Consider the following 71577-nt stretch of genomic DNA (forward strand, 5'->3'; position numbering starts at 1 on the left):
TGTGGAGTATTGTGTTCAGTTCTGGGTCCTGCACTATAAAAAGGATGTGGACGCATTGGAGAGGGTCCAGCAGAGGGCAACCAAAATGATTAGGGGGTTGGAGCATATGACCTATGAGGAGAGGCTGACGGAGTTGGGTCTGTTTAGTCTGCAGAAGTGAAGAGTGAGGGGGGATTTGATAGCAGCCTTCAACTTCCTGAAGGGAGCTTCCAAAGAGGATGGAGAAAGGCTGTTCTCAGTGGTGACAGATGGCAGAACAAGGAGCAATGGTCTCAAGTTGTGGTGGGAGAGGTCCAGGTTGGATATTAGGAAAAACTATTTCACTAGGAGAGTTGTGAAGCACTGGAATGGGTTAGCTAGGGAAGTAGTGGAGTCTCCATCTCTAGAGGTATTTAAGTCTTGAGTTGGCAAAGCCCTGGCTGGGTTGATTTAGTTGGGATTGGTTCTGCCTAGAACAGGGGGCTGGACTTGTTGACCTTCTGAGGTCTTTTCCAGCTCTATGATTCTATGATATTTATTTGGGCATAAGCTTTTGTGGGTAAAAACCACTTTGACAGATGCATCCTGATATTTTCTGTCAATTTGAATGCTAGTTTGAGGGTGAGGTTCACTAACAGTGGTTAAAATGCATTAATAGAATATGTAAAACCTATATAGTTATTTATAAACAACAGATTACATTTTAAACGTAATCTGTCAGAAAATGCTGTATCTTAAAAACAATTATCCCCTTTTGTTGACATTTTCAATGTTCTGATGATGCCTCAAATAATTTCATTGGTAATAATTCAGTTGAATAATATAGCTGCTCCATCTAGTGGCTACAATGTTGCTCTCTCCCGGAAATAAAGACCTCACCTTGTTTCAACATTGTTTCTGAAAAGGATTCCACCTCTACAACATTTTTATATATATATGGAGCTACAATGTAGCTAAGAGCCATGTCATTTGTTAGGGGGCTTTCAGGGGGCTATCAGGGTTCAGAAAATCTGGGATTCACTTTTCTGGGCTTCTTTGCAATGTGTCTCTGCAGCTGAGGGTAGCAGCACCACTAGCTCAGGGATCCATGTAGGGCAGGAAGCAGGAATAACGTAGCCTATACACCACAAACACACACACTCTCACATCCCGGGCTCCACGCGATGCTGCCACTTTGAAACACCATGGGGACCTGGCTCTCTCTCTCTCTCTCTCCCCACACACACACTCTCTCTCTCTCTCTCTCTCTCTCTCATATATCCTGGGCTCCACGCGATGCTGCCACTTTGAAACGCCATGGGGACCTAGCGCCAGGTTTCAAGCAGCGCTGCCGCTTGGAAGTACCCCCTCAACTTCCCCCCTCCCTTTCTGCCTCTTTCTGATGGAGACAGCAATGGGGGAAGTGACTAGTTGACTAGCTTGTGGTGTATCCCATAAGCATTTGCTTATGGGATAGTCGACGAGTCCTTCACATCCCCAGGCAGGGGCCATGCTGCGAGGCTGCGAACCCCAGGCCCAGGCTGGCTGCCCCGGGGCGTGCGAGCACAGGGAACCTGCCCCTGGGCGCAGCTGGGAAGGCTGGGTTGCACGGGCCCGCACGCACCGCCCGTCCGCCTCAGCAGCACAGCAGCGCGGGAGGCTGGGGGTGCAAACTACAACCCCCAGCATGCCTTGGGCGCAGCCTACGTGGAGGTGCCGGCGCCGCCCTGCCGCTGAGGCTGCTGGCACCACGTGGTGGCAGCATGGCCGTGTTTGCGGATCTGAACGTCCCGCGCGCGCCGGACCTCAAGTCGCTGCAGAATTTGCTGGAGGCCGCCGCGCACCGTGAGTACCGCCCCCTCCCCCTCCCCCTCCCCCTCCTCCTCCCAGGCGCCGGCCAGGTCCGCGCGGCTCTCCCAGCCTGCCGGGCGCTGCGGGCTCGGGGCGAGTCGCCCATTGGCTGCTGCCCGTGCAAGAGCCGGGGTGGGCGCTATCCAGCGGTAGCTCGCGTGCAGGGGTCCCCCCACTGCCGGCCTGTCTTGGGGCGGAGAGCGCTGCTCCCCGCCCCGTTGGTAACTCCTGGCTCTTGGGCAGGCAGCAGCAGCCTGAGTGTTGTGCAGCACAGAAGTGAGAAGACAGATCCAGTTCTCATGGGGAGCTGGCTCTCTATGGGCCCCCACCCTCCATGCTGTCTCTGATACAGAGGAAGCAAGGTGGGAAGGAAATGTGCGTGGTCAGCAGGATCAACTGAGAAGCCTAGGCTTATTGGTTAATCTGTAGTCCTCTACACATTGGCATCCTTAATTGGCATCACTTCAGTCATTAAGTTAACATCTCTCATGTGGGACTGGAAAGCAGGGGTGGAAGTAACTTAAAATTTCTTACAGGTACTGTCCCGTCCCTGCCAGCTCTTTAAATAGCTCCCAGCTGGCTTTTGCCACAGCTCAGCCTTCTCTTGCTGAAGAGCTGTGCATCAGGGTGTACCTGCTTACTTTTACCTCTGCTGGAAAGATAGCCTGGCTAATTGTTGTGATAGTTCCAATGAATAAGCCGGTTTAAGCGTATCCTTTCTGTCATGGTAGATGTGCACTATTTCTAGTAAAACCTCTCTGTCCTGCCCAGCTTGGGACTTTTTTGTTATGTAGCTTTCTCAGCACAGGCTGGAGCCCTAACTCTGAAGCCAGCAAGGTGGAGAGTCTCACTGGATTTTGGGCTGGAGCTAGAGTCTGAATGTTTATATTACTATTTTTAGCTCTGCAGTAGGAGCCTGCGTTAGTTGACCTGTGCGCTGATTGACTGACTACACCACAGTTTTAAGTCCAGCTGGTCTGTGCCAGTTGACTCTCACCTTAGGGTAAAGGGCTGTTTATATTGGTGATGTAGACGTTCAGGCTTACGCTGGATTTAGGGAAGTAGGAGATTAATGGGTTAACTGATAAGATGAGATTTATCAGTTTCTGTTAATGGTTTAACAATGCCTAGGATCCCACCTACCAGCTGTGTGCCTGAAGCTCCTCCTAGCTGCCAGTCTGGTGCCCAGGGTTCTGCTGCTGCCATGCCTGGGGTGCTACTGTTACTTGCCTTCCTGGCTGCTGCACCTGCCATCGTAGAACCCCAGGTTCCTGTGGGCTGCCAGCCCCTCTGGTCTATGAACCCCACAGCTGGGCTCTGGCCTGACGGCTGGGGTCTGTCAATCATCCGCTGCTGCCGCCTGGGATGCTGGCTACTGGCCCTGTACCTGTGATTCTGCTGCCACTTGGCATCCTGGCGTTGCCAGCAGCTGGGGGGCCAGCAGCTGGGACCCCTTGCACACCAGGATGCCTACTGAGGGCAGAGCCTTAGATGTGGGGCCATCAGGTAAGACCCTGGTGACAGGTGCTCCTCCGGTAGCCTTCCATAGCCTTGTGTGTCAGAGTAAACGTTTGACTGGGAACTGAAAGAATTTTGGTTGGTTACACTGTTTTTGTGTATGATTTTATATCCCCAGGTTGAATCCTAGGACCCTGTATGGTAGAAGGGTGCCAGAGCTCAGGCAGCTTGAACCCAAACGTCTATACTGCAACTAAACAACTTTGTCTGAGCCCCACAAGTCCATGGCCATGTCTACATTAGTACTTACATCGGTAAACCTTTTGTCACTCAGAGGTATGAAAATAACACCCCTGTGAATGGCTAAGTTTTGCCAGCATAAGTGCTCATATCCACAGTGCTGTGTTGGTGAGAGACACTCTCCAGCTGACATAGCTCAGTGAGCAGCAGTAGTTGGTTTTATGATATCAACAGAAGACCTCTATCCTGTCAACATAATACAGCTACATGAACACTCTTACAGCAGCACAGCTATGTAAGTGTAGACATGGCCTAAGTCAGCTGGCACAAGCAAGCTGTGGGTTTCTAATTGTAGCATAGATATACCCCAAGACTCTTTGCAGTGGGATGCTTTTGTATGTGTTTGGGGTCTTTTTTTCCCCTGAGAAGAGACATATCCTGAGGCACTAGTACTAGAAGCTCTTGTGTATGTGCTCTAACATTATGGTGCAAGTCGTCTTACTGACTTCCATGGGACTACTGTGTGTGTTCTTACAATTCAGCATCTGCATAATTGTTTGCAGGACAGCAGCCATAATTTTTAATATATAAAGGAAATAAAAACTTTCAAGTCAGGGCACAGCCATGGGCATCTGCATGGCACCACAATATGCCAACATCTTTATGGCTGACCGTGAACAACGTTTCCTCTGCTCTCGCCCCCATCACCCTTACTTTACTTACGCGACATCAATGACATCTTCATCATATAGATCCATGGGAAAGAGACCCTGGAAGAATTTCACAAGGATTTCAACAACTTCCACCCAACCATCAACCTCAGCCTGGATCAGTCCACACCAGAAATCCACTTTCTTGACACTACAGTACAATTAAATGATGGACAATTTCCACCATCCTATACGGGAAACCTACTGACTGCTACACTTACCTTCATGCATCTAACTTTCATCTCAGACACATTTCTCAATCTATTGTATACAGCCAAGCGCTAAGATACAATTGGATTTGCTCCAATTTCACAGATGGAGGGCAAACATCTACTGCTGTGGTTCTCAACTGGTGGTCCATGGTGACTTTCTTGGTGGTCTACAGGAACATTGTCCACAAGAACATTGTCCAAAGTCACAAGGCGTGAGCAGATGCCGCCATTAGGCTGTTTTAAGCTGTGTTCACAAGCCATAGCATCACCTAGGATTCAACCGCGTTGTGTTGCCAGTAACTTCCGTCTGAGGTTCTGAGCATCAGTGTAGCTGCCACAGTCGTGCTGAGCGGTTGCTCTGTCATTCGTCCTGTGCTACATGTGCTATTTTACAGGTGTGGTGTAGTTTGTTTATAATGGCAACAACAGGAAGAAATGTCAAGCGCAAGTATTTGGAGGACTGCATCAAATTCGGCTTCACTTGTCAAGAAAAAGAAGGCGTGGATTTGCCACAATGTGTTGTTTGTTTCAAAGTCTTGGGGAATGACTCAATGAAGCCGGCTGAGCTGAAACTATCTCGAAAAGTGTCACCCCAAATTGTTGCAAAAGGATAAAGATTATTTTGGGCGGTGGTTATCAGGTCTGAAATGGCAGCGCGTCGACTCAACAAGTGCATTTTACAATAAGACAAGCAATGCAGTGCGCACTTCCTATGTTGTTGCAGACAAAGTTGCACAGGCCAAGAAGCCTCATACCATTGTAGAGCAACTTGTGCTCCCCTGTGCAAAAGAGATGGTGCGGCTTGTTCTTGGCGAGGAAGCAGCAAAGAAGCTAAATGATATATCTGTCTCTAACGAAACAGTATCAAGACGGATAAATGAGATATCACAGAACATCAGTGAACAAGGTGTAGATGAAATAAAGAAGTCTCCATTGTTTGCCATACAATTGGATGAATCGACCGATGTCGCGTTGTGCTCTCAGCTATTGGTGTTCACATGATACATGGTTGAGGGAGACTTCAAAGATGAGCTTCTCTTTTGTAAGACTCTTGATACCACTACAAAGGTTCAGGATGTGATGGAAATTAACAATTTCTTTGAAGTACATGGTCTAGATTGGGTAAATCTTGTAGGTGTCACCAATGATGGTGCACCAGCTATGCTGGGCTCAAGATCGGGCTTCCAAACGCTGGTGAAACAGCGTGCTCCAATGGTAACCAGAGTTCATTGCTTCATTCATAGGGAAGCTTTGGCATCAAAAACATTGCCTGATCAACAGAATACCGTTTTCAAAAGGTTGGTGAAAGTGGTGAATCACATCAAATCATCGGCTCTGAACACCAAGCTGTTCAAAAGATTTTGCCTGGAAATGGGTTCTGACTTTGATATGTTCCTGTTCTACACTTCCGTATGGTGGTTGTCAGCAGGGAACGTACTCAACAGAGTTTTTCAGTTGAGAGAGGAGTTGGATTTATTTCTGCAGGCTCAAGGAAAAGAGGAATTCCGTAATGTGCTGATGCAGTCAAATTTAGAACTTGGGTATCTTGTCGATATTTTTGGAATCTTGAACAAACTGAATCTTCAGCTGCAAGGGAAAGGTGCAAATTTGTTCTCTCACCAAAGCATCATCAAGGCTTTTCTTGACAAATTGGAACTCTGGAACATAAGAGTCAAAGGCAGTAATTTGGTTCAATTTCCATATGTGGATGCCGTGCTCAGGGAAAAGGAAGCCATTCGGACACAAATTCTCGATCATTTACGGAAACTACAAGATGAATTCCAGTGATACTTTCCAGAGGTGGACAGGACAAGGGATGGATTATCTTTCATCAGGAATCCATTTACAAGAGATGTTAATAGTGTTCCAGAGGATCTGCAGGAGGAATTCTTGCATCTGAAAAATCATTTTGTGTCTCAAGACGTGTACCAGCAGTCTACCATAGAGAAATTTTGGGCCAGCATGACCGGGAGTTACCCAAAGCTGTCAGCACACACAGTCAGATTTCTTTTGCCATTTGCATCAATTTATATGTGTGAGACTGGATTTTCGTGTTTGTTGCACGTTAAGTCCAAACAGAGGAATCGGCTTGCAGTGGAAAGCAATATTCATTGTGCATTATCAAGTACTACTCCAAACATTGAAAAACATGTCAGTGAGAAGAGAATCCAAAAATCTGTTAGTAAAAAATAAATTTCAAACCAAAATGTTCGTCGTCTACTCTCTTTTATCATGTCTCAAAGGAGGAGATCCACAAAAATGTTTTGATTGGCCTGGTGGTCCGTGGACTGAAATTAGGTGAGAACCACTGAGCTACAGGATCTATATAGAGCATTCCTAAAACTGAAATATCCACCTAGTAAAATTAAAAACAGATTGACAGAGCCCAAAAAAGTACCCAGACATGAACTACTTCAAGACAGACCCAAAAGAGAAAACAACAGAATTCTACTTATCATTACCTACAGTCCACAACTTAAACATCTCCAATACATTATCCACAATCTACAATAGATCTTGGAAAATGTCCCCTCACTCTGAGGCCTTGGGGAGAAAAGGCCTATTTTTGCTTATAGATAACCCCCTAACCTGAAACCAATCCTTTCCAATTACCATGCTACACAGCTACATCATAAGCATCCAGGAACCAACCCCTGCAGTCAACCCTGGTGCTAATTCTGCCCACACATCTATACAAGCGATTTCATCACTGGACCCAATCACATCAGCCTCCAAATCAGAGGCTCATTTAACTGCACATCCAGTAATGCCATCAAATGCCAGCAATGCCCCACTGCGATATATATTGGACAAACTGGACAGTCCCTATGGGAAAGAATTAATGGACACAAATCAGATATCCTAAAAGGCAACACACAAAAACCTGTTGGGGAACACTTTAACCTCCCTGGACACTCATTAAGAGATCTCCAAGTTGCTGTTTTGTTTCAGACCAATTTCACAAGCCAAATACACAGAGAAGGATTGGAACTCCACTTCATTCTCAAGTTTAACTCATGCAAATGGTCTAAATCGCAATATTGGATGGCTCACACATTATCAACCAACCAAACAATGAAGGTGCCAATGGTTCCTGATGTCTGCATAGAATCTGGTGTTAGTACTCTTCTTTTCCTAGTGCAAACTAATGGTTCTTATCAGCCTCTTTTAACTATTTAGTCTTTCAGGTGCTAATAGACTATTGTTTTTTACGTTTTTCCTGTTACAGACTGGCTCAGCTATGCCTTTGAAACTTACCTACCCAATGTCCTCTTCCTCCCCCTCTCCCTCCCCCCCCACAATTTTTTTCCTCCCTCCTCTGCCCTCCCTTCTTCCCTTATTTATTTTTATTCTTGGTTCTGGACTTCCAACACTCTGGTCGTCTGAAGAAGTGGGCCGTGCATACAAAAGCTCATGATACCATCTACACGTTTTGTTAGTCTTTAAAGTGCTACCAGGCTATTTGTTGTTTAAGTTTTTCCTGTTACAGACTAAGGGTATGTCTACACTGCATTCCTCTTTCGAGAGAGGAATGCAAATGCAGCTGAGCAAAATTGCAAATGGAGCGCTGATTTGAATTTCCCATGCTTCATTTGCATAATCACGTTCGGGTGCTATTTTGAAATACCCTATTTTGAAAAAAGAAACGCTGTCTAGACACGGTTATTTTGAAAGAAAGCCCCTTTCGAAATTACCCTTCTGATAAAATGAGGTTTAAGAGTAATTTCAAAAGAGGGTTTTCTTTCGAAATAACCGCGTCTAGACAGCATTTCTTTTTTCAAAATAGGGTATTTCAAAACAGCACCCGAACGTGATTATGCAAATGAAGAGTGGGAAATTCAAATCTGCGCTTCATTTGCAATTTCGTTCAGCTGCATTTGCATTCCTCTCTTGAAAGAGGAATGCAATGTAGACATACCCTAACTTGGCTACCTCTCTGAAATGTAAAAACTTTAATGTTACAGCATTGCGTTGCCTATTGATTTTGTTTTCAGAAGTCTCAAATTATTGCACAAAGAAACCTATTAGGTACGTAAGTGATTTGTGGAATGTAATTGCTAATCTTAAAGCTTTCTATTTTATATTATTAAATAGTAAATTGGACCAAAAAAACTCAAAACCCTTCCCATATGTTTACTTTTTCTAGTGGGATATTCAACTGTTGCAATTAACCATGTCATTGATTTCAAAGAAAAGAAACAGGTAGGGCTCTGTTTCAATATTTATTCTTGTTTTGTTTATTTGTACTTACTAAGTTTATAATTGTGCAGGCATTGTGAGTTCTCTAAGAAGAAAAAACATTAGGGCAAGACAGGGTCCTTCAGTCCAGTGGTTCTCAACCAAAGATCCTGGGTTCCTGGAAGCTGTGAGCAGCTTTTGGGGATCCAGCAAGCTGGGCCAGCATTAGACTCACTGGTGTCCAGGTAAGAAAGCTGAAGTCTTAGTGCATGGGGTTCGAGCCCGAGGTCTTGAGCCCACCACCCAGGGCTGAAGCCAAAACCTGACAGCTTAGTTTCACAGGGGCCCCTGGTATGGGACCCCGGGCAACTGCCCAGCTTGCTACTAATGCAGGCTCTGGCTTTTAGATGCAGAAAACTAGTTGTGCCTCTTGTGGGCTATGGAGTTTTAATAGCAGGGGGTGGAGGGAGGGCTGAGAGAGGAAAAAGGTTGAGAACCCCTGCTTTAGTTCCCTGACTAAAACTACCATTTTATAACCCTATCTTATCTAGAAGTTTGGGCCCAAATTTTGTATCCTGTAAGTTTTATACACTGCAAGAAATGTCTCATGATTTTTTGTTGTTCTTGTTTAAAAATTGTAAACAATAAGTTTTGAACCATGGGATTTTTGTTTGTTTTTGTTTCAGGAGATTGTCAAGCCAATATCTCCTTCAGAACTGTTTCCATCTTTGCCTATTGTACAGGTATGTCAAACGTTTACATTTCACCTGCACATGAAAATTAACTATTTAATTATGGTGGTCTGGAATATCATAGATTCTGTTACTTTACCAGACTAGGGATGTTAGTGGCTAGTTGGCTAACCGTTTAACTGATAAGTGATTGCTTATTGGTTATAGATCCTGGTTAACCACAACACTCCTCCTCCTGGCCCCCAGTGCTCTGTATTTAAAACTCAGACCAGCAAGCTGGTTCAATCGCAGCCTGCCAGTCTACATTTTCAATGAAAAGCATGTGAGGGAGCTGCCTGCTGCCCCACGCTGCTGCTTTTGATACAGCAACCAGTGTACTCCCCAATGAAGGGAAATACCCAGCAAGGTCCCTGTACAAATTGAGGGTGTTTGTTTGTTTCAGCCCTCCCTCTCTGTAGGGTGCCTGAGAGTAGGAAGTTCAGGGCTGGGGCAGTCCCAGATGGGGAGGGAGGCACTCCACCAGTCAGCCCTTTTCACTTGCATGGTAATTCTCTCTTTTCTGTATGGTTTTAATGCATCCCTGTATAAATAGGGAAAGAGGGGAAGCTGCTACCTTCCCCCCAGCTCTCCCTAAAGGACATCAGTGGGTTGGGAGGCTCGGTGGCTAGAGCAGTTCCAGATGGGCGGGAAAAGGGCACGCTGTACACATTCTCCCAGCCAGCCTCTTTCACCTGCCTGGTGATTTTGTCTTTTTTCTGTATGGTTTTATGAGACACAAACCCATTCCAGGCTAGAGATGTTAAATATCAGTTAATTGATTAGTCGAGTAACCTTGTGAATTCTTATGTCAGTCAGTCAACTATTCTGTAGTCCCGGGGGGCGGGAATGGTAGCCAGTGCGCTCCATCCTTACTCCCGAGAAGACCCCTGCCACTCCGCACTGCTGCCTCTGTATCAGAGACAGTAGCGCGGGGTGCCTGGTGGGAGCTGGTCCACGATGGGAGCCAGTTTAAAACCAGTTTCCCTTATGGACCAGCTGCCTATCTCCCTGTGCTGCTGCCTGCGATAAAGAGGCATCAGCATGGGGTTTCAGCAGCCCCTGTCTAGGGGCGGTCTGAGCTCCCAGACCCGGTGCGAGCCAGAACTGTGCCGAACTGCCTGCCCATCTGAATCCTAATAAGCTTTAAATGTAGAGCCACAGCGGGGTAGGTCCCAGACCTGTCATAAGTGAGGACTGAGCCGGGCTGCTGGCCAGCCTGCTAAAAAATTTACTGGCAAGTGTATGCAGGGGGAGGAAGGGAATATGTATATAGTCTATAGGATTAACCTATAAGCTTTTGCTTATCGGTTAATTGACTACACTTTTACATCTCTGTTCCAGGCACATTCCTTTTTCCTGGCACAACCGAACCCTAACCTTGGTTTAAATTATAAGAGAAAGTTGTGTACTGAATGGGATGGTCCTAGCTCTTACCATTTAGGAGGAGTTCTTGAACAGACAGGACTCGCACACAAAGACGGAAACTCTCTCAAATATATAGTAGAAAATGGAATTAATTCTAAAACTGCATTTATAATACCCTTATTGTTTGGTTAGAGAACAATACTGACAACACCATAAAATATGCTTGTTCTGCTGTGACCTTTTGTTTGTTTAAAGCAAAATCAAATCTCCAAAAATAAGGTAAGTCAATATTTACTGAAGAACAGAAATTACCAAAAAAAAGTATAGAAGCAAAGCATTAAAATTTGAAAAGGCAGAAAAATGAAGTGCATAGTTAAAAATAGTCAGAAAATTGTGATAGTCAAGAATATAAACAAAACATCATTCTCTGATTTTCATGATTATAGCTATAAATAATCAGCTAAGTTTTTCTTCAACAGTCACTTTGGTTTATTTTGCTCACAGGGAAAATCCAAGCCAATTAAAATTGTAACCAGACTAACGCTTGTAGTTTCTGATCCTTCTCACTGCAACATATTGGTAAGTATTTTTAAATGTATTTATTGTATAAGTTGTGTTTTCTGTTCATAGTAAAACGTTGTTTCGAATTTTTATGGTTTTCAAAAAAAATACTGTACTAGTTTGCTGAGTTATGTCATCTTCTGACAATCCCATCGTTCCCTGAAAATGTCACTTTATAAAACTGGGATGGTGATTTACTGATGGTGTGACATGCTGCCATGAGAAATCACTCTTCCCATTTCCAGTCCGTTGATTCTGGGACCTGAAGGCTTCAAATAAAGTGTGCCTACCAATCCTTGTGTTGAGGTGGTGGAAGAAGTGTTAAAACATGAAATCATCACCCCATCTCTAAAATTTAAGTTTAGATTTTAATATGTGAGTAGACCTGACACTGAGTTTGGTTAATTTTTTTAAACTTGTGCTTCAGAATAACTTCTCCCCTGTAGAAAACAAGACTAACAAGATGGTTTATTAGGTGATGAGCTTTCGTAGGCCAGACCCACTTCCTCAGATCAAATTGTGGAAGAAAATTGGCACGACCATACATTTCCCACATCTGAGGAAGTGGGTCTGGCCCACGAAAGCTTATCACCTAATAAACCATCTTGTTAGTCTTTAAAGTGCTACATAGCTCTGTTTTTTGTTTCAGCTAGACCAGACTAACACGGCTACATATCTATTACTATTCTCCCCTGTAGGCTCCAGGGAGATTTGCTGGTGCTCGGATAACTTGTGCTAGGGGAGGACTTAGAAAATGTATGTGATAAAGTAGGACATCTGAGTGGTTTACAAAGAAAACTGTTGCTAGTGCTTTACTTACTGTGTAGATTGAGTGCCAAAATGATTGTGAAAAACTGTCAGCAATTAGGGCTCATATAGAGCCTTAATAAGAGGAGTTTCGTTTTATAACTCATTGGAGAAGTGTTTTTTCTTCTTTTGTTAGTTATTTTGGCAGTTTTCATAGTATATACCTTCAGCATTTTTCATAAATTTATTTCCTTTTTTTTGTCAGAGATCAACATCTACAAATATAAGATTGTATGACATCATAGCAGTGTTTCCAAAGACAGAGAAACTGTTTCACGTAAGTTCTAAAAATGTGTGTGTTCAAACTTGGTGGCATGCTTTTTATGTCTTGCACTGTAACTGACAATGTGAGGAAAGCCTCCATTACCCATATTATGCTGCCATTGTTTAAAATGTTTGTCTCAAACAATTGACTTCCCAGATTTGAACACCTTCCTCAGCATGTTTGCTCTTTGGCTTAGTAGGAATTAGGGATGTCAGGGCCTAGTCGACTGTCCGATAAGCAAATGTTTATTGGCTAGTCAGTCGACTAATCGATTCTGCCCCTCCCCCTTCTGCCCCTGTCAGATACAGGGACCAAAAGGGAGGTAAAAGGGGGTACTGCAAAGCAGCAGCACCACACAGCTCAGCTGTGAGGTGTTGCCACGCAAGGAGCCCGGGATCAGCTGGGGACTCCCCAACTGATCCCAGGTTCCATGGAAATGCCTCGCTGGAGCCCAGAATCAGCTGGGGAGTCCCCAACTGACCCTGGGTTCTGGGGATATGCCTCCTGGAACCCGCAGTCAGTTGGGGAGTCCGCAGCTGATTCTGGACTCTGCTGAAATGCTGTGTGGAGCCCAGGATCAGCTGGGGAGTCCCCAGATGACCCTGGCTCCGTGTGGCATTTCAAATCAGCAACGTAGCATGGAGCCCAGGGTCAGCGGGGAACCCTGAGTCTGGGCTCCGCACAGCATTGTATAAGGAGTAAGGGAAGTCAGAAGAAGAGTGCTGTATTTTGAAATAAGTGCTGTGTAGATGCTCCCTATTTCGAAATAAGATAGTCAAATTGAGCTACATCAATTGCATATCTCATTTCGAGTTAAGCCCTGCAATATAGATATACCCTTAGTCTGTTTTTTATCATGTTCTGTGCAAGAACATGGTGAAGGGTACAGTATTTCTGCACAACACTAATCAGTTAACTACTTCTGCAGCTAGCTTGAGTTGGGGAAGAAACCCTAGCACTTATCCTGCAAATAAAGTGGCGAAAGGAACCCCTTTCCTGCTGTTAAAAGATTTGGAGCATGAATCTATTGTTTTTATAAGTTCCCTTAGGCTTTCTGGGTCCTTACTAAAAACTTCTGACTATTCTAACAGAAGTAATAGAGCAGTGAGAATAATATGATAGACAACATTACTCATGGAATTTCAGTCTTAACTCCCTGCTTTTATTGCTCTTAGCTTTCTGGAAAGCTCTCTCTGGGGTCTTTCCGTGTATTGGGCATGCCCCACAAGTGAACCTAAATTTAAGCATATTTTTATCAACTTCTAGAGGGCTGCTCCCCCTGCTCGCTACGCTCACCAACTCCACTCTTGCTGGCCATCCCTCTGCCTTGTCCTATATGCCCCTTACCTCACCACCTCATCCCCACATACACGCTATCCCCCTTCCTCCCTTCTACACATACCCTGCCCTCTCCTGTGACTGGGCAACCTCACCAGCAGAGAAACATCACCCACCCTAGTTTCCCTTTGGGTCCTGCAACCAGTGTAGCTACAACTGCTCCTGTGGGCAGGCAGCCACTTCTCCAATCTGCCCAGCCCCACAGAACACCTGCCACCGAGACAGGGCCCAGACTGCTGCTGCTTTCTCCTCTGCTTCCACTCCACACATCACATGGGAACAGAAGTTGCCCTTTGGTCCCATCACCCAAACCAATGGCACTGGGACTTGGATAGTTGGAGCCAGCCAGGCCACTTGGGCTGAGGAGTGGGGCGCAGGGGCCAGTGCACAGCCACCGGCGGCCGCTGTGCGCGTGTCTCCTCTGGCCTGGAGCGTGAGCCAAGTGCCTGCGCAGCTGAGTGTGCACCCTAGGGTGCCAGGCAGAGGACCCGGGCCTCTCAGATCAGTGCTGCTGGGCGCCTCCTTGCTCGCCTTGCAGAAGTGCTGCTTGCTGCTGTAGCCCCATGTGTGGCTGGGTGGAAGGGAGCCGGTATGGGCTTGGGAAACGGGCTGGACTTGGGTCTCCTCCAAGTCGCCCTTAGCGGTTCCCTTCCTTGCTGTGCACTCAGCAAGCCTGGGGCTACCTTTTTCACTAAAGACCAACCCAGGGTTACACATATATTGCTTTGATTAAACGCTGCTGTTGAATTCAATGGAAAAGAGATTGAACCTGATCTCTCTCATACATCTGTACACTCATATACAAACAAACAAACCAGCCTCGTCTTGCTTTTGCTTAAAGTTACCAGTCTGTTGCTTATATTAACTCACAGGCCAGGTGAGTTAAATGAGAAGGGGGTGGAGCGGAACCTTCTCTCGGTCTGGACTGACACTCTATCTAGACAAGACGAGATCCAGAGATTCATGCAAGATGCCCTATCTTTTATAGGACTTTTCCCTCATTCAAATCTATGCATTTTGTTGCTTCAGTTCTTAATCAATCACCATTTTAACTTCTGTTTATCTGGAAGTCATTCTTTCCCAGCTGACATCAGTATGTTGGTACCTCCTTCCCAGTGTTATTTCAAGGTTGTCTTGTTTGTAAAAGGGTGCTTGCTCTTTACACTCCAAGACTGTCCATAATGTCCTGCATCGGTCTGCTTTGTTTTGGGCCTCAATTTATGGTACCTTGATGCCTCTTCTCCAAACACTCAAATTCCATACTCATTTACTCCCCCACCGCAGGAACTACAGAATCGTTGCACACATGGGAAAAGGGACACAATTGTCCATACAATCAATTGTATCAATCTATTTCAATACAAAGAATCATTCATCATATTTTCTTTACAACACAATCTATATTCTAATTTATTTCTAAGAGCAACAGTGTGGTCATGTTGACATTATATTGCATTGGGCAGAGGCTTTATACAACATGTGTCACAGAGCTGAGGGGCAACTGGGAGCCTGCCTCCGTTCTTGGTGCGCATGAGCTGCGTGCCCTGGGTCTCATACCTGCTGAAGTAGCTGAGGGTATGTCTACACTACCCCGCTAATTCGAACTAGCGGGGTAATGTAGGCATACCACACTTGCAAGTGAAGCCCAGGATTTGAATTTCCCGGGCTTCATTTGCATAAACCGGGTGCCGCCATTTTTAAATCCTGGCTAGTTTCCTGTGGGATGCCAGAATAATGTCATCATGTCATCAGTGTCTAGAGGCTCCACCCTTGCATGGGCTCCCTGTCCTGAACACTGTTCAGGGACTGGCAAAGCCACCTGGAAGCCCGGCAGATTCTGCCTCCCAAGGGTCCTGCCTGCTCAGCTCTGGCCATGGCCTTTTAAGCAGCCTGTCTCTGGTCCAGAGGGCTGCTTCAGGGTATGTCTACACTACCCCGCTAATTCGAACTAGTGGGGTAATGTAGGCATACCGCACTTGCAAATGAAGCCCGGGATTTGAATTTCCCGGGCTTCATTTGCATAAGCCGGGTGCCGCCATTTTTAAATCCCGGCTAGTTCGAACCCCGTGCCGCGCGGCTACACGCAGCACGGAGTAGCTAGTTCGAATTAGGCTTCCTAATCCGAACTACCTGTACTCCTCATTCCACAAGGAGTACAGCTAGTTCGGATTAGAAGCCTAATCCGAACTAGCTATTCCGTGCCATGTGGGTGGAGCCTCTAGACACTGATGACATGATGACATTATTCTGGCATCCCACAGGAAACATTTTTTAATCTATAGAGAGATAACTGAATAACAAACCATCACTGCTGCAAACACTTGGTATTTGGTTTGTCCTACAGGGACTAATGGGCTCTTTGGTGTGTTTGGGAAAAATATTTAAATTAAACAACTGAAACTATATCTGAATGCTACCAGTGGTCATATGCTGTGATTCTGGCACTGACCTGGTGACGCCCATGCTCTCTTGTGATGAGCCAAGTGACCATCAAGTTCTTGGGCCTTGGTGCTGTTAGATGTTGAGTAATAATCCTAAGGGAGCTTGTAAATGTCTTATTGAAGGATGCACCAAAATTCTCCTAAAAATTATCATATCATATATATATCAGGGACTGTGAGAAACTGCAGGCTTCAGAACAATTGTAGATCTTGCTACATCATTACTTAAAATCTCTTAGAATTATTGTATGTTACTGTAACTGGAAATTTCATTTAGAATTTAGAGCAATAATAAGTAGCTTTTTTGGCTTCTACCATATCTTCCTTTGAAGCATCTTCAGACTTCACCATTTTAAATGTTACTGGTTTCATCAGTAAGATCTCACTTTGCCAAAAATAAACCCTTCTGTCTTTGGGAATTTCAAGGAACAGTTTGTTTATTTTACTGCCAACACCAATATGTCCACCAGGTGAGGATGTTGCCTCCACTGAGGGGGAATAATCAGGGTTGTAGTGGTTGGATTCCATGTAATTTTTTCCTTCATAAAGTTTGGGTAATCAGACTGGGACTTGTCTGGTTGATCCAAAGGCTGAGCAGTTACTGGAGTAAAGTGGATCTCAGCAAATGTTTCAACTTTCATGGCAATTTAGGAAGTCTCTCTTTAAACATACTTCTTTCTTCTCTGTAGTTCTGTTTTTCCTTTTTTATTCCTTGTAACAGCTCTCTGTCACTGGGAGTCCAGGCTGTTATTCTTGAATTTGAATAGTTCCCCCTTCAGTTGTGGCAAATTCATGATGTGGAATAGATGTTTTCTTAAGTCTGTACCTGAGTGGAAATATGGTTCCATGTGTCATCCCACAGTACAGTGTCATCCGGAGCTTCTGTTTTCTGCTTTTCCATATGTCTGTGCTGCAGTAGAACACCTGTAGCTGGCCCCAGTCAGCTGACTAGAGCTGCAGGGCTATAAAATTGCAGAATAGACATTCAGACTGTATCCCAACATCCAAGTGGCAGCCTGAGCTTGAATTTCTACAGTACAGTTTTATAGCCACACCTAGCCAATTTACCCGGCATTGCTCAGGTCATTAAGGAGGGCCTCAGTGCAGGGGGCTACAGCTGTCCCTCCACCCTGCAGCTGATGTAGGAGAAAGGGGGGGATTGAAGATCTGGGGGTTGGGCGGATCTAGCAGTTGCCTCCTCCAGCTGAGTAGACGGGGGGGGGGGGGGGGCAAGACTCTGAGAGCTAGTTCCAGCCTCCAGTGCCCCGTATCCTGGCCCTGCAGCTGATTGAGGATAGGTGGCTGGTTCTAGGGTCTGTCCCTGGCCTGCAGCACACTAAATTCACTAACCCCTCGGCTCTGTCAATATCTTGATAACAGGAATGGCCAGGATGACATTTTAATATCAAAGGAAGTTTGTAAGAAGCCAAAGGGAATCCAAGATGATGATTCCAATTTCCTGTAGATCAGGGGTTCCCAAACTTTTTGACACGGGGACCAGTAAATCCATTCACGAGTTTTTGGAGGACCAGTAACGTATATTTACATATTCATTAAGCAAATGATGAATATTCAAATAAGTTGTTTTTGGTCCTCCCAAAGCCCCCAGTGCCAGCGTTAGCAAAGCTTTTGATACAGTCACCCACAATATTCTTGCTTGCAAGTTAAGGGAATATGGATTGAATAAATGGACCGAAAGATGGATAGAAAGCTGGCTAGATCAGCGTTTCCCAAACTTTTTACTTTAGTTGGAACCTGGTTTTTTAGTACTGTTTTTTGCAGCCCAAAAATATAAACACATATAAAAAAAAGAATGAAAAATGAATACATTTTCAGTTTTCACCTGGCTGCATCCTCCACCCAGCCTGGGCCAGTCCTTGGGGGACCCGGCGCTGCATGGGCACTCCAGGAGGTGGGAGCAGGAGCAGACTGGGAGTAGGGTATCTGGCAGGAGGGTGGGTGCAAGGAGGGGTAGGGTTGCCAGGTGTCTGGTTTTGTACCGGACAATCTGGTATTTGAGGGTTTTGTCAGAAACAAATTGAGAAATTACCAGACATATAAAATGTCGGGTATTTTCTAATTAGGTAAGTTTTTATTATAATTAGGTGTATCAATCCTTAGCTGCGAACTGCCTGGATAGTAGATGTGCTCGTGCTGCCTGAGTGTGTCTACCTGCCAGGCAGTTCTCAACTAATCGAGGGAGGGTATGTGGGGGGGGGGGGGGGGGCAAAATGGAATCCCCAGGCAGACTCACTCCTCTGCCAGGGTCTGTAGGGTCTGCATGTGCCCAGGTCAGTGCCCCCTGCCGCCCCCCCCGCGCTTCTCCTCCCAATCTCCCAGTCAAGCCCTGCTGCCCCCGTCCAGCCCTGCTTCTGGCGGCCAGTTCCCCCCGCCTCCCACCAATCTCCCCCAGTGACCCCTCCCAGCCCAGCTGCCCCCGTCCAACCCTGCTTCCCACAGCTGGTTCTCCCCTGTCCAGCCCCCCCTGCCCTCTGTCCAGCCCTGGTTCTGCCGCCTGCCCTCCCCGATTTCTGCTGGACAGCCCCACTGCCTTCAACCTTCTTCTGCCGTCTGCCCCTCCTTCCATCTCTGCGGGACAGCCCCATTACCCTCCAGCCTTGCTTCCGCCCCCCGCTAGCTCCCCATCTCCACAGGACAGTCTCGCTGCCTCCAACCCTGCTTCCGCCACCCGCCGTCCACCCGCCGTCCACCCACCTGGATCTCCACGGGACAGCCCTGCTACCCATAACCGTGCCGATCTTAACCTGATCATAACCTGCCCTGATCTTCGTGGGACAGCCCCACTGCCTCCAACCCTTCTTCCCGGCGGCCGGCAGCCGGTTCTCCCTTCGCCCCGCCTCCACCTCCTCCCAGCCCACCCCACTCTGCTCCCCTACTGGAGGCCATGCTGAGGCCCGGTATTTTTTTCCCGCGGCCCGCTACTGGGCCATGGCCCATAGTTTGGGAAATGCTGCTGTAGATATATCATGAGTTGCCCTCCTTTCTAGCTGATAGGGATGTATCAGAGGCAGCAGCATGGGGAGCAGGGGAGGGAGTGGGAGCAGGTGCTCGTGGGGAGCCAGCTTTACCCAATAAGCATCCCTAATTCTCACCCCCCCATCAAGGTTCTGTAGCCTCCCTCCCTCCCTCTTCCCCCCCCCCCAATAACGCAGTTTAAGTACAGTGCATTAAGGATTTATCTTATGACGTCATACATGTATAGTACTCGCTAATGGTTTGTACATACAAAAGCTTTAGTTGTAGACTTTTTGTTTACTTTCCATTATGGTGAATACCCATAGTCTGAAAAAAATCCATAATCTGGCATACTCTCTTTCCCAAGGTTGCTGAATTAAAGATGTTCACATGTATCTGCATGTCTAAAAGTTATAACACACTTCAGGGTGCCTTATCTATTTGTCTTTTGTGATTTAGGTTGCTTGCACAAATCTAGATGTGGATCTGATATGTATAAACGTAACAGAAAAGCTGCCGTTTTATTTCCGAAGACCCCCTGTTAATATGGTAAATTTGCACCTAAAATAATTTGCTGCTATTACACTTAGTATTTAATACTAACACAACTGAGATTTTTCTACTGGAGTGGTTCTTTTTGTGATCTTGTACTACAGAGTGGTTTCTCTTTGAAGATGTTTCGTCCGCACTTTTCTGCATTATGACCAGGGCTCCACAAACTATAGAATCTACTCGCCTGTGGCGAGTAGATTTCAGCCGTGTGCCCTGTTTACCAGTAGCGCGCGCATGCGCAATGTGGCTCTTGCACGTGCACAGTGCAGGGCTGACGAGCGGTTTTTGCCGCCGTTTGCCAAGCCCTGATTATGACTGTACAGAGGTCTCATCTGTTTAAGGCAATGCTTCACTAAGGAAAGTCAGTACCAGCCAATGGAATTGCTGAATATTTGGTATTGGATAAAATAGTAAAAACTAAGAGCCAGCTATTTATAAACTAATATTTTATAAACAAAATCCTGCCACAGAACTTAGTCGGGATACTTAGGTCACAGTCTTCCCTTGAATATAGACCATCATCCATTCCTTGTCAGTGGCAGGTACACAGGGTGGACATCCATGGGTAAAATTTAGTCTGTGTTTCTGAAAAATTTACAGTTAGAGCTGGCTGGAAACTTGAATGCCTCTTTTATGGGAATAACAAAAAAATATGTTCTAGTATGGAACAAAAAATGAAATTGCTAAAATTCTCACAACAGAAATGTCAGCATCTCATTGGGGGTGAGGGAGAATCTGAAACAATATTTGTTTTGACCTCTTCAAGTGTTTGAGGCTCCCAAAGCCCTTGCAACTCTTCATGTGGGAACTGGGCTGCTCGGAGACCCAGAGGGTATGTCTTCACAGCAATGTAAGCTGGGCTCAAGCCAAATCTCCACTTGCATCTACACATCACTTGTGTTAACCTAGGGCCCCAGACCCTGCGGAACTGGAGGGTCCAAGTCCATGGTAAGCTGGGACCTATTGACCAAACACTGTTGCTTTCCTGTGTGTTCCTGGCCTCAGCGTGACTCAGATCTCTCCCGTAAAGCCCCCGGATTACAGCACCTGTAATCCGTGTGCTTGGTTGGCCATCTAGGAGAGATTCCGATGCCACCCAGCTGATTAGCAGAGTGCCCAGAGCTGCCTTCAGCTGGCAGCATGTGTTTCTACTGGTGATACACAACTGTACATGCCTCAGTGCAAGTACCAACATTTATTCTGCACATGGATGGAAAAAATTAGAGGGAACATAAATCCCAGAATTCCATGGGGCAACTTCCTTAGTCCTCTCTATACGAAGGGTCTGTGGTGCAGTCGTTTGTACTCTACTGCATATGGAAACCACATCTTCCCGTGCAAACATCAACCCATTGTCGTCTGAACGCTGGTCTGCAAGCACACAATCCGAGAGCTTGCAGGGTTTTCTGTGGAGACTGATCAGAAGAAGCTTTTTGCAAAGAGAGCTGCTTCCTGGTCATAGGAACACAGACAAATTTTGGTGCACACTGGGCACCCCTGCACATTCATCCTCAGGGGGGTCGGGGGACCTGGGATTCTGGTAACTTTGACTCAGTTCTGTCCGCTGCAGTGTGATTGCCAGAGTCCGAGGCTTGAGCATGGGTCAGAAAGCCCTTAATCTAGGGTTAAAATTCAGTGTAGACACTCATGCCTAGGGTTTCCTGACAGGACAGCTGACAAGTCCCACTAACCTGAGACTGACATTGCTGTGTAGACATATACTAGCACAGTTCATACATAGGACTGCTGAGGTGCCGGAAGCCTTGGAGCTGCTGCTGCTGAGGAATGATTGGAGCAGGCAAGCTGGCTGGAAGTCAGTCTGCTTTCCCTGGATTTCACCAGCTCTAATGATGTTTGAAAATCTGAAGCTTGGGTACATGTGGAGGATGGGCACAGAATCTAATTGGACACATGAAATAAGATTCTTTTCAACATCTTACTGTAAAGCTTCATAACACTACTGTAATGTTGTGCAGTGAACTGACTACAGAGCCAGAAGCTTCCCAGGTGTAATTGTGGCTGTGCCACTATCTCAGCATATTGCCTTAGGCAAGTTACTTAACCTTTCTGTGTATATTTGCTTATCTCCAGAAAAGGGAATATCTGCTTCACAGAGGTCAGTCAGTGTAAATTAACAGCCTTTTGTCCTGTGTTTGTATCGCACTTAGCATAATGGAGTCAACCCATGATGGGTTCCTAGGTGCAGAAATTATAAATAATAGTAAATTGTATTACAACTTACTGCCCTTCAAAACTTGTAAAATGGTGGGGAAGATTTAATTAACTTAATTCTTCTCTCAGAATAACTTCTCCGTTAGTGAGTACAGTAAACTTCTGATAATCCGGCACCTTTAGGACCCAGGGGGTGCCGGATTATCAGATATGCCGGACTATTGGAAGGGGGGCTATGAGGGGTCTGAGGTGTGGGGGGGATGCCACCCCAGACCCATCATAGACCCCCCCCCCCTTCTGATACTCTGGCTCTGCCCCAAGCGTCCTTGATTCAGCCACTGCTGGTCAGTTTCAGCAGCGGCTGAATTGGGGACGCCTGGGGCAGAGCAGCTGGGGTGCTGCAGGGTTGGTCCCGCAGCGCCGAGGGATGGGCACTACGGGGCCAACCCTGCAATACCCCAGCTGCTCTGCCCCAGGCGTCCCTAAGTCAACCACAGCTGAAACTGACCAGCGGCGGCTGACTCCAGGAAGCCCCGGGCAGAGCTGCTCCACCCTGGGCTTCCTGGAATCAGCCACTGTTCAGTTTCAGCAGTGGCTGAATCGGGGAAGCTGGGCGCAGAGCAGCTCCAATTGTCCGGCTGCCCAAGCACTTCCAGGTTCCCGATGGTGCCGGACCATCAGGAGTGCCGGAGCATTGGATGCTGGACTAATGGAGTTTTACTGTACTTGAGTACAGTGGTGATGAGTGCTGGAGAAACCCTCAACTTTGAAAGGTGGTGCTCCTCAATGCCAGCTGTAAAGCGACAGGAGTGTTCTGGCAGATCTGTGCATGCGCAGATCGCCGGAACCCGGATCTTCCTGGTTGCAATCTACTTGCCACAGGCGAGTAGATTGCATTATTTGTCGAGCCCTGGTGATTAGCCAGATCTTCTGACTTGAAACCACAACTGGCCTTCCGAAGAGAGGAAACTTTTTTTTCCTCATACTTTCTCTCACGCTTTTGAGACTTCCAGACTTGTTCCTGCTCAACTGTGATTGTCTCTCCTCTCAGCAGTCAGAAAGCCTGTTACAGCTTGACAAGTAGAGAGGAAGAGAAGGCTTTTTATTTTAATAAGCTTCAGGTACCTGACAGTCTTAAATTCAAGTGCATTTTATATGGAGACACAGGGTCTTTATTTTCATCCTTCAGACTACGGTGTGTTTCTGTTGAAGCAATTCCTGCCTCACATTATTTTTGTATATAAAGCACTAAAACTGAGAGAGAAAACAATAATAGATACGAGTTATGAGATTATGTGATTATGCTTTTGGTTTTTGACTATTTTCTTTCTTTCACATGAAGGCAATAGATCGCAGCATTTACTTTGAACTTCTTTACACCCCAGCCATCAAAGACTCCACAATGAGAAGATACACAATTTCAAATGCTCTTAGTCTGATGCAAATCTGCAAAGGAAAGGTAAGCTCTCAAACTGAAATAAAATTAATCCATTCAGTTGTTCAAATTCTTCTGGAGTTGTATTAAATGAGCAGTTGCAAGATAGTTTGATGTTGGAATGTCTGAACACATGATTGAACCTTTGTCTGCCAATATATGTAAGCTATAATTCCAGAGACAAATAGGTCTGTCTGTGGAACATCTAATATTTTCTAAGGCAGATGATTTTAAAATTGTCAAGATTTTTTTCAGAACAGTTTGTCAGTTGCTGTGGCATTCACAAAATCTTGGAGACTTAAGATTTGCACAAAAATAGATATTTGTGTATATTCTTAAACATACATAATGAATTTGTAAATGACAAAAAGCATGTCATGTAAACTTATCATAACTTATATGCAAGATCCTGTATTTAAACTATTTTATATTTAAATAAATTGAGAGCATCACTAAAGTTCTATTACATTAAAAAATCCATATTTTTGGCTGGCCACAGGTCAGGTTTCTGGCCAAAATAGTTCTGTCCTATATTCTACCTTCCTTCTGAAACTGAGGAATGAAAAAAGCCTTGTATCTGAAGACCTCCATGTCGCTCCTCTTCCTATGTTGCATCCCACCCAGGGCAACCTGTTAATCATGGTGAGGCTCACATCTCGTGCATATCAGCAAATCAGACTCCCCATCCACCAGTCCTCAGTAGAGAGCTTTCTCTTTCCTTTCTCTGTGGAGATGTGATAGATAGCACCACCCTCTGAATCTTTCTTCTTGGCCTACCAAGCTTGTGTGCTTCAGCACTGGGCAGGGACCTGTCTCTAGCTAAGGGGAGCTAGGCTGTTGCTACCTCCTGGACTTGGCTGGTTTTTTCCTTCCTGCTCAGTTTACTTAATAGCAAGGAAGAGCTGAGAGAAACAGCCAGGCAATTCTTTGTGGTGTCCCCACCTTCAAACTGGGGATGGGGGTTGATCCAGTGGGCTCCCAGAACCAGTGTGAGAGAGTAGATCAGTGTTTCTCCAGTGTAGCCACCAAGAGTTTTTCTTGCCGCTGCAGCCTGCCAGATAGTGATTGCGGGTGGAGGGATAGGAAAGCATCTGCCCTTCCCTGGAACTGCTAGGAGAGATTGGGCCCTGCCCTCTTCTGGAGCCACAAAAGCTGGAAAAGTAGACAGCTGGGGTAAGTTCCCCACCTTCCTGGGGCCATGGGTCGTAGATTTCTGGCTTTGATCCTGGGTTGACAGGTGGTAAGCCCCGGCCACATGGTAGCAGGCTTCAGTCAGGGTCTCTGACCTTGGGGATTGAGGCTTCAGGCCCAGCAGGCTCCATCCCCTAGTCACAGGGCTTCATACTCACCCCCGCTGCCCCATCCCTGCTGCTGTACTAAGCCTCTCACCCATTTACCCCGGCCCTTGCTGCCTCCCTACCCATCTCCTTATTCAAGGTTTAATTTGAACCCTGGCTTGATAGGGCTGAGTATATCTGCTGTGAAAAGTGATATTTGTATATTTGTTAATGTCATTTTCACTGCCTCCCAGTCTGCTGCTGTGAAAAATATTAAACATATAAATGTCAGTTTTCACAGAAGCTGACTTGCTAGCTAGCAAGTCATTTAAAAAAGCTACCAAAAAACCAAAAGAAACAACAAAAGATGAATATACAAAGCTCCTTATTTGTGTTTCTATTCTGTTTAGGTCTAGTAAAGAATACAGACAACTGTATGTTATTATTGAGTCTGCAAAAAATTCCTACATAAATAAATTACTATGATTTGGACATGCATGCATGCATATTTATTTGTTTTTCTTAATTAGTTATTTTAGGAAACCATTTTCATAGCAGCCACCATCAAGAGTTGGTGACTTCACTTTGAAGCCACCACAAATGTGTTGTAAGAACCACATAGATGTTGATATTGATAGCAGTCAGTATTAGCAGAGAGAAGTCAGTGGATGATATAAATGGGTTCTCACCATCTGACTAAAGACTAGCTATTTTAGCCAGTGTAATTGTTAATAGTGGTCAAAATGTGCTGCAGATTTGATTTCTGCATTGCTAAATTAATACTATTAGAATTGGGTTGTTTTTTCAACCTCCATCAAAAACTCTTTAAAAAAATCCAGCTTTCAAAACAAGTGAAGGATTTTGTTTGATGAAGGATTTTTTCATGTCTGTGGGTAATGGTTTGCAACTAAGGATACATCACAGCAATTGCACACCCGCAGCTGGCCTGCATCAGCTGATTTGGGATTGGGTTACAAGGTTGTGAAGTTATGTAGACATTCAGCCTCAGGTATGGGACCTAGAGACTGAGGAGGATCTGAGAGTTTGGGCTGCAGCCAAAGCCTAGACAGCTGCACAGCAATTTCACAGCCTTTCAGCCTAAGCCTTATGAACCTAAGAGAGCTGGCTCAGGCCAGATGCGGCTATGGCAGAGGTCTTTTATTACAATATAGATGGAATAAGTGTAATTGTGATGCTCTGTTTTCACATAGACTCTTGACCCAGCAAGGTCTGCAATGTATACAGAGTTGGTTTATTGTTTCCAGAGATCTGTAATCCACAATCTTTGTGGATTTGCCTGTTTCAGAAAGCAGCAGATAGTATTTCTAAATAGGGTCAACAGAATTAACTCTTAACTTCAAATGATACTCATAGCAGTATTAGTGTTCAGTTTATGTAAATCTTCTCTTTATTAATAACATTTATCTAAGATTAATGCTGCTTCTCCTTTATTATCTAGAACATAATTATATCTAGTGCAGCTGAAAGGGTAAGTCAATTATTTTTAGTGTAAATAAATTGCTTGAGAATTTCTGCTAGAAACATAAGCGTCATTATAGTTACCCTTTTGAATTTTTTCTTTTGGGTCTTCTGTATCACTTTATTGTTGAATTTTTTTATTTCTGCTAATGGAAGTAAGTACGTCCTGTTTCCATTAGTGATAGTAATTGTCTTGCTCTCATGCTAGCATCTCTAGCAACTCAGGAACCCATGTCTATATGAAATTTAAAGTTAATGGCTGATAGTTTCTGTAAATAAGATTATTTTATAAACTGTGACTCTAAAATACATTAAAGGTGTGTGTGTGTGTGTGTGTGTGTGTGTGTGTGTAGATATCCACAATTGTGTCTTCTGTTGTAGCCTTTGGAACTTCGAGGTCCATACGATGTGGCTAATCTGTATCCTTTTCCCAAGTAAAATCTGACGTTTAAGAATATTGTAGGAAATTTGCAGTTCACTTTAAACATTTTATATTGTGATACAAATATTCCTATGCCTTTCTCTCCCCCAGTCTCCAGACCTTTTTTAAAAATTGAGAATGACATCCTTGGTAGAGTACATCATGATTGTGACAGAACTCATGTCAGCAGTAAGATTGTTTGCATTATTAATTTCAGAACAAAATTCATACTTTAGAAATACAGAAATGATTCCAGTATATGTCCCCAATTGCAGTGCTGAATAAGACAAGTTATAAAACAAAACCTTTCAGTGAAAAGATGAGGTACGATCCACAGATAACAACTCTAATTTGTTTTGACTTCAGTAGGAGTGTTTGTCACTTGGAGAATGTGGGTGTGTATACACCTGCTATATTTCACTCCATGAGACCAGTTGAAGAATTCCTTCCTGAATCAGGACTTTGAATGGTCTCGGGAGAGTGGCAAACTTGTATTATTCCATGTTGAAAGTAGATCCCAGTGTCCTTTTTTCCCCAAATGAGGATTCCTCTCTTTCCCAAAGCTTTAAAATATTCTGTAAGATGGAAATTCCATGTTCTGGCCAACTGTGGTCCCCTTAACAATGCCCTACTAAGCAATGTTTCAAACCATGTTAGATGAAATAGCATTTAAACATGGTTTCCTAACTTCATTGAAAGGTTAGTCTGGATGGAGACAAGTCTGGGAAAGAATATTCAACAGGTCTGAGGGTTCTGTCCTCAAAAGGGAATAGGTTTTTCGGCTTAAGGCCTGATCCAGCCTTGCTTTGGACCTGATCCAACAGCAGAATCAATAGAATGTTGACAATGTAAGAACTTCCATTAGCTTCATTGGGCATCGAATCAGATCCTCGTTACTTTGAGTCACCCATACAATAGTACTACTCTTTGGGTTACTTTATGCAAGATCTTCAGAGGGGTACCCAAGTTAGTCTGTAACAGGAAGAACTTAAAAAACAACAAATAGTCTAGTAGCACCTTAAAGACGAACAAAACATGTAGATGGTATCCTGAGCTTTCATGGGCACAACCCACTCCTTCAGATGACAGCAAGATGTCAGTCTGAATTGCAGCTTTCATAGTTCCCAGTTACTTGTTATTTGACCAGATCTACCCCGGGGAAAGAACTGCTTAATTTGTACACTCCTTTTTGTACACTGAGCTCCTTAACAAGGGTGACAGAGGTTTGTTGTTCGGTTTGTCTGAAAGTGACGCCAAGGCAGCTGTTTCTACCAACTGCAGAGCAGTCCTCCTTCATGGTGGTGAGTGAAAAGCACAGTTATCTTCTGTTTCACATTAACTTACTCTGACATTTATTTTCCAAATGGTGTTGGCCCTTCTCTTAAAGGAAGAGTCATCTTCGATGCTACTGGATCAACCCGGCAGCCCAGCTGCTCTGCCCCAGGCGTCCCCAAGTCAGCCACTGCTGAAAATGACCAGTGGCTGACTCCAGGAAGCCCGGGGCAGAGCAGCTCTGCCCCCGGCTTCCCCAATTCAGCTGCTGGTCAGTTTCAGCAGCGGCTGAATCGGGGAAGCTGGGAGCAGAGCAGCTCCAATGGTCTGGCTGCCCGGAGCACTTCCAAGTTCCTGATGGTGCCAGACCATCAGGGGTGCTGGACCATCAGATGCCAGACGAATGGAGTTTTACTGTATGTCGTCATTTAACAATAGTCTGAAGATAATTTGTCTCTTCTCTACTGCGGTGGAAATCAAGTTTCCAATTGTATTATATGCTACATTCACTGATGCATAAAGATGAATAAGTCTCCATGCCTTATATCAATTTCAACAACCTACTTTCTCTGGTAGTCACTTTGCAGTGTGCCACTGATTTCTCTTCTTCCTTCTTGACCAAAAAACTCTGTCACCTCTTAAAAACTTGTTGTTTTAATTTGTTTACTCTAGTTTAAAATCTCTTTCATTGTAAGAGAGGCCTGCTGAGTGTACCATAGGATGGCAATAAGCCGTGTGAATGATTAGTCATTTATGACCACAGAAATAATTTAATACCAGATCTAAGTTGCTGTCTTTGCATTGAACACATCTGTGTATAGACCTGAACCTCTTAGCACAAAACAGGTGGGACCTGTACCTCTTGTAACTGACAGGTTTGATTTCATGTGTAAATCTCAGCCTATTCACTGAGAGCCCATATCCTCCTGCTAATCTGCAGTGACAGTATGGTGTAGAAACAACCTTGCAAAACTGGTATGAAAACTGCATTGCTCTGATACAAAACGTACTTGTTCTCCTTTTACCAGGATGTTGAAAAGAAGGTATTTTATTTACTTGCCCCCCAAAAAGTGCCCAGGATGAGTGAGCAGTTATTTTACAGGGTAGTTTTTGTCCCTGATACAATACATGTATATAGGAATATTTTTTCTATCCAACATGTAGAGGAGCATCTTTCCCGTTAGCATTGGTGAAAATCGCATGTATGTCTTGGGGGTGGGGGAAGACTAGAATACTTTTCAAGTGATGGTAACTTTATTATAATTGCCAATATCAGTTTAATCCTTTGGTAAAGTGCTTTAGAATAGACTGAAATGTTCTAACTGGATACGGGTAGGTTAAAGGACTATGCCAAAGAGGGTAACACTCAAATCTGTGTTATACCATTGCTTTTAATTCTTCAGAGTTATGATGCCCCTAAGTCAGATTTTTTTAAAGGGCTACTTATTGTAAAGGCCTGAACTGATCCTGAGGTAAAATGTAACAATGAATTCCAATTTTTAAACATCCATTCTAAAGAATGTAAAGTAACTTAAAGAACAAGTCATTTTGTTCAAAAGTGCTGAGCATTTTCAAATGCACTGGAGAAAATGTTACATCTTCCAAAATACAACATGTGTATCCATTCACTGTGGTTGGGCTATCTGCAAGGCATTTTCACATGGTATACAAGTAAGATTTCAGGAGAGGAAAGTAAAGCCTAAACTTTCATCTAGTTGCTTTTTATAGCTTGGTGAGTTTAAAACACTGTGGCTGTGTTAAGTCTGTTCTGCTTTTGATCTTAAGGGCTTGTAAATAAAATCACATTTTGTAACCCTAACAGCTAACTGCCTTATGTAGCAATTGAGTAGTAGCGTTCTTCTAATCCAATTAACCTGCCACTACACTGATAGATTCAAAGATTAGAACCATTGTGATCACTAGTCTGACCTCCTTTATAATACAAAATAATTCCTATACAAAAAGTCCAGTATTGATCTGAAAATTGTCAGTGATGGAGAATCCACCATGATCTTTGGTAATTCTTTCTAGTGGTTGGTTAATCTGTGTTAAACATTTATGCCATATTTCCAATCTTAATCTGTCTAGCTTCATCTTCAAGCTCTTAGATCATGTCATAACTTTCTTTACTAGACTGAACATTCCATTTTTTGGTACTTGCAGACTGTAATTCTGTCACTTTGTGGAGTTAAATAGATTGAACTCCCGGAGTCTGTCCGTGTAAGGCAAGTTTTCTAATCCTTTCATTATTCTAATGTCTCTTCTCTGAATGGCTCAGATTTTTCAATATCGTTCTGAAGTTCTATTCTAGCTTTTAATCAAAATAGTGTACAGCACCAAGTCAAACGCCTTACAGAAGTCTAAATATATTACAGTAATGCTATTACCTTTATCAACCAAACTTTTAATCTCTTTTAAAAAATAATTATAAAAAGCTGTGTTAGTTTGACAGGACCTATTTTGCATAAAACTATGATGATTTGCATTAATTAGATTATTATACTTTATTAATCAAGTGCCATGCCAGCCACTCTATTATCAATTATCAGTGTCAGTCTGACAAACCTGCAGTTATCCAGGTTACCCTGTTCATCCTTTTTTACATACTGGGACAACATTAGCTTTCTTCCAGTCTTCTCCAGTGTTCCATTACTATTGAACATCAACAATAAGAGGCTAGTGAGCTCCTCAGCCAGCTCTTCTAAAATTTTGGATACAAGTTATCTGGGTTACTGATTTAAAAAGGGCTAACTTTAGTAACTGCTGTTTAATTTCCTCCTGAGATGCTAGAGGAATGGAACATGTGCTAATGTCAACATATAGTAGTATCATTTGTTTATTTTCCAAAATACAGGACAGAAATATTAATTTAATACTTCACTATTATTGATAATTCTCTCTCTTCTGTCTATGGATATTAAAATGGTTAACTGGTTAAATGCCACTGTTTTAACCTATCAACCATTTAATTTAGGGCCTGCTTCCTGGTCCTGCCAGCCCTTCTACAGCTGGGCCAGTTCTGATGCAGTGTGACCTCCAGAATTCACTAGCAAGGGCTGATTAACCAGTTAACCAGTAAGCATACTGGAAAGCCTCATGCTTATTAGCGTGCTTACCAGTTAATTTTTTAATATCTCTACTTATGTCTACCAATGGACCAATACCATTGTCAGGATTCTTTTTGTTCCTAATATACTTCAATTCCGTATTGTCCTTAATTCTTCCAGACGTAGCTCTTTCCTTGTGTCCCTTTGCTCCCTTATCAATCTTTTACAATTTCTAACTTCTGTATATTCATTACTGTCAACTTCCCTGGTTTTTTTATTTATGTACAATAAAATTCCAGTTGTCCGGCATCCAGTGGTCCGGCACTCCCGATAGTCCGGCACCAACTGGAACCCGGAAGTGCTCTGGCCAGCTGGACAATTGGAGCTGCTGCACGCCGCTTCCCCAAGTCCGCTGCTGCCGCTGCTGAAACTGACCGGTGGCGGACTTGGGCAAAAGGAGCAGAGCATCTGGGGTGCTGCCGAGTTGGTCCCGCAGCACCGCCCTTTACCGCCCTGCTCGGCGCCCAGCAGCACCTCAGCTGCCCTGCTCTGTGCTGCTTCTGCTGCTGAAAATGACGAGCGGCGGGCTTGGGGAAGTCGCGGGTAGAGCAGCTGGGATGCTTCCAGGTTGGTCCTGCAGTGCCGCTCAGGTGAGGGGCAGCGCTGCGGGACCAACACAGCAGCACCCCAGCTGCTCTGCCCCACCGCTTCCCCAAGTCGCTGCTGCTGCTTGCAGCCCCAGCTGGCCTGTTGCCGGCTGCTGCATGGCAGAGAGTTTGCCCCACATTGCGCCGTTCCCCGCCGCCCCAAGACCCCTCATAGCCCCCCTTCCATAGTATCTCCTGATACTCCGGCATATCCGATAATCCAGCACCCCCTGGGTCCCAAAGGTGCTGGATTATCGGAAGTTTACTGTAATAGCATGTTGTTGGGTTTTTTTTTAATTGTTTCCATTTTCTCTGTAAACCATTTTTAAACAATGTGGCCACCTTCCTTGACTGTGTTTCTTTGGGCAGTTAGTAAAATTAACAGAATTAGTATAGGGTTTATTTATGGTGCTACTGTTGTAACTGAGTGCTAATTGATTAATGCAAAGTCACACTGCTGCTACTTAAAACTATTTACAAGTCTGAGTAGAACTTTTTTTACATCTACGGTATTAAGCTGAAACAAATCCACTTGATTTTTTTTTTGACCAGTTGTCCAATTTATAAGGTAATTTTAAGTAGGTTTAGCAGTTTTAGTTGCGTCTGTTCTATCAAGAAATTCTAAAGGCCTTGTTAGTCTTTCAAGATAATCTTTTTCCTTTTAAAAAAAAATTTCATTAGTATTGGGCATGTCAAATATGATGTTCCCTGGTTTTGCTGGAGCATCTCTTGAGGTGGAAGGACATGCAAATGACTATTGTGAGATTACACACCTTATCTGAGAGGAAGTGGGATGGCAAATGTTTAACAAAAGTATCCTTAATCTAAAATGTTAATTAGTTCATTGATGGTAGCTAAAGCAAAACAGAGTTTTAAACAAGTTATGATAGGCTTAGTAGTTCAACTTTGTTTTCGGACTCTTGTAAAGTCATAGTCTAATACTTCTCTAATTGATGTAGTTTCCAGGCTGGCTCTGAATTTCTGTCTTTTAATATCTGTTTTAAGAAAGTACAAACCCAACTTTCTTCAAGGCACAAACCCACTTTCCTCTCTTCCTTTACAGGGACTAATCTCTATCCTCTGATATCTTGTAGCCTCCGAAATCCCGTGCTTACAAGAATCTGAAAGCTATATTTGCCCTTTATCTATTCTGTGTCAAGAGTTCCTGTGTGTTCTTCATTCAGGATATCAAGAATTGGTTCTATAGAATATACAAGATACAGATAGTGTCCTGCCTAATATTGGTGACCCTTCCAGGGTTTATGTGCCTTATAACTGATTGGTGTAAGTCACTGCTTATACCTATGCAGCACACCTACAGTTAGGCTACATCTATACTGGTGGCTTCTTGCTCAAGAACTCTTTTGTGGAAAAGTTCTTGTGCAAAAACTCTTCCACAAGAGAGGGTCTACACTGCCATGTGTTTTTGGCAAGAGATGTGCTTTTACGCAAGAGCATCCATGGCAGTGTAGATGCTCTCTTGCGCAAGAAAGCTCTGATGGCCATTTTAACCATAGGGGCTTCTTGTGCAAGAAATTCATGTTGCCTGTCTACACTGGCCTATTCTGGAAGAGCTCTTGTGCAAGGAAGCTCGTGGGGAGAGGAATAACTCTTCCAGAAGAAGCTCTGTTTTACAACGCTCTACTGTAAATTTACTTCTGGAGGAACGCTCGTGCAGTGTAAACAGCCGGCAAGTTTTTGCAGAAGAACGGCTGTTCTTGCGCAAGAAGCTGCCAGTGTAGACGTAGCCTTAGGGTTTACACTGGAACAACTGCACCAATAACCAACTTTAAACCATTCCCACTTCTTGTGCGCACAAGAGGGGAATGGCATGAACAGAGGAATGGCAGCAAATTCACTTGCATGAATCAGGATAAGCAAATGAACAGGTATCCTATTCTTGGGTATTTAACTTCTGGCTTCACTTCTGTTTTGATTCTCTGTTGCCTGCGGAGTCTTCAGATGGCAAAAGTCAAAATAATTATTCCTGGAGAAGAGTAGCTGGGTGCCAGAGGGACGGGGGGGAGGGAGGCGGCGGAGAAGGGAAGACAGGGAATGAATGTAAGTAGAATGCAATTCGTAATGTTGGAAATATACAGGAATCTGTCATCCAAAAATCTAAGCATTTGGGAGTTTCCTCAGGAAAGGAATCCAGAAGCCCCTGCAAATCTGGATGAAGTGACCTTGTTAGCACTTGGTTACCCATTTCTGTGGGATAAAACAGAAGACTGAAATAAGTAATCTTTTGAATATGAACCAGTTTTCTCAGGTTTCTTTGATGTCTTTTTAAATGTGCTTGAGCACACTCATTTTACTGCTTTATAGTTGTGTGAAATGCACAGGCCACTACCTTAGAGAGCAAAAGTGATGCAATGCCACATGAAAACAGGGAATTTGGGATTGGAAGCATGAAGCAATCTTGGATTATCTCCCTTATGATCTAGACAAGAGAACACAAATTGGACATATTTGCATCCATTGCTTTGTTGCAGCATTATGTCTGTGCAGGAGATGAAGAAGTAAAGTGTTAGGCAGATGTGCAGAGACAGACTGAAATGAGCAGTTAAAATATTAGTATTACTTTTACTTGAACTGTTTTAAACTTTGATTTTTTTGTCCATTTTTGAATTCCAGAAACCAGAAAGACTGCCTTTGGGGTGGTATACACCAAGAAAAAACCCCGAGCTGCAGAGGAGGAAGGAGTTCTCCCAGTTTGCAAGAAAGCCAAAACTGAAGTATGAGGCTCAAACCCAACTTCTCAGCTTCCACAAAGTCCTTTCGTTCCATGCCACCCATCCAGCAATTCCTTGTTTCACTATTTTAATTTTTCTTTTAATTAAAGAAACTTCTAAGTTCATGCGAGAATAAGGATGTTGAAATCCATAACAAATCATTATGATATGGTGAAATTCCTGCTAATGGCAAAAGAATAATGTATGATGGCTTTGCCATTGTTGTTAGGCAGTATCCATAATCTTCTAACTGGCATAAGAAAAATAATTGCATGGTGCAAAATAGCATTGCCTATTTTTATTTCATTATGATTGCCTGCTGAAATGGAGATTGTGGCATCTTTGAATTGCAAGGAAATCCCCTCTCAGTTATTTATATTGCAGTAGCTCCTACTCCCTTCAGTCTGTTATGTTAGACAGGATACAAAGATATAATTAAAAGACCGTCCTTACCCAGAAGAGTTTAAAATCAAAATATAATATGAGAGACAAAAGCTAGTTACAGTAGAACCTAAGTATCACTAATATGTGTGAGATCAGTGTGACAAGCAGTGGTCACAGCATGCCAGCTGTCTAACCCTAGGTCTAAGTAATCTTAGACAAATGAAACTTGCATTAGGGTTTATGTTCTCCAGCAAGAGCATCTATTCTGTTACCACTTTCTTTCCCCCTCCCCACTTTCTACCTCAATGCATATAATCCAGCTGCCTACAAATTATAATCAACTCCCTCCTGCAAAATGCTAAGTGCTCTTCAAAGCCTTGATTAATGCTTTTCTTTTGATGATGAGCTAATATGAAAGAGGGATAAGAGACAGGGATATGATAGCTGTATCATAAACTATAACAATTTCAGCCCCAAGGCCACCTCTGGAAGTAAGCTGAGGATGCTAATTACAAGGCAAATCTCAACAGCTGGACTTGGCCCCATATGGAGTTTTGCTTTAGAATACATGAACCCTTTTAGAAATGGAGTGCATTAGTCACAAGGAGCTTCTACTTTGATACGGGTCCAGTGCAATTTATGCCTTTGGTGCCATTGACTTCCTTGAACTTTGTTCCTGATCTGCATCTTGTTGTTTTTCAGTCATTGGGTATCATTACATTAATTTGTCCTGTCGAGATTCATAAACAAGGTCCTGACATTCTGGCTGAAACAAAGGGAAGATTAAATCCAGCTGACTTCTAAATACAGGAGTGGCACTGTTTTCTCTTGCCATGGCCAGAAATGGACTTACTTTGAGTGAGAGAAATTGCTTGCTGAGTGATGCATAGAGAGAGACTTGTGAACATGGAGCAAGCAGCATGGTGATCTTGCTTGCTATTTGTTTAACATCAGTTTGAAGTTGAAGATAACCTTGCTAACTGTTTTATCTCCCTCCTTCCCAAGCACTGACAAAATAGTAAGAGACACAACATTTAATTCTTTAAATAATTTGTTTCTCACTCGCCTCTGATGCGTGGACAATATAAATATTTAAGTAGAAATGCAGACAAAAGAAAAGTCCACAGCCTGTTGCATGTCCTATTTCTAGCAAGTTCTGTTCCTAGCTCTCATAAACACTGAGCTGGTCTGTTACACAGAAGAGAGGTGAAGCTGCAGTACGGGGGTGGTGGGTAGTGACAGGGATCTACTACAATTCAACAAAAAGCACCCCATTATTAATTCCCAGCATTTACAGAGATTCTTGCGCTTGCATTTAGTGAGCTGGATTAATTAGGAGATGCTTTGGAAAACACTTGTCTGGGACGAGGATGATTTGTTTCATCCATCATGATAGGTGGCTGCTAAAGAATTCTGTAGGTTCTGCTGCTTTATGGATGGATCACATCTATGCTTTTATTATTACGTTTGGTTATAAGCACATTTTTGTAATAAAATATTCATACACTCTGCCAAAGTCTAAATATAATTAAATGTTTTGAATGACTGTCTGTACCTCCTCGTGCAGTGGTGTATCACCAGGACTTGATATGAGGTTTCCTTCTAATGTTTGTTAGCTAAAGTCTGACTCAACTGTGGAGGGTAGGAGACTGTGAAGCAGTGGTAGGGTAGCTCTCTTATTTGAAAGGTTGTGACACTGACGTGGTTTTTATTAAATGCAATGTAAGCCCACAATAACATTAAAAGAGCCAGGACTCCTACCTGGTACATCCAGGGATTAGAGTAAGGGAGACCAGGGTAAAATACAGCTTCCACTAAAAGCTGGAGAGTAGGGCTGTCCCCAGTAATTCTGGTGCCCCACACAGCCCACCACCAGCACTGCCCCCTGCTGTAGGGAAGCAGGAGGTTGCCAGCTTTACCAGACCAGCTGGACTGGATGCCATTTGCATCCGAGGGATGATAGGGGAGCGGAGGCAGACTAAATTGGCTCCTCTCCCCCCCTACCCCAGCATGGGGCCCGGGAGCAACTTCCCCCCTTATGCCACTGCAGCCTGCACTCCCACCACTTACTGATTGCTGCCTGTTTAGAGCAGCAGCTGGGTGCAGCCTGCAGGGACCCAGCTGGGGCTGGCAATTGGAGGGAGGAAGGTTGGTTGGGGGCTGCTGGAGCCCTGGCATTGAACTCATGGAGGGGGGGCAGCTAGGAGATGAAGCCGTCTCTGCCTGTGGCTGTTTAACATCCCGTCTCTAGTACACTGCCCCACATTTAGTGGTGCCCTATGCAGCAGTCTGTGCCTAAGGATGGCCCTGGCAAAGGGAGAGCTGCTCTTCCTCTCCCAGCATGGGCGAGTGCAAGTACAGTTCCCTCTTCCTAGGCTATTGCTGTTCAAACTTCCCATCCTGTTTGGCTTTGCTTTAGCTACTGCTTAGCAGAGGAGCTGGTGCCTGCTCAAACTGATCAAAACAGAATTTTTACATCTAGTATAGACCACTCTGCCTAACATTTTTTAAATACAGAAATGAAATTAAAAAGGCATTTAATAATGGAGAGACATCCTGCTTCCGCGCAGGTAGCTCCAGGTAGACAAGTAGCTTTATGAAGAAACCACATCTCATCATTTAGCTAAGAGAGGCAAAGAAGCAGATTGTCTGGTAGTTTCCTGTTGCTTCAGCCACACACCTTCTTGATCTGGCAGAATACACGCAGATCAAAAGAGCAACACCGTTTATTAAATTTTAAATAAGATCAATACAAAATGTACATAAAAAACAGTGCACATGTACAAATATACATCTGTCTTTCCTTAGATCACTATATACCAGCTTGCCAGAGGTGCATGTTCCTTCTCTATCATCCTCTTACCTTTAAAACATTGTTTGACCCAGCAACCAAACAATTACTTATTGTTTGACCTGGGCTTCTTTATCAACAGCTAAAACAACACAAGTCCAATTATTGAACCATTCCTTTAATTCCACTTGACATCTTAGTAAACCTTCCATTGCTTTCTACTGTCTTCCACATATCACCACTCAGTTTTACCTGCTTATTCTAATACTGAGAGTTAACAGTGACAGGTCAACAATGACATGTTAGCTAATTAGGCCTTTTGATAGACTTAGCAAGGGTACACTTGGACTGTTGACTAAGATAAGGCCAAGGAGGGTGTTAATGTTACTGATTCAGGTTGCCACAAATCGTAACTGTAGCTCTCTGTATAAAACCAAAGGTAACATGACTTCTTGTCAAAGATCAACAATAATCATTTAAATTACTAACAAAATAAATAAAGCAACTTTAAACCAATGGAATTTTAACACAAACTGCTTTAAATATCTGAATCTTTGTTCCGGAGTATTCCTAGCAGGGCAGCTACAAATACTCCAGTAAGATAAGCAGTTTTTCTTCCATAAAAGTATCATGTTCAGTGCAATTTTTCTTGAGGTTTCTTGGTGCCTTGAAACTGCTGAAGAGAAGATGACTTTTCTCTGTGCAAGTAATTTTTCTCTCTTCAGAATTTGTTTACATGGGAGTTCTTGTGGGACCTCTCTTTAAGGCTACTGAATATCTCTTTGGTGCCATTTTGCCACTGAAGAACGAGATCCATAGGGGTTTTCTCTACCTATTCAAAAGAATGAAGGGAACCGGGTTTAATTTCAGTTGATTTTTTCCCCCCAAATTGTTAATTGCAAAAAAAAAAATTAATGATGACAATAGAGGTTACTTTCCACCATGGCTTTGGAAATATTTTTCCCTGATTTTGTGTGCAGAGATAAACTAATTTGCTTTATTTTAATAACTGGTTACACACATCTCTGTATTACTCCATAATTGCTATTGATAGAATTGCCAAATACAAAATGTCAGTTTGGGGCTTCTTAAATTATTCTTAGTAACCTAACCTAAGCAGAACTTTAATTGTGATATAGCCAAAACCAGCCATCAGCTGTGGGATGACTAGCTTAGTAGGACAGATTTTGTTTTAGGGGCTAAAGGCCAGTTTCAGTTTCAGTGATGTTTAAACTACTACAAACACAGTCAGGTGCAACAGGTTGTAACAAAGAATTGCTCCAAAAGAATATAATCTCTGATTTTTTTCTTAAAATAGGTCACCTGGGTAGATTTAAGGTGGGATATAATTTTAAATCAGAGCTGTATAATTTTTTATTTTTTTTACTTTTCAAAAATGCACTGAAAGTTTTTAATGAAACAGAAAACACGTTTCTTTGTTTTATTTTATAATCTTATTAAGAGGTTAGAATAGATATCACAATGGTCCCTTCTGGCCTACAGGCCTATGAAAATGTTATGATGGGGGGAGTCTGTACTAGTCTTACTTACGCAGTTCTTTATGTGTAGATTTGCTCCATACATAATCAGGAGTCTAATCATTTTATAACGATTCAGCCTCACTGCATCATGCATTGGTGTATCTCCCTCCTAAAATAAACAAAACGAGACTGATTGCTGGCTTAGATTCTGCAGTACTTGCCCATCGTTCAAGGCTGCCCACAAAAGTACACAGTAATTTTACAATCAACTGGAATTATAAAGGCATCTGTCAGCTAGATGCTAGATTATAATTGAGAGGTAGCCTCTGTGTTAAGTATAATATGTAATTTACTTACTCTGTCTTTGGCATTGAGGTCTGCTTCACAGGCAATGAGGTGCTCAGCACATTCATACTGACCCGTCCTCACAGCTACGTGCAAAGGTGTACTGAACAGCTATTTGAAATGGGAAGAGAAAACAATCAACACAAAATAATCAAATCTGATTCAGAGCCAGTACGTGGAGAACAGCTGTCAAAATAATGGATGGAAGATCAATTTTTCACATCCTGCGTAAAAGGCCATAGAAGAACATACCTTGTCTCTGGCGTTTCTGTTTATTCCTTTGTTTAGCAGGAATTTAAGAACTTCCAGGCTTCCTCCACGACATGCCCAGTGAAGCGCAGTAGAGTCAAGCTACAACCAGAAAATAATTGAACTCAATGTCAAAAACCCACAAAATTAAACAATTGCACTAAAATATTTAAAATTAATAAATTATTTTGTTTTTAATTCAGTATGACTGAAATCAAAGTACTGCAAGTCAGTGATCATTGAGCTGTGGCTTTTAGCAGCTTTTCTTATTTGTCCCGCTGTCTATAGTCCTGCTGATTCGTCCTCCTCCACAAGCATTGCATATTGTACTTAAAGGCAGTGGGATATGTCAGTGCTGCCATATCAGAGGGTGTCTGGGCCAGATGATTATATGGGTTACTTGATGATTGTAACTAGGGTTGCCAGATGGTTGAAACAAAAATACCGAACACCGAAAGGGGGGGGGAGAACCAAAGTTGTTGAGGGGGGAAAAAAAAAGGACTCCCAAGACTTAAGCCAAAAAAAAAAATTGATCATACAACAGCATTAGAACCCCTTTAGGAGTGAGTGCAGGGATAGAAACGGGAGCAGTTGAGCACTAAGACCCACGGGAGTTATTGCTTCCCCTTGGTCTTTTGCCAGCAGCCTTGCGGAACCAGGTAAGCATGGGGTCGGGAGGCTGGGGGTGCTGGGAGCCAGGGAGGGGGGGCGCTGAGTGTTTGTAGGGTTGCCAGGTGCCCGGCATTTTCGCCTCGTGGCTGGGGAAAAAAATCAGAAAATACCGGACATCTTAGGTGTCTGGTATTTTCTGAATTTTTTTTACTAGACAGGAGGTGAAAATACCGGACTGTCCCAGTGAATACCAGCCACCTGGCAACCGAATTAACATACCTTAAACCTACACTAAAACAGTTCTAGCCCAAGCAACTTTATTTTGCTATAGATTCACTTAAAACAAGAGGGCCAAAAATTTTCAAACGTGGCTGCCTATATGGAGCCCCCCCTCTAATTTTAAACTATCCCATTCTTTCAAAGATATCCTTCATCCATGAATCCCAGTGAACCCCTTGCAAGTGATGAGTGATCAGCAATTTTAAAAATTAGGCTGCTTGTGTTTGAGTGCCTGTTATGGGTTTAGAAACCGAACTGTGGGCAACTAAAAGCATGGTGTTCAGTTTTTGATGTCTAGCGATAATTTTTTACTCTATTTTAATGCCTTTAGGCTACAAAATATAAGAAAAACAAGGTGCAGTGTAAAGAACTAATCTCTGTTCCAAGCTCTTCTGCAGAGGGGGAAGAGAGTCCCTCCTACTTCCCAGGATTCCTCCAGCCTGCCCCTTAGAATTCCTTCCTTTTCCTTCATCCCTTCTACATCTCCCACCTCCAGACGCTATTAAGTGAGGCTCCTCTCAGCCCTGCTAAGTAGCAGGAGTGGAGAGGAACAGAAGCAGCAGCAAATGTTGTTGCTACTCGACTCCAGTTTAGATCAGCATTCTAGAAGAGCAGCACCCTCCCTTCTACTCAGGGCTGAAATCCCAGCCCTGGCATTAGGGTCTGTATTGCAATGCATTCATGCACAGTGGATGAGGATGTGGCATCTCTACCATTTTCTAGAGGTGACAGGCCTGGAGTGGTGTCCTGACCTCAGGTAACATGCTACTACTCTTTGCTATGCTTCTTTGGGCTTTGCTCAGGCTCTTTGCTAAACAAGCAACACAAGATATGCTGGGCGGTCTTTTTCTCATTCTCATTCCTCCAGCAGCCATACTGGGGTGGGTGCAGAAGGAGGGGCAGGCACCCTTTCTTTATACTCCCTTCTCAATAGTGCTGTGTGCGGGATACGTTCTGACAAGCTGCTCTACTTGTGACAGGCCCAGCCATTCTGATCTCTCTTGTATGGGTCAGCAGGTTTTACAAAGAAATGTAAATGGAAGTGCATACCATATCTCGGAACTCAAGTTTGGCTCCAGCTTCCACTAGCTTTTCCACCAGCATAAGATGTCCTTCTGAGCATGCCCTGTGCAATGCAGTGCGTTGGTACTGTTGATTAAAATAGTGATAAATCAAATATACTGTGTGGCACAAAGATTTGTGCTATTTTTTTCCATCTTGTACCCTGGGATGAGAACAAACACATTTTATGCTGATTCATTTTTGAGTGTGTATGCTTTTGAGATCTTAAAGCTGCCAGATTTTAATAGCAACTTAGTAGATGAGAACTGCCTATCCAGCACATTTTAAGGGGCATGAGTAATGGCTACAATGTGGCATTCAAATTAAAAACCTGAATCTCTTGAATTCCCAAGTCCATGTTATACTATGTTGCAAATACGCTTTTAAGTAGGGTATAGTGTAAGGGATCAGATAGTCCCTTCCTATCTGAGAATGTGGCAGAGTCAGCTATCCAGATAAAGCTGTGCTTTTTAAGACCGAAATAATCCAGTTTTCATAATTGTGCAGACAGGCTTCTGAGTTGTAGCTCATTGTCATGGAATCCTGCAGCAATGAATGGCCTTTAGCCAAAGGAAATCAGGGTTTTCTGATTGCTATCATGTTTCCAATAAATATACAGACTTTCCTAGGTAAATATATACCAGGGTGGACAAATACTGGCCTGTGGGCCAGATCTGGTTTCGGAGGGTTAGCCCCTTGTGGGCTGCTGCCATTATATTTACCTGCACCTCCACAGGTATGGGCAATTGAAGCTCCTGCTGGCCATGTATTGCTGTTCCTGGCCAATGAAAGCTGTGGGAGGTGGTGTCCCAGGCCACGCGTCTTCCTGCAGCACCCATTGCACAGAACAGCTGACCGTGGCCAACAGGAGCTGCAGTTGGCCGTACCTGCAGAGGTGCAAGTAAATATAGCTGTGGGTGCCCTGCCAAGGGATAACCATGGTGGACCACTGCCATTTTATTACTCACCCTGATATATACTTAAATATATACTTTGTTCCCAAAGGTCTCTTTAAAGCAAGAAAACTTAAGTTGTAGTTTTCTATAGTTTACGCTCTTTCTTTTATGCTGCAGGAGGATAAGAAAGGTTACAAAATGTAGTGGAAATTGGAATTTTGTCTAACTACACCCTGCAATCTCTTGCTGCTGTGTTTCTGAAGTAATAAGAATACAAGTTGTACCTTATCACAAGCATCTGGGTCTCCTTTGTCTGACAGGTATTTTTCAATAACTGGTAATTTATTCTCCAGTGCAGCTTTTAAAAATGTGGGTACATCCACAGGTCCTGTCTGATAGAGACAAATGTACAGAATATAAATGTCACAGCTGTATACCATTCCAGAAAACCAATAAAGTCTTTCATAAAAGAATGTACTTTCTAAAAGCAGAACTTACAATAACTTCTGGTTCAGGTTCCTTTAAAACAGGCACTTTCACTTTTATGCATTTTTTCCGTTTTTTCAGCTGAATAATTTTTTCAAGATCTTGCAAGTTTTCAAGTTTTGGTCTTTCCTCTAGCTTTTTCTTCTTGAGCTGAATGAAGTAAGCAAATTATAAGACTTGAGTCCACAGGGAATACAAAACTCTTTTCCTTTCAGCATGGCAATGCAGTGTATACTAGTCACCTAGCTAAATTTAGTCAAGTCACTTAATTCAAATTGGAAATAAGATGCCAATGTTTAACGGTATAGGATAATTAACCACTGGAATGGGTAGCTAAAAGATGTAGCTAATACTCCATCACTTGTAGCCTTTAAGTTAGATTGACTCTTTCTAAAAACTATGACCTTTCATTAGAGCCCAGCTTAGATACAAAATTTGTATCCATATCCAATTTGATAAGGTAAACCGCAAATATAAGATGAATAACTGCAGATTTGCAGGGCTCTAGATATAACATATTGAACTGTATCCATCCAGGATCTACAACTATCTGCAGATTTTCAGGGCTCTACATTCAATCACAATTTGTTGTGATAGGTACTGGAATCACAGAGTGACATACTACAGCATCTGTAATACAAGGTCACACAGTTTATCATAATGGTCTCTTCTGACCTTAAAAATCTATAAAACTTGTGAATTGTGATGGCTATACTGATGCTATGGCTAGCAGAAGTATCTACAAGTAATTTTTGCATCTGTGTTTCCTTGAGTCCTGTTCAACTCATCTAATTTCTTCCTTAAAAACCCATACCGCATGTCATAGTTCATAGATTTGCACAAGCTATGAAGGAAGAACTTTGTTTTTCCTCTTTATAGCATAAAATTCCACTTTCTGCATATTGAATCATTGCCCGTGGAATTTTATAGTCAACTAGAGATGCTGAGCGTATGTAACTCCTATTGAATTCAAATGCAAATGCACTGTCTCCAGAATCTTTCAGGATGTGGCTGTTTCCCCCCCTGCATTATTGTGTGGATGATGGCTTTAGCTTCAGGAAAATATGCCTTTAAATGAACCCAGGATTCCATTGACCTGTGGTTTCATTCAATATTGTTACACTGCAGTAATCTATATTACTTTCCTTAAGAAGAGGTGCCAGTAAATGTATAAGACCTAACTCAGATGTGGTGAAAAAAGGGTGTAGCTACACTGAAGTCACTATAGTTGCACCTGCTTACAAGTATTAATTTGGCCCCTAATGACTGATCTAACTAATCAAGAGCCTGGTTCACCCACTTTTACCTATAGGCTGTGTCTAGACTGGCAAGTTTTTCCGCAAAATCATCTGCTTTTGCGGAAAAACTTGCCAGCTGTCTACACTGGCCGCTTGAATTTCCACAGAAGCACTGATGATCTCATGTAAGATTGTCAGTGCTTTTGCGGAAATACTATGCTGCTCCCGTTCGGGCAAAAGTCTTTTTCCTAAAAACTTTTGCGCAAAAGGGCCAGTGTAGACAGCAGAGATTTGCTTTCCGCAAAAAAGTCCCGATCATGAAAATGGCGATCGGGGTTTTTTTGCGGAAAAGTGCGTCTAGATTGGCCATGGACGCTTTTCCGCAAAAAGTGCTTTTGCGGAAAAGTGTCCTGCCAATGTAGCTTTTCTGTTAAAAGCATTTCTGGAAAATCATGCCAGTGTAGACGTAGCCATATTGTGTAGTTCTCCTGACTTCAGTAGGACCACTCAACAGAGCACAGTGCTTGTGAGAGAGGGCTGGGAGCATGTGAGCCAGCCCTCTGATCACTTAAACATCAGCCAGCTGCCTTGAGAAGACTAACTGAGGAGGTGTAAGTAATTAGCAGATCAGGTTGGGAGGCTGGATGAGCTAATCATACCCCTTTGCTGATATACTAAGAAGGTCACAGGAAGTCAGTGCTGAGGTTACAGAAGAAGTAAGCAGGACTATCTGACCCTAGTGATCTCAAGAAAGGATGTCTCTCACAGTGCCACAAGAAAGAGCTGAAGGTAGAGATTTATTGTAGGAAATGTTGCCGCATGGGACTATGTGGGTGTTGGGGAAGTGGAATGTAAATAAATCATGCAAAGTTGCTACTCAGTTGGGGTATGGCTACACTAGCCACCCTAGTTCAAACTAGGGTGGCTAATGTAGTCATTTGAACTTGCAAATGAAGCCTGGGATTTAAATATCCCAGGCTTCATTTGCATCTTCCCGGGCGCTACCATTTTTAAATGCCTGGTAGCTCGATCTACCTGCCTGCGGCTGGCTACACGTGGCACTGGCTTGGTAGTTCGAATTAACACTCTTAATTCGAACTACCGTTACTTCTCCTGCAATGAGGAGTAACGGTAGTTCAAATTAAGTGTGTTAATTCGAACTACCTAGCCTGTGCCACGGGCAGGTAGTTCGAGCAACCGGGCATTTGAAAATAGCGGTGCCCAGAAACATGCAAATGAAGCCCGGGATGTTGAAATCCCAGGCTTCATTTGCAAGTTCAAATGACTACATTAGCCAGCCTAGTTCAAATTAGGGTGGCTAGTGTAGCCATACCCTGGAAAGCCTGAGCGATTCCTAGGGCATGCCCTGTTATAGTGCTACATGAGAAGGAAAGGTGGTAGAATCTGGCTGTAATTAGCCATACCCTGGAAAGCCTGAGCGATTCCTAGGGCATGCCCTGTTATAGTGCTACATGAGAAGGAAAGGTGGTAGAATCTGGCTGTAATTAACTAAAAATGTAAAATGGCTGGGTAAGCAGATACTTCATGTCTTCTTTTAAAGGGAATTTAACCACGTAGCTTCAAGTTCCCTTATTTTGAATGTGCTGTGCCATAAGGGTCTTATCCAAAGCCCCTTTGAATCACTGGAAAATCAATCGCTGACTTCATGGTTAATAAGCATGTCATGTTCTTGAAAGAAACCCCATTAGTAATAGGAGACTAAGGGATAAGACTTAGTTATTAATGCCTGGCTGGGGAATAGTGTGATGGTGTCTTTTGAGAAACAGGGATGGTCTAATGCAGTGGTCCTCAACCTTTTTTCATTTGTGATCCCCAGAGCTGGGGAAATTTTTGTTGGAGCCAAAAAAAAAAAAGTGCCAGAAACATTTTGTTGTTTTGGTCCTTTAACTTAATGCGCTGGTCCACTCCCTCACCCCCACCATGTGTACGTTGAGCCGGGAAAAGAAAATGCCAGCCAGCCACTGTGGACCCTCCCCCCCTCCCCCCAGGAACCGTTGGTCTAGTGGATGGGGACAATGGTTATCTTTATGAATGGGAGACTTTTTCCCATGTATGCCACTCCTAACATACTGTACAGCTGGTACCTTTTGGACAGCAAAGATTCCTAGTTCTTAAGTTAGAAATTGCAAATGAATAGACCTTCAGAAGCAGCTTTACAGTATTACTGGCATGATGCAAAGTCCATTGAAGTCCATGGGATCCTTTCCTCTGACTTCAGTGGACTTAGATGGGGCCCTCTGTCCTTCTCACTGGGCTGTGAGATGCAAAGATTTTACTGCTTAAACTATTTCAAACGCAGGAAAATCATGCAGCATTTTAGGGGCTACACCCATATATCAGCCCCACGATGAGAAAAAATGAACACAAAACTAAAGAGCTTACTTCTGCCTGCAGTTTTTTCTCCTTTTCATGGGTCTCATTTGCTCGAGCCAGGGAGTGTTCAGGGAGTGTCTTAAGGTCCTCTTGTTTCTCTAATTGTACAACAGTTTCGTACTCTCCATTTTTGAAGTCATCTGGAAGGAAATCTCCAGTCTCTTTACTGTCACTCTTCTTCCCTGTCACCTGTGAAAGAAAACATGGTGCTTCAATCCCAAAATATTGAGTTTCAAGTACCCACCTAATGGGAGCACTTAGTAACTGGTAGCCAGATGCAGTGTTTAAAAAAAGATAAAATTTGACATGTAAGGGGTGTGTGTGTGTGTGTGTGAGAGAGAGAGAGAGAGAGAGAGAGAGAGACACACACACAGGGACCAATGCTTACTCATGCTCTGCAACAGGGTTAACTTTATGACAATGGTTGCTGCAACTTCATGAAAGGTCTGATCCAACACTGTTGAAGTCAATGGAGAAATTGCTGTCAATGGATATTGGAGTAGGTCCTGTAGCAGCCAGTGTGAATTATACATTTCTGAGTCTCCATTCTGATTGGCTGGGTCTTTGGTTGCTGCTATAACCAAAGTGTCTGACTACAAAGCCAGCCTCTCTTTGTCTGTTTTCCCATTAATTTCTATCCTGTGTAACATTAGAAAGTCATAGAAGGTACAGGTGGAATGACCAATTAAAGCCACCTACACCACTTCTTGTCCGTGCAAAATCAGTACTTATTACTTACAAGCATAAGTAATGTGTAATCAGTGTGCAGACATAGCTAAAGATTCACACTTAGTCTTTGTGAGCTTGTGGTCTTAATTCAGACATGTACAAAAGAGTTAAAACAGGTGTGATATATAGGATGAGATCCTCTATTCAGCCACTGAAGTCAATGATAAAGTTCCCATTGATTGCAATATTGTGGGTAATAACGGCAGGTAGCCTATACACAGCAGGTGGTGTTCCTATGCCACAACAAAAATAAGAACAGTCTTTTTGAAAGTTTCCTATGATTGCTGAAACGCCTTCAAAATGTGTGTGTTGGGATTTATTTCACTAACATGAACTGGAATGGTTTTGCAATCAAACACTGTCACACAATTTTGTTTGGAGAATTTAGCAGTGCAAAAATTAGAGGGACCTTGCCACAGAATTTAATGCCAGCTATGCGGTACAGCAGTTCTGTCTTAAAGTAGTCCTCTGGGAGGAAAAGGAGTTTCCTAATAACATCCCAATGTTCCTCTAGGTTTGACCACTAAACTGAGCAAACATGACAAATGACGTTTTTATATTAGGCTGCATACTACAGAGTCAATATTCAAGCTGATTCTGTTTTGGCCGTTTTCTTTCAAAAACCTACTTAAACCATGAAAAACAGTTTTATAGGCATTTTTGTGAGCACTTTTACTTTATATTAAAAATGCAAAGGAAACAGTCTTGAAGTGGGCTGTGCCCACGAAAGCTCATGATACCATCTACATGCTTTGTTAGTCTTTGAAGTGCTACCAGATGATTTATTTGTTTTAAGTTTATCCTGTACAGACTAACTCAGCTGCCCCCTGAAGTCTTGCTTATGTAATCTAGACTAGTGACTCTCAACCTTTCCAGATTATAGTACCCCATGCATGAGTCTGATTTGTTGTGCCTACCCCAAGTTTCGTCTCCCTAAACTACTTGCTTACAAAATCAGATCTAATATACATATCACAGCACTCACTGAAAAATTGCTTCCTTTTTTACCATACAATTATAAAATAATTGGAATACACTATTGTACTTACTTTTCAATGTATAGTATATAAATCAGTATAAACAAATCATTGTATGAAATGTTAGTTTGTACTGACTTTGCTAGTGCTTTTTGTGTAGACTGTTGTAGAACCCTAGGCAAATACTTAGATGAGTTGATGTACCACTTGGAAGACTTTTGCCTACCCCCAGTGGTACATGTATCCCTGGTTGAGAACCACTGATCTAGACTTCCTTCTGCTCTTACTGAGTCTACACTTTTTTAAAATAATGATTTGCAGTTCCATACAAATACAGCAACTAGGCAAAATGTATACAACAAATGCCAAGCTACACCATTCCTTCTGGTGAGTCATCTTCCAATACAAAACCCAGTTGTTCACCATGTAATGTTATAAAGTAAACACAAACCTCAAGGAAAAACTAAAACAAGCTCCTTCCCACCTAATGTGGCATAATAAATATTATGTACCTAGAATATCACAGTGGTAGTTGTCCTTTTTAAATACCTGTAATAAGAAGACACTCACTGATTAGTGACCATGAAAATCCTGAGATTACAATAATAATGAGTGGAAAAATAGCTTATACCTACCAGCTCCTCTACTTTCAGCATCATCATGTTTTGCTGATTTGGTTGTAAGTTGTACTCCTTTATGATTGAAATCCCCTAGTGCTCAAGTCAGCTCTGCTGAGACTCACCAAGACTGCTTAGCTTATATATCTTTGGGAGACTGAGTGAGATAATCTTCCAACCTGGGAATCCAAGTACATCTCTAACCCTGCCAGCTCAGAGGTAGATGCATTCTCATTCCACATGTGTTAACTAGCCAGACCTAGTGTCGGGGTCAGGATAGGGTGGGGATGTTCTGAGGGAGAGGGTTAGGCTTACAGTCTAACCACACCGACTGTGTGTCTCATTTTGCACTGTGAGCTCATCATTCCATTGGCAATGACTAAATCGCTCAGCAATGCTAATCATTCTGTCTATCCAGTGCCCACTAGGACAGCTGTCTGTTGATATTGCTTTTCCCCCAACCCCCTGACTTTCAGACTTCTAGGAGGCATTGGAAAGGGTAAGTGATCCATGGGCAGCACTTGTAGTAACAGTTTTCTGATTAGTGGACTGACAGACCCTTAAATCTTGAGAAGCCATTTTTTATTATGCTTTATTCCTGGTCTGTAAACAGTCTTTTAGAAGAAAAGATTCATGATGACACCCTTCTATATTTGTTGGAAGGAATTCTCTAAAGGGATTACTAAGCCAGAATGATGTCTCTGGTGCTAAAAAGGCCTATGACATGTTAAGTGTAAGATGTCAAAAACAGACAGGCCTGCATTTTCCCTGGAAGTTGTCACTGATTATAAAGAGAATAATAACTTATGACCTGTTACTGTAAAACAAGTAAAATAGCTGCTTTTGAAAGCAATATTCTCCTTTAGAATCTCAGGGAATATGGATGCAAAAATGACCCACTTTGCGAGTGGACTTGGCTGATATGTATTAAATGGGGAGCGAGTTATGGGCATAAGCAACTTTTCAGATAATTACAATATAGTGGACATGCTTCTCAGCATTGACCAAAGTGGGTTTATACTAATTAACACCTGCAGGGAATCTGGCCCTGTGTCTTTGATCTATTAACCTTCACATTTCAAATACAAGGAGAAATCTGATTTGGCACTTCCAAATGCCTACATCCTCAGTTCCGCAAAGCCCATGCTTACCTTTAAGAATGTAAGTCACAAGCTGGATAAGTCAGGTGCTTAACGCTGAGAATGGACTTCAGGGCTTTGCTGGATCAGGGACTAGTGACTGGGCTGTTGAGTAAAACTGTGTTTGTAATGCTGACCTTTCAAGATCCCTGTCCTCCCCTGATCTACCCACCAGTAATTTTGAGTATTTCTAAACATGTCTGCTAGTCCCCAACATTCCTACCCTCTGCCCTCCCTTTCCCTGAAATGAATCTGTACATAAAGTGGTTTCTTCACTACTCAAACAATGTGAAACATGGGAGGGTGAGCCCCAGAACTAAAATAGTGTTTGGATAGCTAGAGAGCCTTTCTGCATCTCCCCTCCCAAACTCTAATGCTTCCTAGTTCATCATCCAAAACAGTTGTGTTGTATGTTGAACTTTGAAAGCCGGTTAAAAGGCATCGATGTTCCTCCTGTACATGATCTAGAAAAGCAGCTGATTCTGGCTTGGCTTGGCCTTGTTTGTAAATTAACCATAAAAGGGGCTCTCAAACCCTTTCACAGATCTGGTGTACACTTTAACATTTAGATTGACATAGCTATGTCACTTGGGGACATGAAAAACAAAACCTGAGGACTGAAGCTATGCTAGTGTAACCCCTGGGTCTGGTTAAACCCTGATATAAGCAGGATGTAGCTGCAGCTAGGTTTATTGGGAGGAAAATGCTTCCATCAACATAGCCACCTCCTATATCAACAGGAAAAACCTGCCATGTAGGCAGAGTGTGCACTACAATACTAAAGCAGCATAGCTACAGTGCCCTACTGTGTCACTGCCACACCATATAGTCTAGATGTGGTCATAGTATGGTCATTTCTTGTTAGTGTCTTATGGACTCCTTGCTTACAGTTGCTTGGACCACACCTGGTTCAGCGGAAGCAGCTTACAGCCACAAGACTGATGCGGGAAGGAAAATACAAGTGCTTAGCAGAATGGCTTAGAAATTATTTAAGAAGCTGAAAACTCATTGTTACTGCTTTAGTTGAAGCTTGTCTTTGTTTATTAAATGTATTTTACTTTTTTGGGGAGGGGGCTTCATATATGAAAGAAGGTCAGCAAAATCCTAAATTAAAGGAACAAAGGAGATGGAATTTTCTCTGCAACTGATTCACAAATCTGAAATGCAGATTAGGTTCTCACAAATCCTCATGCTTTCAGGGAATATGTAAAATCATCTTCTTCTCTGACCCATTCTTCCCACAGTAACATCACAACAAATAAATCCGTCCAGACCCTGATTACTGCTGTTTGAGCACCTTCAACAGTATAAGTGAAGTAAATGGTGACACCTAGAAACCTAGGTTGACCCAGACTAAAATCTGAATTGAATTGGTGCTAAATGATTGAAGCAAGATCCCTTTTCTGATGTAAATTAGTGGAGTGCCATTTAAATCAACAGACTTACCTAATTTACACCAGCTGAGAACCTAGCCCAAATTCTCAGCACCATCACCTGATAGTAGAAGCTGAGGTAGTGGTGTAAATACCCATTAGCTTGTTCTCTTCTCCTAGAATAGTAACTGAGTACTCACCTTTCAACAGCTGTATTAGTTACATCTCTTAAGGTAATAATAGAAGAAGTGGTAGATTTGTGCCATGGAATTCTAAAACATACATGGCAACCTGCTAAAGGTTAAGGGCGAAGCAAAGGTCTGCAAAACATAAGATTGTGATTAAAACATAAGATTGTGATTGTAAAGGATGACAAGCTGTATATGATATTGAAGTGTCTGTATTGCATACCTGATATCCTACTAGCCAACCAAACTTCTGGAGTATTATTGGAAAGAATTATTGTTTAAAATGACTAAATAGCCTGTGAAAAACTTGCACAACATAGATGGTATTTCCACTTCCTATGAAGTTCACCATCATGTTTTTTATGCTGTCATCACTCTGCTTAACTATCTTAAATTATAAATACCTTTGCTCTGCCCTTGGCTTCTAGGAGGTTACATGTGTTCATTAGAATGCCATTGTGCATGGTTGTCACTGTCCATCTGCTACTACTAAATAAGTATATGTATGAAAAATCAGTTACTGAAAAGCAATTACTTGCTTAACAGGGCACTAATCCAGCATGAGTGAACAAATCATGATTTAATATTCTTATTTGTGTAGATGATTATATACATACACAACTAGGAACAGTAAGCCATAATTGATTCATTCATGTGGGAATGAATCGCCTATCAAGTGAATAATTATAGCTTACTTCTTTGTGTATGAATGTATAATACATACACACATGTAAAAAGTTTAATTACAACATACCGTGTTTAACTTGTTTTTGTGATTTCTTTTCCTTATCAACTACTTCTTTCCCCATAAAGGAAGAGAGAGAATTATTTCTCTGCCTAATAAACTCTCTGGCATTTCTTGCCCATGAAGGAGCGATGTTGCTGCAAATATATGCTAGCAGAATTCTGTAGCTTCTGTCCTAGTTTAGTCAACACATTAAAACAGGCGTTCTATATATTTTCTTAATCTGTTAAAACACATTTAGTGCTGCATGTAGATAGAAGGCTGTTAATGGAAATCATATTGGCAGTGGCATAGGGAGGAAGAGGCAGGGAGGGGAGTAGTTGCCCCCAGACAGCACACTGGGGTGAGGGAGAGCACCAATTTAGTCCCTCTCCACTCCCCCTGTCATCCCTCAGTTTGCCTGCTCCTCCTCCACCCGCCACTGCCGGCTAGAGCCTCCTCCCTGTCTCTCCACCCCCAGCTTGACTCTCCTCCGTCTCCGCTGGTGGATTAGTGTGTGCGGGGGCCCGGCCCCAAACTGGAGGAGGTGGGGGAGACACAGTGCAAGCTTCCCTGCCCCCACTCCTCCCGGGGTTGGTCTCAGCCATGTGGCAAGTAAAGGGCCCCGGCAGCAGGGAAGGAGGGTTACACAAATTTTTCCTTTGCTCCCAAGCGCATAACGCCCTCGCTACACCTCTGTATATTCCTCTGTATATTGTCTCACTACGAATAACAACCTATGTCATTCAGTATCCTGAGTGAAAGCTATTACTTTAAATTAAAAAATTATGTATAGTAAATTATTAAACTAATGATGTCTGTGGATCCCATCTGTTGTGAACAATTTTTATAAAAGAGATGCTGACATCTCATAGTCTGACAGGTGTTTGTTGTCAGAACCCAAAATAGAAATGAGTCAGCGGTTGCATCATTACAATGAAATTTTAAAGAGAACTTGTTCAGGACTTGGAACTGTTTGGTTTGGTTTGGTTTGGTTTGTTTGTTTGTTTGTTAGTTACAATATTTTTACCATTATTATTTATTATGGCCAAAACTTGGAATTTAAATTATTTCAGCTCTTGTGTTTTCTTGCGGTACTATTCTTGCAATTCAGTGAAACTGGCTAATTCGTATCAAGCAATCAAAGTTACCAAACAGATAGTGAAGCAAACAAAGAGTTATACGGTCCATGGAGAGTAGGAAGACATTTTTTGTCCACAGTTGCACTTGTTAATCCTTAGTACAAGCCAACAAGACTCTATTTCCTGTACTTCTGCTAGATGGTCTGTAGAGCACCTCTTTAGCTGAATTTTTGTCTCCTTTATACAGTACATTGCAGGCAGTTAATGGAACTATACCAATTTCCAGCAGCTTAAGTTCTGCTATATGATATCTTCAGACCTATAACAAATATTTCTACCTCAGTTACATTTGCATGACTATTATGCAGCCTAGATGCCAGGAAATTTAGGCCAAGGGAGTTAGAGCTATTGTGTTTTAAGAGTATGAGGGAGTTTGAAAAGCGCAATGAGTTTAATTCTTAGCAAACCATCAGTGTGTGCCAGCCTCTCTTAGTGAAACCAGGAACACCATATTCTTTAAAAAAAAAAAACCACCCTACTGTCTGTATCTAACAAATGTCTACTTTTTTTTAATTTATTGATGTCAAAATTCAAATTTGCAAATCTTCTTCCTAGTACACTTTCTGAATCGTTACTTTTTTCTCTGAAATGAGTTTCATTGGCAGTGAGATGATGATGATGGTTTTTCATGTAAGCTATTTTTTTTTAAAGTACCGTATCTATTGTGATTGTCATAGCAACAATGGGGTGGGGAGAGGAAGGAAGCCTTGATATAACTTTGGAATTACCTCATATCCAATTATATATGACATCCACTTCAGGCAGAAGTATTTCTATGACTACAAACAGAGGAAAAATAACTTTTTTTTTCTTCAACTTTTTAAAAGCAGAGTAGATATTTTTAAAAATGCAATTTTAGTTTTCTAAAATTAAAAGTTTGTAAAAGATCCTTCGTTTTTAATTTACAGTTCCAAAATGAAGGCAAAACCGGTGCTGGGTTGGCCTGAAAAAATGTGTTCTTAAAGTTTTAAAAAGGATTGTCTGTTGGTATGGTAGGTGCTTTCTGTATTTTAATTTTGTTTCAGGCAAGAGTGCGGGGAAAGACTGAGAGATGGTTGGAAGATGAATGGCACGTGACTTCATTTCTCCAGGCTTGTAAGCTACCTGGCTTGATCTGGGAGCAACTCTGAGGTGTTACTTCAGGGGGAGCAAAGACCTAGCAGATGGTCCACACAATTATTCTGTCTCTGCTGACAGAGGAAGTTGAACAGTTACAGCAGTTGAACAGTTACAGCAGTTCAGGACCCTACTATTGAAGGTACCTTATACATTACACAGAGCTGGAAGAGTCACAAGGTTGTTCTATGCTGCCTCTTAACTTAGACCTTGCTGTAGCACTACCCATATCTCGCAATGGTACATCTGGGCTTTGAATGGCCTGCCATAATCAGTCAAACCTGCATGCTCTCATGACCACTGCACAAAGCCACAAAATAAGTATATTCTGTCCATCCTCTTTGGTTATGTCTACACTACAGATTTTTTGCAGAAAAACAGCTGTCCACAGTGCAAGCGCAGTCTTTCGACAGTAAATCAAAAGAACAGAGGAGTCTTTGCACAATTGGCATTCCTCTTTCTACAAGGAAGAAGCCTTTTTGCAAAAGTTTTCTCAAAGAAGGAGTGTGTGGACAGGGAAGAAGGGGTTTTTGCGCTAAAAGAGGAAAAAGCAAAGGTGCCCTGGTGGTCATTCTGTGCATACCAATTAGTGCTTACTTTTAAGAGAGCATCCATGCAGTCTGGACGCTCTTTCGCAAAAGCTCATCACTTTTTCGATGCACATTTGCAGTGTGGACACGCTTTTGCGCAAGAAGTTTTTGCAGAAGATCTCTTCCAACAAAAACTACTTGTACAAAAAGCCTGTAGTCTAGATGTAGCCTTTGAGAGGGAGCTAGTGAGAGGCCTCCCTGCTTGTGGCAATGTAGGGAAGTCTACAGGAGAGCACTGGTCCCATTCTATAGTGCTTCCTACATTAGGAGAAGGAGTGGAATTCTGGCACTGAGAAATGTGAAAACATCCCCTGTCTAAATTCTGCGTGTGGGACAGATGCGTGATTTGAATTGGGAAGGGAGAGCACTGAAGCACAATCCAGTGCTGGGGCTGTGTCCATCAGCCCCCTCTCTGAACATAAAAGGGCCTGTATTTAGGGGAAGCACCACAGTTCTGCTGAGCAGAGGGCAGCAGGCCCTGAGAGACAGACCAGTCGAGGAGGCTGTTTGACACACTGACACTTTGCCCCCCTGTGCATCTCACGGTCAGTGCAATGGGAGTTTGAGGAATAGCAGGACAGACCAAGATGGAAAGCAAAACCACCTTTAGGCAGAATCCCAGGCCCAAACTCCCTTCATAAGAAGGCTCACATGGACCCCAGGTACTGTTACTTTCCCAGACCAGGTGGAAGCTTTTTTTTTTAATTGGAGTTGTATTAAATGTAGTAATTTAAAAAGCCCCAAATACAGCCAGAATGATCTCCTTTGGCCACCTCAGCAGACCTTCAATCCCCAAAGGGACAGGGCACAAGTAAATCTATCCTGACCATCTACATGAGTACTGCTGATCATGGTCTCTAGAAGTGTCTGCATAAACACTCAAACTGCTGGATGGAGTAGAAAGAGACAAGATTCCAGTTCCTGATACCTATGTTACAAATACTATTCATTCTACCTTTGCCTTTCTGGGCTAGAATGATATGGCTCACTGAGCTGTGGTCTGAACACTAAGCCAATATAGTAAACTGAAGGCTTCCTACTTTCTTGCTTGCAGTAATAAGAACAACACAAGTGAAGGAGGAGGAATTCTGGAATGTCAGGATTCTTGGAGGATGGAGAAAATACTAAGGGTATGCCTACACAGCAGGGCTGTGTCTACACTGGGCCACTTATTCTGGAAAAGCAGCCGCTTTTCCGGAATAAGCTGCGAGCTGTCTACACTGGCTGCTTGCTTTTCCAGAAAAGCAATGACGATCTACTGTAAAATTGTCAGTGTTTTTCCGGGAAAAACTATGCTGCTCCCATTCCGGCAAAAGTCCTTTACCGGAAAAACTGTTCCGGAAAAGGGCCAGTGTAGACAGCACAGTAGTCTTTTCCGCAAAAAAGCCCCGATCGCGAAAATAATGATCGGGGCTTTTTTCCGGAAAAGCGCGTCTACATTGGCCACGGACGCTTTTCCGGAAAAAGTGCTTTTCCAGAAAAGCATCCTGCCAATGTAGACGTGCTTTTTCTGGAAATACTTATAACGGAAAACTGTTCCGTTTTAAGCATTTCCGGAAAAGGGTGCCAGTGTAGACGTAGCCCAGGGCTAAAGCCAAAATAAGCTACCCAATTTGAGCTACGTTGATTGCATAAAGTTGAAATAGCTTAATTCAGCTTTTGGCGCTCTCTCTATAGCAGTAAGTCCAAGTTAGAGCACTCTTCCTCTGACGTCCCTTCTCCTTGTAAAATGAGGGTTACAGGAGTTGGATAAGAAGTCTTCCCTTTTGAAATAAAGGCTTGTATTGTAGATGTGTACTATGTTATTTCAAAATAATGCTGCTGTGTAGACCTATCTTAAGCGGCCAAAGAACAGAACAGGCTGTGCCACAAAGCCAGAGCAGAAACATGAAAGCAACTGATAATTTTACTTGAGCTATATTTAGCAATTTTGTCCATAAAACATTAATCAAGGGATAGGAGTATAGAATATGATGTGATTCAGACTATTAGTATTTTTTTGTTTTAAAGACTTAGTTTCTTTGTGTCCTCTCTTGCTTTCATATTGTGCAACATGGTAAGAACAAAGAAGAGTTTAGTTTACCCTTTGTCTCTCTCAATACTATGAATAGTAAGGATAAGGGAACTGGCTTGGATAATCTAGGAAATTATCCATACCATTGCCAAATAATTGATCCTGAACATCTGGAGAACAGAAAGTCTTTGGCTTCATTATTGTTCTACATACAATTCTGTATTTCCTATTCCTGCAAAATCCAGGAAGCAAAAATAGCAAAAGTATGCATGAGACAATTTAAGCCAGAAAGTATTAAGAATCTTACAAGAGACTCCTGAACAGTAAATCTGTGATACTGTTTCTCTAATACAAGCAGACCATCTGTGCAGGAGAAATGTATACCAAGAACTTTTACCCAGGCTTTGTTCCTCTCCAGAGCTGCACAACTCTGGTTTCAGTAGCATAAACCAACTCCAAAGTTGGAATAGATGCTGTCTTCATTCAAGAGTTTGTGGGAGGAAGAGTACCATATTCTCTATCTGCCAAAAGATATTTTGGAGAATGAAAGCAGCCTTCTTATTCAAAATAAATGTTTGGAAACAAAAGGAGCTCTACATCTTAATGTAGGTTTTTTTCTGAAATTTACTAAAATTAAAAGACTTTTAAATGGGAGAGCTATTAATGCTAACATAAAGTGTGTGCTTGTGTACAATACAAACAATGTTGACAATACTTCAATTCTCCCTTAGTACTAGCCATCAATTATGGACCTTCCTCCTATCAACAATAAGACAGGACCAAAAATCCATCCTAGCTGCTGATCTTAAGGAGTTTAAGTGTTATGCATTTTTAATTGTAGCTGTGTATGGATGCTCATTCCACATGTTTAAGCTCTTTGATCTCGCTGTAGTTTGCGTTTACTGTAGTTTATCCTGCTTTGCCACTTTCAGCAAAATAACTTGTAGGGATATATTTTCCCATTGGTATGTGTATGTATCCCTGGGACTGCGCATATTTGAGGGGTTAGTCATACATACTTAATGTTGGTACACAAAGTGTATGTCTGGTTTTATTTTACTGAATGCATTCACAAATCAGCGTGGTGAGTCTTTACTTATTCAAAACTGAGAAGTTCATATTAGTGGAGTCTTCAGAATTTGGGGTGACATTTCTCCATACTATCTGTTAATAAAGGCAGAAGAATACATGATAACAACTTTGTCAGTAGTAATAGCATTTCCTGGTACCAGAAGATTTTTGCACATAGTATTATAGGTATAATTGTATGTTGTATTCTATCCAGAACATGAACTTTATAACCGTAATGTTTTTAAACACTGAAAAGTTAGGAAATGCCATACTTGAGATCTGACGTGCAATCTCAATTCAGCCTCCTTGTGTGCCTACAGCTATTGTGAAATCAAAGAAATATAGGACACTAATATATGCTATATACAATGTATATAGATCATTGCCGATATGTATTAGCTGCATCATTTATTTATCTAATACATATCTTAGAGTTTGTGCATCTGAGTCCATTTGTTCAAGAACTCCTCCAAAACATTAAGAGCTGAGACCACCAAATTCAGCATACCTCTTACCATACCTTAAAATAAGGTCAGGGTTTGGTTGTGCCAGGACAATGGGTTGTGCATGGAATGCAAATTTTCACATCAAACAGAAAGGGAGGAGTGAGAGAGCAGAGACAGTTATACTCGCAAATGACCACAGGGGGGCAGAAAGCACCCCAGTCCCAGGGAGCAGTCACTAGCTGGCAGCACGGCCTCCAGCAACCCAACCTGCCCCAGGGAGCAGCTGCCGGCTGCCACCTCTGTGCTCATTTGTGAATATAACGGGTTTCTCATGCTTGCTGCCTCTGTGTGGTCATTCCTGAGTATAACTGTAAACTGACAGTGACCTAGAGCTTGTCTACACTCCCGCGTAAGTGATGTTTGTATTAAGAAGGATTGCCAACTTTCCTGCCTGGGTGGACTGAATGCCATTGTCATGAATGGCATCCTTTTTGGAAAGTTAGTAACCTTAGGTCTGAGTAGGCCTGCTGAAAATGAGGGGCAAAGGGAACAGTTGCCCCAGGGGCCAGCGATTCAGAAGCAGCCACAGCGGCTGGAGCCTCAGACCTTTTAAATTGCTGCTGGAGCGCTGTACGGCGTTCTCTGGGCAGATGTGAGGGCTGGGTTGGGGGTACAGTGTGCTCCAGGCAGCGCTGAGATCTGGTTGGGGCCAGCCATACCCATTCTGCCTGAGACCCTGCCCCTTCCAGGAGTGCGGAGCGGCCACCCCCTCCTCTTGCCACAGGGCCTGGAATTCTGTCAGCCCCCTGGCTCTAAGTCTGGATGTTTTGAGCAACCTTTGCATTTAAGCATCCGTTACCTATTAAATATTGAATCGGTATAATGGAATTTCAGGCACCGGTACCATCTCTGTACCCCTGAGATAGCATGAGCACCAGCTGTGAAAAGGGAGGGCAGAGATGCCTAACACATATAGGGTGACCAGATATCCTGGTATTTGGGACTCTTCTACTATTAGGAGCTTTTACTTGTATAGAACCATATTACTTCCCGCTCCCTCCCCATCCTGATTTTTCACACTTGCTGTCATGGCTCCTTCCCCACTCTGGCATGATAAATGCAGAAGTGGGGGCCAGCAAGTGTACCCCAAAGCCTTATCTACCAGGCTTTGGTATAAAACTTCCCCCAAGATCTTAAAAACCTAGATCTTGGGAATAAAACTTCCACTGCCACCACCCAAATGTTGATAAAGAAATCAGGGGAAAGATCATTTGGGAAATCTTACCCCTAAAATAAAAATCAAGGCACACAATTAACCACTGCCAGGTTAATAAAAAGAAAAGAAAGAACTTTTATTATTACAACAATATTCCTGTTGCAACCATAATGACTAGATAGGGAGGTAACAAAATATACTCATGGAGAAACTCCATGGGCCTAGAACTTAGTTACAAAGAAAAGCCAAAACATCTTTTAAACAGTGCCAGATCTCAGATCCCATACCCAATCCTTAAAACAATAAAACCTAACGAAACTGCCTAAACTTTACCCTACTTACAGAAAATGAAGAATGGTGTCTTGGAGAGAGAGAGAGACATGCTTGTCCCTCTCTGTAGCTGCAGAGAACTCCCCCAGAGAGACAAAAAAGGAGAAAGGAAAAAACCCAAATTCCTTTGTCCCAGGTTGAAACTCCCTCCTACATTCCTACTGGTCACTCCACCTGGCTAGGTGTAGTTAACCCCTTAATCCCCAGGCTGCTGGCTAACCCTCATAATCATGACACTTGCTATCTGGTCACCCTAAAGAGATATGAAAATGGAATGAGACATTTGTTATGCATAAAATTCCACTGGAGAAAAAGGATTCAAATAATGATTGGAACCTCCAATAAGAAAAACATACTAATCTGCTTACAGTGATAGCAGTTAACTCTTCACACCTAACTCCACCAGAGCAACAAACTATGCAGTCTCTGCAGCTGTATGTTCATGGAGCCAGTAAGTCCAGGCAAAACATACGGGGCTAGGAGAATACAGAACCTTGGCTGAAGACTAATAAGCTTGATCTAAGCAGCTGCCGCCTCTCCCCTGTAATCTGTATATGCAGAGAATGCAAACACTTTGCTCTTGAAACTATTCCCAGCTGCAGCTGCTGGGTATTCATAATAAGCTTCTAATTGCTAAAGCTGTGTGTTGTGTACCGTGTCAGCTTTCACACACGGGGAGTGAGGGTGTGGTGGTAGAGAACTGTGCATTCTCTGCATTGGTTGGGATGCTGTTCATCTTAAAGCAGACCTCCTTATTCTAAGAGCATCCATTTAATGAGCACAAGTGCTGAACTATGTCCTTCCTGCCACTGGTTTCTGGGTGAAGTTGCATTTTGGATAGTGCACAAGGTGATGGGATCTAAAGTTGCTGTTACCACTCAAAAGAAATCTGAGTCATTGTGGATCGTTCTCTGGATACAGCCGATCCATGTACAGTGGCTGTCCCCTCTCCCCTCCAAAAATCTGACCAATGGTTAGGAACCATCCAGAAAGTGATAGATACGACAGAAAATATCCTAATGTTGCAATACAAATCCATGGAATGCTCCCACCTTGAATGCGGCAAGCAGTTCTGATCACCCCATCTCAGAAAAGCTATATTAGAATTGGAAAAGATACAGAGAAGGGCAACAAAATGACTGAGAGTATGGAAAAATTTCCCTAGGAGAGATTAAAATGATTGTGACTTTTTTAAGCTTGGAAAAGAGATAACGAAGAGGTGATATGATAGAGGTCTATACAATCATGAAGGGCATGAAGAAAGTGAAATGTTTTGGTATTGTGTGAATCAGTAAATAACCAGAGGTCACCCAGTGAAATTAATAGCTAGTAGGTTCAAAACAATTAAATCTTCACACAACAAGCAGTCAACCTTGGAACTCATTGCCAGGGGATGCTATGAAAAGCTAAAACTAAATAGGGTCAGTGTTCCCTGTAAGCTGAGCACTTGCGCAGCCACCCAGTAGAGAGTCCAGTGCTGCCCAGCTGATTAGCAGGGCCCCCATAGCCAACAGCATGTGTTTTTATTGGTTGGGGCACATAACAAAATTTACTCTGCACATGGGTGGGGAAAATTAGGACATTGAACAGGGTTCAAAAAGAATGAGAAGTTAATGGAAAATAGATCCATCAATGGCTGTTGGCTAAGAAGGTCAGGGATGCAACCCTGCGCTCTGCGTGTCCTTAGACTTTGATAGCCAGAAACTAGCAATGGATGACCTGGGATGGATCCCTTGATAATTGCCTAGTCCCTTAATTTCTTCTGAAGAACTTGGCATTGGCCCCCCTGCTAGAAAACAGGAGACTAGGCTAGATGCAATATTTGGTTGGTCTGACCCAGTATGTCTGGTCTTATATTCTTAATGTCATGTTTTCATTGCTAACTCTGATTCTGACATTGTAAAGAAACTGCATTGAACCCCAAAACTCCTGAAAACAAGCATATGCTGCATTGCATAGGCACTCTATTTCTGATAGTTCAAAGGACATACTCTATGTGTAGCTGTTGAACTGACTGGTTTATGTGTTGGGGTGTTTGTTTGTTTGGGGTTTTTTTGGTATTGAGATTGAGTATTATAAGGACAATCCTAGTAGTGTGGTGTGATTTGTTTAGCAGAGAATATGAATAATGGGGTGGACTTCTGGACTTCCCCTAAAACACACCATTCCTCTCAATCAACCTAGTCGGAGCAAAAGTCATTTTCCATTTAATATCATTCTATGACCTCATCTAAAAATGTTATCGTGTGCCACTCAGTCCATCTTCCACTGAAGTACCACCTTTAGATTAAAACTAGATCTTACAGAAACTTAGCCCAACAGTATCCTGTTCCTCTTCAGAAATAAAACAATATTTATTGGGACACATTTTGTTTGCAGTCACGTCTTTAACTAGAATTTAAACACAAACTGTCAATTTAAATAGGAGGGCAAAACATTTGTCAGAATTTTACAATCAGGAAATGCAGCCGACTTAAATATTATGTTTAAAAGCACAAGCATGTGTTTTCCATGCAGATAGTTAAGCAAGTATAACATTTGAAAATCTGACTTGAAATTCGTCTTTGCTCATAAAACTAGCACCTCTCCATTCCTTAACAATGCAAGGTAAAGCATTCTAAAGAGGGCATAAAAAGTCGCTACTGGACAATGCTGGGAGAATGATAGAACATTTAAAAACAATAAGATTGTCATCCTTCAGATATGAATTCAATGAATTTGTTAAACCAATTTTATAACAGATGCAATCTTACTGGCTTCATTTACTTGGAAGCACAAGTAAAACTAAAGGGTCCAATTCTGCATGGTGCTGGGGCTTCTGACCTTGGCATCTTCCAAGATTAGTCCTTAAAGATATTTGTTTTTATGTTTTACACAACATATGTTTTTTTTTCTTATTTACACAACGTATGTTTATTCCCACAAAAATAAAACCAACTGCAACAGGGGATAACAGGGAGGAGCTGAATAGTATTCATAAAATGGTTTCATTAACAATGCAGAAGGAGAAAAACATTCATTCCACATAAAAATTTGTGTGATTGTGCTGCTATTCCAGTGAAGCCTGGTTGACTCAATACCAGTGGAAGAGGGGGCAACTCTTATCAGATTTTTTGATGATTCAATTTACAGGCACATATTTGGGTATGTGTGGATATGCAAATCTGTATAGTGACATGCATTCTAAGAACCATTTTGCCAGATCCTTTCAATAGCAGCTTATAAAATAAGGAAGTGACCTAATCCTGCAATGTACTTTAACCACTTGTGGTGGATGCTGAGCAACCTCCAACTCCTATTTAAGTTAAAGGGCAGCTGAGGGCAGTTAGTTGAGAAGTGTCATTTGCTTCCTTATAGTTCAGTCTAGAATTTGGCATAAGGCCAATACAGTTACTTTTCTCCTTATTTTCACCTACATAAACCCTTGCACAACTCTCACAGAGGATGGTAGTTTGTAGTCTTTCCTGTGGAAGTTAATATCTAAGTGAACCTCTTACAATAAGGGCAAAATATCACCAGCTATTTAAGTGAACCTTTAAATTACTGACTAATTTGAGCCAGGTCTTTGTTTCTGGTTTTTTTTTTTTTTGTGGTGTTCTTAGAGCTATACACTTCCCTCATAAATTAATCCAATGTCTAATTTCATAGTGAAACAGTCCTAACAGAATGTGAGACCAGGTTGCAGTTTATGAGAACATTAACTGGGGAGGGGGGAGTAACTTGTTTTATTGCAGAAAATTAAACCAGCTTATTACCTGACAGAGCTAGGGTTTTAACAGCTAGTCATAATTATACAATGGGGTACCAAATGTTTTAGAAATTACTCTTTCTTACCAAAAGGAATGTCTACACAGCAAAGTTGTTTTGAAATAACAGCCATTATTTCGAAATAACTGTACCAGCGTCTACACAGCCAAACTGCTATTTTGAAATTAAATCGAAATAATGGAGGGCTTATTTTGAAATTTGGTAAACCTCATTCCACGAGGAAAAGCACCAATTTCAAAAATGCTATTTCGAAATAAGTGCTATCTAGACACTAATTTCGAAATAGGGGGCTTCCAGCTCTTCCCAGGGTGCCCTGCTGGCCACTCTGGCCCCAACTAGGAAAACTCCTACCCAGCCCCCTGGACCTCTTAAAGGGGCAGACTCTGGCCACAGTGCCTGTGCCAGCTCCAAGCCTGCCAGCCCAGAGCCAGCAGTCACTGCACGTGACCCAGTGGCCCCTGCATGACCCAGACAGCCAGTGCCAGACAGCCCTCCACCGCTCCCCAGGAGCAGTCTGCCAGCTCCCAGGAGCCTGCCAGGGTCTGGAAAAGGTGGATGCCTTCCTGGACCAGTGTGGAGATCATGGGCCTAATTCAGGTTTGGGGGGATACCTCCAACGTCCATGATCTCTGCACTAAATGGAGGAATGCAACCGTCTACAGACGGATGGCTGCCAGCCTGGCCACCAAAGGCCACATGCAAACCCAGGAGCAGGTTTGTATGAAAATAAAGGTGCTGCGGCACACCTATGCCAGGACCACAGGGGGCAGCTCCCAACCAGAGGCAGACCCAAACCCCCGCCCCTATTTTGATGCCCTGGACTGCATCCTGGGGGGCAGGACAGGTCTGTGCCCCCCAGGTGGTTATCGACCCTGGGACAGAGAGCCCTGACCAGGAAACGGAGGAGGACCAGGGGCCACAGGAGCCTGAAGGGAGTGTGCCATGCACCCAGGACCTCTGAGCTATGCCAGCGGGCCTGTCTCCAGTGTCGTCCGAAGCCGGAGAAGCAACGACATGTGAGTGCCATCCCCTTGTGTGGGGGGTTAGGGAGGGACGGAGACCATGGACTGTGCGCATGGCCTTTGCTGACCACGGATCACGCAGCAACCTATGCATGTGCCATGCCACCCCGGGCACGTGGTCCCAGCTGGCTGCCCCATAGGGGCCCTGGCGCATTACCCACACACATGTATGTATGAAGACACATGACATGCCTGGGGTGGGACACTGCACAATGTCCTCCCTCCACAAGCCCCCTCTACATAGAGGCAGGGCACATCTCTCTCCCCTCCCCCCCAACTATATACAGCACAGGGGCATGGGTTCAGTCCTGGGCCAGCTCCCATTCTCAGGGATAGCAGGACATGCTGAACATGGCCTCTGTACAAGCACATTGGCTCCGATGGTGCGGCAACCTGCCGTTCTCACCTTGCAGAGGGGAGCTGGGCTTCACCCACTGTGTCCGCAGGGATAACTTACCACCTCTCTTGTTTCTCTACAGCCACAGAAGCTGCGAGTGCAGGGAGCACCACCCCACCCAGGACATTCTCCCGCACCCGGGCCAGCAGGCTGACCCGTAACCAGGAGGAGTTCCAGTGGCAGCACCTGGGGATACTGCAAGGCCAGCACCGTGCCCTGGACTATTGGGTGCATGAAGATCTGCAGCTCTGGTGGGAGAGCTGGCAGGAGCTGCTTGCCCAGGGCTGTGCCATGTGCGACCACCTGCAGACCCTGGTGCACAGATTGGTGCCCGGGGTGGATGAGACTGCCGCAGGGCCCCGGGCAGCGAAATTTCATGGGGCTCCTCTTTAGCACGGCACATGCGCCGTGGTGCCATGGCGCATGTGCGGGGCCTCTGGAAGCACGGGGCCTGGGGCAGCCTCCCTGCTCGCCCTGCCCTAAATCCGCCGCTGTTGGTGCCTCCTGCCACTCCAGCCCCTGCTGCCTCCCCAGATACCACTCCTCCTCCCACTCCTGCTCCCCCTCCTGCTGCTTCTCCTCCCCCTCCCCCCTGGGATGCCGAGGCCTCCACACCCACAGTGCTGGGAGACAGGTGGGCAGGCAAGACCCCTAACCCTGAGCTGCTTCTCCCCCTTCCTCCTCTTGCCTCCCCCTTCCAGCTCCCTCCTCCCACGTTTACCCCTCCCCCTCCCACCCTCTTGCCTCCCCTCTCACACCTTCAACCCCCCCCCCCCTCCATTTTGTTCAATAAAGAGAGTTTGTTTTCTTCAACACATGGCTTTCTTGTACATCAGGAAGGGGGGTTAGGGAGGGGTAAGAGAAAAGATGTGAGGGAGGAATGAGGCACAAGCCCCCAGTGGGGCACACCAAGGAGACTGTTACTACCTGCAAAACGTGCTGCCAGGCTCACAGCAACATGTCCAGGAGAAGCACCAGATTGCCCAGGGTTGGCTCCGGCTCCATGCTGCAGAGTGCTGTGGTGTCCTCAATGAGTGCAACTGGAGCATGCAGAGAAAAAATGCTTTTTTGTCCCTCAGTGAGGTAGGCAAGCAAGCAGGGAAACCTGAGAACCAGCTGTCCGGGGGCGGGGGTCCCTTTAAGCACAAGCCTCAGATCCTTGTATGGCTGCTGCCTGAGGCTAACTTCTGACCTGATACCCTGCTAGAACCAGTTCCGGATGGCTTTAAATGCGATTCAGCGTCCGATCAGTGTGGATGCACTATTTTGAAATAGCAAAATGCTATTTCGAAACACTATTTTGAAATGAATTTTGTGTTTAGACACGGTATTTCGAAATTAGATATTTTGAAATAACGCTGTAGTATAGACATACCCAAACTGAACAATAACACTGGCCATCTGAACTGCGTACTAAAACATTTGGTAGAGTATTTGCAGATGCTTGAATGAGACGGTTTGGGAGACGCAAATTGAATCTAAAAGGCTAATAAATTTAACAGCATGTTGTTAAGCATCTAAACTTTTGTTAGATCTGCCTATTTGAAGATGCAAAAGAGCAAGTGGAGCACAGATAATCTCCCCCAGTCCCTCTAAGGATATAATTATAGTATATACACTATATGAATTTCATACATGGATCAGATGCATACTAAAATAGAATGAAATCCCTTTTCAGTGAGTTTTCAATACTGATACCCAGGCTGTGTCTACATTGGCACCCCTTTCCGGAAAAGGGATGCTAATGTAGACTTTGGAATAGGCAAATCCGCGGGGGATTTAAATATCCCCCGCAGCATTTGCATTAACATAGCTGCCGCTTTTTTCCGGCTTGGAGATAAGCCGGAGAAAAGCGCCAGTCTAGACGTGATTCTCCGGAAAATAAAGCCTTTTCCGGAGGATCTCTTATTCCTACTTGAAAGTACTTGAAAGTAGGAATAAGAGATCCTCCGGAAAAGGCTTTATTTTCCGGAGAATCACGTCTAGACTGGCGCTTTTCTCCGGCTTATTTCCAAGCCGGAAAAAAGCGGCAGCCATGTTAACGCAAATGCCGCGGGGGATATTTAAATCCCCCGTGGATTTGCCTATTCCAAAGTCTACATTAGCATCCCTTTTCCGAAAGGGAGGCCAGTGTAGACACAGCCCCACAGTGTTCTTAGCCATAATACTACTGCAATAAATGTAAAATAAATTCAAATTTTTGCATTATTGTTTTATACAGTAAGTGCATTCTTTATTAACATCTTTTCCTTTAGATATTCCCACACTGTGTTTCACTTTACATTCACTCTAACAAGATGGCTAAAGAGAAATAACCTCTAATCCATGATATCATGGGCCAGTTTGTAAAGTATAGTCACCTGTGGAATTAAAACTCTTCATTAGCTGCTTATTAAACTTGTATTCTCCAATCCCATCCCCATGTTAGAAAGTACTTAATGCATTTGGTCTTGTGGGGTTTTTTTTTTTTTCCTTTTCTTCTAAATTGTACTCAAAGGCATTTAGCCACTGGGTGGCAGAATTATGTTGTATCTTGCAAGTGGTGTTTATGAATCTCAAAATTATTTTCATATGAAAGCAATGTTTAATTAATACATTCATTCACATTTCATACCAGGTCTGCTCACAGTAGTTAAATGATGTGATTTGCATAGTATTATACTTCCATTAAATGATTAAATAATTCATTAGAATACTAAGATGTTATTTGTCAAATTTGGATGCAGCTGTTTTTTCAACAGTAACATAATATAAAAATGCCCATCAGCATTCATTGAGATTTAGAATTGCAGAAAGTATGTCCATGAAATAATGCATTACACTCTATTCTGTAAGGCTTTTCTTATTTTAAATCCAACAATAACAAACAAACCAGCATTTCTAAATAGAAGAACTAGCCTTTATTGAATCTGCTCACCTTGTTCTTGGCTGATAAAACTGTCTTTTTAAACAGAAAGCTCTCTGCAATCAGTTCCTTTTTCAGTAATCTTCCAGTGTAGTGACTAAGTGATGTTGACAATGACAGAGCAATGAGAGTCAGGCAATTTTTCTTCTTTTAAATGAAAGAAAACTTTGGGCAGATTTCTACCATTTTAATCATTCTGAAACTTGCATCCCTCTCGCTCTGGGGTAACTGTTATTTTTATCAGGAGATATTTAATATTTCAAATTACGCTAACAAATACTTCATTGTTCAAAAATATTTGCATGTGTTCAAAAATCTACATGCACAACTTCATATGTGTACATACATACATATGCTGTATTCTCACACAAAGAGCTGTGCACTTGTTTTGTTTCTATTCTTAGAGCTTATTGTACCACGTTCATCTCTGTAGTATCTGAGTGTCTTCCAGTAATTCATTCAGCAACATGGCTGATGTCTCTCACATGTGGTTCATGCTCTCTCATCCTCTCTCCCGGAGTCGAATTGTCTAAGCAGTCTGTAATAATTTTGCTTTGGTAGAGTTTGAGGTTTGGATTGTTCCTTTTTTTTCCCTTAAGTACACACTCCATGGGTTTATGTTAGAGAGGACAAGACTGAAGATATGCACCTTGCATTTAGAGTGGAAGGTGGTGAGGTTAATACACATGTACACAGAGCATATTTGAGCAATCTAAAATAGCTTATGAATTTATTTGAGGAAAAAACATGGCATAATCAAATTATTAATCTAATCTTTTTGTGATTATATGAATGTCTGTTGTAGCAATATATCCATTTTACATTTTCTTTATATGGTTGAATCATTAGCAACTACCAAAAATAGACAGTGAATGAATGATAATAGAAGAAATCCAATTCAGATGTTTTTGTGCATCTGAAAGTGTAAATAAAGCCAATTGCTTCAGATCCTCTGTAACACAGCTAGGTAACTAATGGCACATAAGAGAGAGATAAGCAAAGAGATTTTTGCAATACTATTTTGAATTAATGTTCTAAAAAAATATATAAAGGAGGGGTGTGTGGAAGGGAAACAAATGCACCTGTATATTTAATCTGTCACTGGTCTGATTATCACATGTAAATGTCACCAAGCTTAAGATGGGAAGACTGTTAGTTGCAGTAATTTATTATAACACAATATTGCTTAGTTCTCTGAGCACAGGACTACAAATTAGGGCTGACTCTCAGATTTACTCTTCGCTTTCTCATGTAGTGGCTGGTCTACGCTATGGAAGCAAAAGGAAACCTTATCATTGACTCATGGGAGTAGGAGCAAGTCTATGCATGACCTTGGAGAAATCACTTTGGGCATGTCTACACTAGGAAATTTTGAAACAAGCAAAATTGAAATAACTCCCGAAATGACAGAATTGAAATAGGTGCACTATGAGGGAGCATTGACATTACTCAGAATTATTTTGAAGTAGCGTGTCTCTACTGACTGGAGCTTACCTTGGATTTAGAGCCCCCAGAAGCACTCTGGGGAGGGCACCAGGAAGGTAGACACTTCCTGTGAATGCTTGGTCAGGCAAGCTGGGATGTCTGCTTTCAGGGGCTTCTCTCTCTGGCTACATCTCACAGGCCCCTCCACCATTGCCTCCCCCTCGTGGGACACCAAACAGCCACCATGTGGTCTCGTTGCCCTTGTGGATGCCACAGCACTTACACCATGGAGCCAGAGCTGCCACCAAGCACTGCCAGGCTCACGGGCTTCATGCTGCACCTCATGGCACTGTTCGTCCAGACTTCCCACATGCTGCTCCAGCAGGATGACAACCAACCCAGAGCAGAGGCCCTCATCACTAAGTCCTGGCACTCCTGCTGCTGTAAATGCCTCTCAATCTCCTGGACGCTGTCGAATGCTGCTTCCCCCAGAGGGAGACTTGTTCTGGCAGGTGGGACTGCATTGTCCTGCAGTGATGGGACAACCAGCAGTGGCTCCAGAACTTCAGCATGTAAAAGGCCACCTTCCTGGAGCTCTGCAAGTGACTCGCTCCTACCCTCAGGCAACATGACACCCAACTGCGACCCACCATCCCCATGCAGAAGAGTGTTGCCATCAGCCTATGGAAGCTCGCCACACTGGACAGTTACCACTCCATCGGGAACCAGTTTGTCATGTGGAAATCCACAGTTGGGGCCATGCTCCTGCAAGTAGCCAACACAATAACCACATGCTGCTACAGAGAGTCATCACACTGGGGAACATAGACAGCATTGTCACTGGCTTTGCCACCATGTGCTTCCCCAGCTGCAGGGGGGGCCATAGATGGTGCACACATCCCCATCCTGGTCCTTGGCCACTGTGCCTCGGACTACATCAACAGGAAGGGATATTTCTCCTTGGTGCTGCAGGCTCTTGTGGACCACAAGGGATGTTTCACCAACATCAGTGTCAGTTGGTCAGGGTAGGTGCATGATGGCCTCATCTTCGGAACTCCTGCCAGTTCCGAAAGATGCACACTGGCACTTCTTATTCCCCGACTGCACCATCAGACTCAAGGAGGTGGACATGCTCATCTGCATCCCAGCCAGCTCAGCCTACTCTTTGTTCCCCTGGCTTATGATGCCCTACACTAGCTGCCTGGACCCCACCAAGGAGCACTTCAACACTAGGCTGAGCAGGCTGGGTGTGGAGTGTGCATTCAACCACTTAAGGGGAGGTTCCGGAGTCTCCTCGCACACCTGGACCTCAGCGAGCACAGCATCCCCTTCGTGGTGGCAGCCTGCTGTGTGCTCAACAACCTCGTGTTTTTGTGCATATTTGGTTGCTACTAATGGGAAGCTGTAAATGTATTGATAGACCTGAAGATCTACTAAAAGTTTGATTCTGCTTTGACACTTAGATCACAGCACTGAATGTGAATAGGGCTGGTATGGGTGAAGAGTCTGCACACAGACTGCTGGAGGGATGGGGTTAGAACATCTCCCCAAATAGCCAGTCATGCCTGCTCTTTGTTTAGAGGCATGGCTGGATTAGCAGATGTTCCTGTCACAAGTGCTGATGAGCCTCTTTATCAGCAAGCAGCTGATAGGAGAGATGTAGAGATCCACCTGGGAAAAGCAACCAGAGTGAGGGGGCTGAAGTTGAGCATTGTGGTAGCAATCTCTGAAGTAGGCTGTATCTTTATTTGGAATTGTGACTGAGGGACGCCCTGATTTACTTAATACCTCACCATAAACTATTTACTTAAGTGTGGCAGTGTGAGACATTTGTTTTACAATTAAATGTGCTGTACAGGTATTCAGATATCACTCAGGTGGGCAGAAGTCTTCCTTCAATTAGCTATCCTTCCAACCTGAGTTTCAAAAGGGCTACCTTTCAGCCACTACTTCAGCAAAAGTATCAAGAAACTGTAGATTCACAGTAGTCAATAAAAATCCCAACTATACAAGCAGGAGTGTGCTAGTGTCCAGGGCAAAGGACA

General features: G+C 43.2%; 2 protein-coding genes across 5 annotated transcripts; one reads left to right on the forward strand and one right to left on the reverse strand.

Annotated features, from left to right (window-relative positions):
- Positions 1 to 1646: 1646 nt before the first annotated feature.
- Positions 1647 to 34251, forward strand: RPP30 (ribonuclease P/MRP subunit p30). 4 transcript variants are annotated; one of them, XM_075935123.2, is made up of 11 exons: positions 1647 to 1803; positions 8577 to 8632; positions 9295 to 9351; positions 11209 to 11283; positions 12278 to 12349; positions 19552 to 19641; positions 23159 to 23275; positions 25988 to 26017; positions 26389 to 26426; positions 27650 to 27729; positions 29864 to 30452. In XM_075935123.2, the coding sequence occupies exons 1-11, from the start codon at positions 1722 to 1724 to the stop codon at positions 29890 to 29892; spliced, it is 726 nt and encodes a 241-aa protein (XP_075791238.1). In that variant the 5' UTR covers positions 1647 to 1721; the 3' UTR covers positions 29893 to 30452. The 4 variants fall into 4 exon arrangements, with proteins under 4 accessions (XP_075791238.1, XP_075791239.1, XP_014428197.1 ...); XM_075935124.2 differs by lacking the exon at positions 29864 to 30452 and adding an exon at positions 34029 to 34251 and having other exon boundaries at positions 1648 to 1803; XM_014572711.3 differs by lacking the exons at positions 1647 to 1803; positions 29864 to 30452 and adding exons at positions 3008 to 3315; positions 34029 to 34251.
- A 2946-nt stretch (positions 34252 to 37197) lies between these two features.
- Positions 37198 to 48940, reverse strand: ANKRD1 (ankyrin repeat domain 1). Its single transcript, XM_006121434.5, has 9 exons — positions 48685 to 48940; positions 46353 to 46532; positions 42724 to 42861; positions 42510 to 42617; positions 41318 to 41416; positions 39380 to 39478; positions 39140 to 39238; positions 38853 to 38951; positions 37198 to 38133 (listed from the first exon to the last, which is right to left on the reverse strand). The coding sequence occupies exons 1-9, from the start codon at positions 48709 to 48711 to the stop codon at positions 38023 to 38025; spliced, it is 960 nt and encodes a 319-aa protein (XP_006121496.2). The 5' UTR covers positions 48712 to 48940; the 3' UTR covers positions 37198 to 38022.
- Positions 48941 to 71577: the final 22637 nt, after the last annotated feature.

This window comes from Pelodiscus sinensis, chromosome 8 (genome assembly GCF_052426305.1).
Source record: "Pelodiscus sinensis isolate ZL-2025 chromosome 8, ASM5242630v1, whole genome shotgun sequence".
NCBI classification, from domain to species: Eukaryota; Metazoa; Chordata; order Testudines; family Trionychidae; genus Pelodiscus; species Pelodiscus sinensis.

Bases quoted from the DNA above. Each gene is read 5' to 3' on its own strand.
- ANKRD1 (XM_006121434.5), bottom strand. From the start codon at position 48,711: ATGATGATGCTGAAAGTAGAGGAGCTG. The intron at 46,533-48,684 runs GTAGGTATAAGC...TTTCTTTCACAG, and splicing joins TGCTGAAAGTAGAGGAGCTG to GTGACAGGGAAGAAGAGTGA. The intron at 41,417-42,509 runs GTACAACTTGTA...TTTAATCAACAG, and splicing joins ACCCAGATGCTTGTGATAAG to TACCAACGCACTGCATTGCA.
- RPP30 (XM_075935124.2), top strand. From the start codon at position 1,722: ATGGCCGTGTTTGCGGATCTGAACGTCCCGCGCGCGCCGGACCTCAAG. The intron at 1,804-8,576 runs GTGAGTACCGCC...TACTTTTTCTAG, and splicing joins GCTGGAGGCCGCCGCGCACC to TGGGATATTCAACTGTTGCA. The intron at 26,018-26,388 runs GTAAGTCAATTA...CTTCTGTTGTAG, and splicing joins TATCTAGTGCAGCTGAAAGG to CCTTTGGAACTTCGAGGTCC.